Below are 71,915 nucleotides of genomic sequence, written 5' to 3' on the forward strand. Positions count from 1 at the left end.
CGGCTCTTGAAGAACTATTGGCACCTCCAAGTCTCTGCCGTGTCCCCCTTCCATGGATGCTGGTGGAATCTCGTCCAGGCCACCGCGGTGGCCCCTTCGGCAGACTTGCGGGCCCTGGGCTCTGTGTCCCTAGTAACGGAGAGGCTCGAACGTGCAAAGCTAGCGAGCTCTTTCTGGTAAGGCAAGCCTCGTGAAGTATGCTGAACAGCCCTTGCTGTCACTGGACCCCCAGAGTCCCCCCAGAAGGGATCAGAGCCGGGACCCTTCTGCCGTCAATGTGTCCCTACCCTTATCTGGCGCGCATTCCCCTCTCAGTCAAGTCTGGGAAAGAGAGCAGAGCTGCCTCTAAACGTGAACTCTTCCCACCTGGGGCTTCCCATGACCCCCGGCAGGAAACGGGGCGCTGTGCTTACCTGAAAGTCCATGGCCTGGCCCTGCCTGGCTGCGGAAAGGGGTGCTAATCCTTTCTCTCAATCAGAGAGAAAGTCTATTTTGAAGTTCATGGGCTGAAATTACCTTCTTGGTTTTGGATCTCCTCTGTGTTCATGTTAATTCCAACCCTACCTGCCCGTGTCTCTGAAAGCCAGGCAGACAGGTGTCGTGCTTAAACATGACGTGATGTTCAGGCCAATGTAGGGAGGGTCTGCTGCAGGGTCAGGGGGAAGTCCTTCTACCCAGAACATTCCAAAGTGGGAGCAAGTCATTAAGTCAGCGTTAAAAAGAAGGGGAACTGAAAATAGCTGTTTTTCTTCTTTTTCAATATGGAAAGTTTTATTTTCCTGATCCACCCAAGAGACCTTCTCTCTAAGACTCTTAACCTATGAGTTCTGTAGGAACATGGTAACCAAGGACCCATGGGGGCTCATGGCAGTTAGCTGCCCTTGGCCTGCCAGGCGCCTCCCCTCCACACACGTTGCTCAGAAAGCCCAGAAGCTTTGGGGAATCTAAACGTGCTAACATAGAGGCGCCTGGGTGGCTCAGTCAGTTAAGTGTCCGACTCTTGATTCCAGCTCAGGTCATGATCTCACGGTTCGTGGGTTTGATCCCCACATCAGGATCTGCACTGACAGTGTGGATCCTGCTTGGCATTCTCTCTCTCCCTCTCTGCCTGCCCCTCCCCTGCTCATGCTCTCTCTCTCTCTCTCTCTCTCTCTCTCTCAAAACAAATAAATAAACATGAAAAATAATCTAAAGCCCCTAGCATAAACCCTAGACAGCTGGGGATAAATATCCAGCTTTCCTTTCCATGGGAGGACCAGCCCTGAAGGACATTCCACAGGCTGACGCAGGGCTCGTCCACAGCTGCCTACGGAGGGACTCCCTACATCAACGCGCTTTTTATTGTGCTTCCTTTCTTCTCTGTCTCACCTTCCCCCTCCCTCCCTCAGGCGTGAGGCCCTTACCCCCTGGGTAACCTTTCTTTCTTTTTTAAAGTTTATCTATTTATTTGTTTTTAAGTAATCTCTACACCCAACGTGGGGCTCGAACTCACAACCCCAAGATCAAGAGTCGCACGCTCTTCCGACTGAGCCAGCCAGGTGCTCCCCGAGTAACCTGAACTCAAGTCTGGGTGACCCGGTCAGTCCTCGGGGGGATTCCAGACCGAGACATTAGCTGACAACCGGTACCTGCCCGCACGGAACGAGACACTTGCCCGAAAACCCAAGGGGACACAGGGCAATGGTTTCTTTTCTTGGGGTAGGGGACAGGGAGGCTGACTCGGATCCCCGTCTTCCTGCAAAAGTCTACGTGGAAGCCAGACACGTGAATTAGAAAACGTGAGACCTCAGTGCAGAGAGAGACCTGGGAGCAGCCCTGCGTCCTGCTCTCCACGGCGTCTGCTCGCGTGCCGACCCGTCACTTCTGGAGACACACTGCTCTCCCTTCTGTGCGAGACCGGGCAGGTTGGGCGAGCCCGGCTCAGGGCGCTAAGTGCGCACTCAGCCGCCTGTCGTCCTGGTTGCGATTCTCACTCAGGGCACAAGTGAGACTTCAGGTGGCAAATGGGGTGCGGAAAATCCCCCAGATTGTGTCTCGTGCGTAAGGACATGACAACACAAGACGTTTTTAAGAACACGGGAAAGTTCAAACCTGCGTAAAATATTTTTCATCTAAATCCTTGGCCTTCACCTCTTTTGAAATGGCCGTTTCTCCTTTACTTTATCGTGAAATGAAAGGCCTCACTCGGAGATATTCTTGGAATGACATCCACCAACCTAACAATATCTTTCATTTATTCCTTTTCTGCTCTTTCATCTGATGCTGAATTGGGGTCCACTCTGACCTTCAGAACCTCCTCAGCCGATGATGTCTACCTGGCAGGTGAGTCTGGTATCTCTGACAAAAACCTGGGGCCGCGACGTGAAATGAAGTCTGCTATTGGGACTGCTCCCGAGGGAAAGACTTTGGGAAGCTTTCTTGTCTCCACCTCTACGGTCTTGCTTAAACCCCTGGCCTTTGTTCCAAAGGAGCAATCTGTAAAGAGTTGGAGCAAGACGAACACTTGGGGACCCAGGCGGAGGCTTCAGAGGGGTGTCCTAACACCTACCCAAGTGAGGGGGCACACGGAGCTTCAGGACCCGTCTGGGAGAACGATCGTCAGGCACGATCATGAGCTGCCCCCTTTATTTATTATTATTTTGTTGTTAGCTTTTTTAGAGGCAGGAGCTGTTGTGTGTGTTCGCGGTGGACAATGGCCACCATTTCCGACGTGGGGTGGGGAGAACGAGAGACGTTCGTGCGGCTGTCAGGGAAGGTATCGAGTCTGTGAGCGCTGCCAGGTCGGCTACGCCCCATGATGCACAGGTCAAGAAAGCAGAAAATAAAATAAAATCAAATAAAATGTCCTCTGCAGTTGCCATCAGGAGCAGGGCTTGACCCATGTCACAAGAACCCCAGCTCTCGAGCCGCTGACGACAGGCACACAGCCTCAGGAACGGGGTGGCCGTGTAAGCGCTTCAGAAGTAGGATATGTTGGGGGTGCCTGGGCGACTCGGTTGGCTGAGGGTCTAACTCTCGATTTCAGCGCAGGCCGTGATCTCACGGTTCGTGAGATCGAGCCCCGCGTTGGGCTCTGTGCTGACAGCACAGTCTGCTTGGGATTCTCTTTCCTTCTCTCCCTGCCCCTCCCCCACCGTCTCCGGCTCTCCCTCCCTCTCTCTCTCTCTCTGTCTCAAAAGAAATAAATGCACTTGGAAAAAAAGAAGAAGGACGTGTAGGTTGGCTGGTCTAAAGAAGGAAACGCAAAGCACTTTCCTCTCTGACATCAACTATACCCCGAAGGCAAACAGGCAACATTCCTCTGCCCAGCACCGAGGCCCCAAGCACAATGGTTCCTTTTCACAGGACACGATTCCAGGAGCTTTTCCGATGAGAGTCCAATGAAGTGGGGAAGGCAAAACGATGTGCCGGACGCAAAACGATTCCCCGTCTTTCTCTCCAGCCTCCCGGCACGGGGGCTCCTGAAAAATGGAGGTTGGTCCATTTTTCTCTGAAGAAATTCAGAGCGCCCCGCGACAACTTGAAGAGCAAATGTGTGTCCGCTGCACGTGTATCGTGAGTGTGTGTGCAGTGAGTGTGTATGTTGTGTGTGTGGTGTGGTCGGTCTGTAGATTGTGCATGTGGGGGTGTGTACGTGTGCATGTATGCAGTGGGGGGTGTGTGTGATAAGGGCATGTGTTAGGTTTTTGTGGTGTAGCATGTCCGTGTGTTTTGTGCAGTGTGCGTGTTGGGGGTGCCGTGTATGTGCTGTGATGTGTCTGGAGGATGTGTGTGCATGTGTGTGTCCGTGTGACGTCTGTGTGTGGTGTGTGCATATGTGTGTAACCAGCTTCAGTGATCCTAGAAACTCGGGCAGATGGGTCTCTTCTTAACAAGAATCCACTTAAAGGAAGGGGACCTGAACACACTTGGAGACCAGGGACAGGTGGGACACTGTCCTTTATTGTCCCCACCTCTTCACCTTGGGACCTGCCCAGGGTCCCCGTCGTGTAAGAGCCTGGACCCCCCTCTGGCTTGGTGGCCCTTCACCTTCTTTCCTTGTCCTCCACCCCCAGTCCTGAGTCCTGGTTGGAGCCACATCTGCTCCTTCGGGACCAGTCCCGTCTGTGTCTGAGTCCAGCCCGGCAAGTTCGCGTTGCCCGGGACCCTTACGTGTCCAGAGTGTGGCGTCCCAGACCCCTGACCCCGGAGTCCTCTCGATTACTCACCCCTCCTGAACTGTGCCCAGGTGGCCGTCCTCCATCCCTCTCTCATGCGCGTGTGTGTCACTAGCAAAGGCAAGTCCCCCAGCCGCACAGAACTGAGCGTGGGTCTCCAGCCCACACTGGTCTCCCGGGACGGCTCCGCTCCTGGGAAGTGGCAGGTGCCATGTGGGGTCATGGCCCTCAGCTCTCTGGGGTCAGATAGGTCGCCTGGATCTTGCCGGTCTCGGGGAAGCCTCGGCTTCCATCCTGGAAGGAGTAGTCGCCACCAACCATTTCTGAGAGGGTTGTCCTTCCTTCCAGCATGAGGCACAGACTTCCCCTGACCCGGGCATGCCCTGAGCCTCGCATTCAAGCAAGGTTCTGGAAAGCCGCTGTCTTTAGTCTCCAGCCGCAGCCACGCGCTGGTTTCCTACCTGGTGTCCAGCAATCTCCTTTCTCCCCCTCGTCATCGTGGGGTCTCCAAACCTTGACTTGCTGGTGGTGACTGCAGCCCAGGGCAAAGGTCTTCTCTAGAACCTTCGATGCCCGGAGCCCTCCCGGATGGCTACATCACCACTGCTGGCTCTCTTTATGGGGACAGTTTGCAGAAAATGGTCAGTTCGGCTACGAGCCAAGCAAACAGGTGGAAAGTTTCACCCGTCTGAACGCAGAGTGGCCGCCTTGGAAAGGTCTCTGCTCAGGAGATTTTCCTCGGTTTGCTCCTCTGACCGGTCCTCTGACCGCATTCACCCTGAGCAGGTGAATTTATGGACACTTCAAAGGAACTGTCAGTTTGATGGGGTATGTGGGTTCCCTTGTCCTGATACCTACAGCTGGTGTCATAGGAATCAGCTTTTCCTCTCTGAGGACAAGGGTCCCCGCCTTTAGTTTTCAAGATTTTCCAACTTTGTTTTAAGGGCCTCACAGAGAACTCTCTCTGCCCCGAACCCCTTCTAGGAATTTTCCTGGAAATTAAGCAATTAAAGGCAGCAGGAAATACTTTCAAAAGCTGCATCGGCTCTTTTGTCTTTTCTTCCGCCAACCATGCTTGATATGTGTGGAGAACGTGGGATAGTCTACAGGAATCATTGAAACTAAATGTCATCTCCCCCCCGCTGGCATTTCTGAAGTGAGCGGTGACCTCGCAAGGTCCAGAGTCGTTGTTTCAGAGTGGCATGGCCCTGATGAGGTTTGGTAACTATCCCAGAGTGTGGACATGTAATGCCTGACCGTTCGCGGTCTCTGGCCCCAACTCGGGTGTGCAAGAAATACGGTTTACTTTATTCTCTAGCCTCATAGTAGTTTCTCTTTTAATGTATTTATTTTGAGAGAAAGAGAGAGAGCAAGGAGAGAGGGACAGAGAGAGAGGAAGAGAGAGAATCCCAAGTTGGCTCCGCGCTGTCAGTGCAGAGCCCCATGCGGGGCTTGATCTCACGAACCCCAAGATCATGACCTGAGCTGGAACCAAGTGTTGGACACTTACCTGACTGAGTCACCCAGGGGCCCCCTTAGTAATTTCTGACTTGACCCTCGGTTCCACCGGAGTGAAGAAAACAGTGTCTACTTGTCTACTTAGACAGCCCTCCTCCCCCTGTCTGGATTCGGACCTCCAGCCCCTGCAGGTGTGCCCTCGGGCACCGAAATGCACACAGCTGAGAATGGGTGTTGCTAAGAGCCGGCCTGATGTTCACGGCTGTGCCTGAGTCTTCTGTTGAACATGATTTCACTGGGCACCAACATGATACACGAGTCTCTCTGTGACCGGCAGACAAGCCCACTCCATAATCATGTCTGAACACAGACAAAACATGGCCACTGTCTAAACCACAAAAACGACCAAACGTCCCCGGGATGGCCGCTATGCCTGACCAGCTTGAGCCTCTTTGCCAGCTTGAGCCTGGACTCCGTTCCCCTCCTCCTTCCGCACAGACATCCACTTATGGAATTGTGCTGGTTCCTGGGAGCCTCCAAAGGCTGGATGAAAGTTCGAACTGGATCAAAGCTCGACTTCCTTGAGCCCTCAAGTCCAGATTCTAAAATCAGTCCTTTCTAACACCCTTCCTGCAGTTCCCCACGGTTCCCTTTATGGCCCTGTGGGCCGATAAACCCAGTTTTGGTCAATTACAGGTGTGCCTCGGGAGGCACAATGGAGGGCATTGACATGGCGGCCAAGATCCCCCCGTCAACCTACCTGGCCTGTTCAAGCACACTCAGCATCACTGTAGGGAGGAGACGTGTGCTCTGTTTCAGTGCCACTCTGGGGCACAGATACCGCTAAGGCTGCCTAAAGCCCTCTCTGCCCTGCTCCCCTACCCCCTGGAAACACTCAGTAACATCCTGCCTTCAAAGTCCATCCATGTTGTTGCAAATGGCAGTACTTCCTTCTTTCTCGTGGCTGAACAATGTTCGTGTGTGTGTGTGTGTGTGTGCACCCACGTGCACCACAACCTCTTTATTTATTCATCTGTTGATAGACGCTTAGGTTATTTCCACGTCTTAGCTACTGTGAATAATGCACAATGGACATGTGGGGGCATATCTCTTTGAAGTCCCAGGAGAGAGCCTGACTTTCTCAAGAGATGCCGATACCTCCAAGTTGATCACACGTGATATCCAACAATCACAGTTCGTTAGCCGTGCACGTATCCTGGCCACGGCTTCTGAAAGAGAAGGAAATAAATTATTTTTTGCAGAAACTTTTAAAATGTCTTTTAAAAGACAGTAGTGGGACAGAAGATACAATTAGAGGAAGCTGGCTCCGGGCATGTAAATATTTGTAACTTGAAGCATAATGAGTCAAATTGCTGGCATCGCATGCTAGGAAAAGATCGGGAGATCACAAGCCAGGAAATTCTGTGATGTGGCCAAACGAAAGGACGCTCTGCTCGAGTTCTGTGGGTTGTAAATGATGCGTGGGGAGCGTTTACCAACATTCCAGATGTTCAACAAAAAAAGAGCGTCCTGTGATTTTGTGCTCAGAGGGGGCAGGAATGGGAGTACGGTTATGTGGTTATGGGTCAACGGTGTAGACGTTGGCTGGAAGAGGTTTCAAATAGTCATCTCAGTGAGAAAGGGGAGTGGAATGTTTATTTGTGTAACGTTTTTAGATCAGCTGTGAAAGAGATTAATGATTGTTCAACTTCTTCTCCCTTCACATCGACCATTAGCCGAGGATCTCATTAGGAAAGGCCCAGATATTCGAGAATTGGGTCTTCCAACGGCCCTCCCTTCGTCTGGTTCCTGTCTGTGTCTCTGCATTCAGAAGTAACAAAGTGAGTGAAAGCGCGTCTCCCCCCGCAACTGATCTCGGTGCCTCCCCACAGCATGTGCTAGGCTCTAGAAAAGTGTTCATTTTTCTCTGTTTGCCTGCTATTCTTGCTGCCCTACCGAGACTTCTCAGCGTTTAACAAAGACCCAGTGAACATTTATCACGGTTTTTAAAAACCCAACTCTGTTTTTGCAAAATATTTTTAGATAAGTCATAATTCACTTGGTAGTCTTTGTAATTGACCCCTGGCCGGGAGATCAATATCTCCAGCTAGAAAAACAAACATTTTGGCTGCCATCGGCATGGGGCAGGAAGCCATTAGCCTGTCACAGTGTCCTAGTTCATTGGCATCAGCTTGAGGTTAATGGTAAATTACAATGAAATACCAGCAGAACTACTTACGTCGTGTTCAATAGCTCCTTGGCCACCCGGGAGCCTATGGCTGCTGACGTGACATTGAATTCCACAACTCGGCTGATGCATTTCTAAAGGCAAGTCTCTGTTCCCCCAGCGAACAGCATCAGTGAAGACCCAAAAGGGACCATACCCAGAACATCTTGAACACTTGACAGCAAAGAGTCCCTTAAGCCGATCCCCTCTGTGGGCTTCTACCCCACCCGAGTGTGGATTGGTGATTTGAAACTACACCGGCGCTCTCAGCTGGCTTCAAAGCCCACCTGCGAGCTCACCTTGCGGGACGTTCACTTCCACCTGTCTCGTAAAGACGCTTAGAAACCCAGAGTCCCTGCGTGCCTGCTGTCACGGTCCTGAAGACAATACCAAACAGCATAGCAGCACTGGCACGTGTTCTGACATTCAGATCGCTTCTTTCTAGACGCGCCGACTCCCGGGTAAGCTAGAATTTTCTCCTGGTTCTCTGCTGCCACAATTCCCGTGGCGTTCCAAACGCAGGGGTGATCTGCCTGCCAGGTAATCCAAATCTGGCAGGTGACTGGGCCTTTTTGTTTTTTAGTTTACGTTTAGTTTTTTTAAATGTATTGTCAAGTCAGCTGGCGTTCCATATATACAGTGTGCTCTTGGTTTTTAACCTTTGACAAAGCAGGAAAGAGTATCCGATGGAAAAGAGACGGTCTCTTTAGCAAATGGTGCTGGGAGAACTGGACAGCGACACGCAGAAGAATGAAACTGGGCCACTTTCTTACACCACAGACAAGGCCTTTTTTAATACTTCAGCAAACAGGGCCCTCTGGGTGGCTTCTAAGCCAAGTTGTCGTTTTACAGGGAATCCAAGTCCACGTAATTGGCCCTTTTCTTCTTTTTTGAACTGGTTATTATTTTTCCCAGTGTGAATGCCATGGGAGGTCAACATAGAAAATCTATACATGTATAAAAAATCCTAACCCCTCACAGTCCTACCAAGAAGAGGCAATCAATCATGGTTAACAGTTCGGTGAGTTTTGTACAATACTTTGTCAGAGCAGATTTGGGGGATCTTCGTTTTGCCCGTATTCTAGAGACAGGGTAGCATGATGTCCACGGAGTCTGCCGGCAGGATCACACAGCCTGGGGATATGCCCCAGCTTATGCCCCGGGTGGTGCCCCCTTCGCTGTGGTTCTTCATTCACCAAGGGTTGGGTCTTCATTAGTAGAGTGGAGATAAAAATGCTAGCTACCTTAAAAGTTTTCAAAAAGATGGTATCTCAAAAGATCATTATAAGGATTACGATATATATTATATAATAATATGTAATATATACGATAATATGCAGTGTATATAATTATGTATATTTTTCACTTGGCACAGAACACACGTGATCAACGTGAGCTCCTTCATGGTTCTGACTACCGGAATTCTCTGACGCTTTCTCCTTACCATTCTTCATAAGCATTTTTTTTCTAGCGTATGACACACTTAAATATTATTTTAACAGTTACAGGATGTTCTGCATGTATTTTGTTCTTATTCATTTGATAAACATTTGTTGAATATGTAGCCGTGCCCTGAGCTGGTAGCAAGGATGAAAGATAAGTAAGAAGCATCCCTGGCGTGAAGAAGTCGCAGACTTGGGGACACAGGAAGTCACAGCGTGCTGTAGTCGTGAACAGTAGAGACTTGGGAGGCGGGACGACAGTGAGCTTTCTGCAGGAAATACACAATAGATTAGCCATCGCTCTAGTGTTGGATATTTAGATTATTTCCATTTCTCCATTATTAAAAAGACTATTACACCATTATTAAAATTAACATTTGGGGCATAAATACTTTCCGGAATGTCGATTTTTCTTTTTGACGATAGTTTCCCCAAAGCAGAAATGATCGTTAAGTCATTTGCAGAGGCCGTTGTGTAAGGCGTGCTTTACATAGCATCGGACAACAAAAAACAGCTCGGAAAACAATCTTTGCGTTGTTTAATTTTGCATCTCTTTGATTACCAACCACGTTGTGACTTTCTTTCCATATTTGCTCATCATTTCTATTTCTTTTTTTGTAAGTTCTCTACGAACATCGTTAGCAAACTTGCCTCGGAGGTTTCCACTGTCCTTCTTATTGACATTTATGAACCCAGAGTGTGTTGAAATATTAACTCTTTGTTTCTTACAGTTATTGTATATATTTTTCCCTGATTTGTTGTCTGCTTTTTAATTTCAATAGCTCATGCTCTTCTGGAATGCCTCAGCTTGAGGATGACAACAGGATTATAATAACAGCAATAAAAGTGTATCGGGTGCAGCCTTCTGTTCTGCTGTGTGGATTCTGGGCTCTTGGGTCCTACGAATGGAGAAAATGATCAAACGCTGGTGGGCGTTACGTATCGTATTTCATAGTCTATTTAGTCTGAAGAGAGGACCGGATGTCCGTATTTTGAGAAAGCTCTGTAGATGATTCTGGCACCCGTTCTTAACCAAGAACTACTAGGCTGGAGGCTGCAGCCAAACAGAATATGACATTATCGACACGGATAACGTCAGATCCTGCACTCAACAAGAGGTCCAACAGTACGCAAAGACATGGCGTCCGTGACTCAGCTCCTGCTATGTGTAAACACCGTGGGTGTTTTCGCTGAGAGGAAGCTCAGGAGGGCTCCACTGAGAGACGTGGCCATCAACAGCACTGATGTGATGTCAGGCTAAGTGGAGAGAAGGGCAGGGTTCGAATGTGGTGCCAGTGGCTCTACATGGTGGACTTAGGAAATGCTTAATTGAAAGCAATAGATAGAAGCCTCCAGATACGCAGTTTGGGCTTAATAGAAGAGAAAACACAACAACACCATTTCCTTGCAAGCTGAGCAGCTAAAAGAAGGACTGACCCACCGCAGGAGGTAATGAGCTCCCATCATTGAAGGAGCTCCACTGAAGGCCGCCAGGCACTTGGAATGACGACACCATGGACACAGCAGGATGACTCTAGGGTCACTTCACTTATATCTTAAAACCTTGCTGGCTCCACCCCCCACAGAAAGGAATGAGTGTGGCTTTGGAAACTTCCCTTGTTTTCTCATAGGGGATTCATTAACCCTTCCATCATATGTTCTATGTTGTATCTGCGAGCAGCGTCGAGTTCCTGGAGCTATGGTTTGCAAAAACTTGTTTTATTCATCTTTTGGGAGAAACAAAATGACGGTTACTCATTTGCAGTTCCCTTTACCCCTGGTCTCTGCAATGCCTCCCACTCCATGGTACTTCCAAAACCCTCCATCAACCACCTTTGCAAACCTAGTCCTTCCCATCCTCGTGGGGTGCCGTCAAGGCCTTTAGAAGCCAGAGGAAGCCTCCTGACAGTTTTACATAGATTGCCATTAACTGAGGCTAAATGCTTGTGAAACAGGGGCCAGATCCACCAGAAGCTTGAAAGACTCAACACCCTGCAATGGTGTGATGGCAAATGGTTCCTGGATAAATGGTCGAAGAACCCACCGTGCCGACAGCAACTCTGAAAATTCGTCAGAAGTAGTGAGATGGAGAAACGGAAGGACCCCATACAAATCTTATTTTTGCTCCTTTTCCCATTTCCAATCTTGCTAGGACCTGCACCCCTTCTTTACACGTGCCTCATAATGCAGTGTATGTCCTCCTTGTAAATGACAAGGTGTTAACGATTTCTCTAGAATAGGTAACCTCTAAGGAGGGACCAGTTGAGAAGAACCAGAGGAAGCTACCATATAGGTCCAGACCACCAGTGAGACAGCTCAATGCCATGACCCTCGGGCTCCAAGGACTAACACCTGGGCCCTCGCCTTTGTTCTAACCGGTCCCTGGATGCCGGAAAGGATGTATACATTGGACCACAATCCTCACTAAAACCCCCAGACTCTGAGAAACAATGAGACTCCCTCCTTTCTTTTCTGAGTCTCCCGGCCCCTCTGTCTGTTCCCGCTCTCTCTCTCTCTCTCTCTCTCTCTCTCTCTCTCTCTCCCTGCAGTGAACTCTGTTTCCACCTCCTGCTGGCTCACATTTATTTCTATCCTCCGTGCAGCCAGGGACCCTCTTGGCTTGTCCTGCAGGACCCCCTCTGGGTCATCGGACTTGGCTGCCAACATCTATAGTGTTTCTCCAAAATGGAGTGATTCTTCTAGCATGGTCACCAGGTGCTGGGTATATGAACTTGGACCTTCACAGCAATGTATCTGCAGGTGTGTCGCTGGCAAGAGGTGCAGGGAACTCTGAATACCTTGGGAAAGCCAACAAAGATTATCTCCTTGTGGGGCTCGGAGTCTGGTTTCCTAAAGACGCGGATGTTAACTATTCCTAAAGGAACAATGTGGGTACCTCGGGTGGATTTTTTATCAAGAGGATATCAGGTCAGATTTCCCTAGAGTCAGGGAAGTAGGGATAAAGGAGAGACAGAGATGGACGGCTGGCTCTGGAGACATAAAGGAGCCCCTGTGAGACAGGAGGGGAAGGAGGATGAGGAAGGGGAAGTTGAGAATTCGTATTTAATGATCTTGCCTGTAGGGAAGGAAACGCAAATAATCTGTGGGAGTATAGAGGTTAGATAATGACTTCTTTAAAAGAAACCTAAAATTTATTAAGTGCTTTAAATAGTGGACATGTATTTTAATGAATAGAATTGTACCTTTCCCTGCCCCCAACCAGAATATGTTTAAGCCCTAAATCCTGGTTCCTATGAATGGCACCTTATTTGGAAACAGGGTCTTTGCAGATGTGATCAAGTTAAGATAAGGTCACATTGATTTAGGACGGGTCCTAACCCGACAAGTGCGTCCTTGTAGGAAGAGAGATATCCGGGTTCATGCATAGAGAAGATGATGGAAAGAAGTCCATGTGAACACAGAGTCAGAGATCGGAGTGTTGCATCTACAAGCCACGGAACCCACAGGATTGCTGGAAAACCCCAGAAGCTAGAAGAGAGGCATGGGAAGTTCTCCCTCAGAGCATCCGGAAGGAACCCTAATTTTGGACCTCTGGCCGCCAGTGCTGGGAGAGAATGAATTTCCATTGTTTTAAGCCACCTGGTGTGCAGTCATTCGTCCAACAGCCCTGGGAAACAAACACGTCTCTGTGCCCTTGACATGGTGATTCCTTGGACTATCTGGGGTGAAGAAGGAATAGAGAGATCGAGAAGGAGAAGGAAGAAGTCTGCCAAGCAGCACTGAGGACTCAGCTGAGACGGGAGAGTAGACATGGGTGTTGGCATGCGTGGCCTTGGTGGAGGGTTGTTTCATCTGAGACTGGGAAGCCATGTGTGTGGAATGTTCCAGAGCTGGAGACTGGTGAGATGGATCAGAGAGAGGGAGGAGGGAAACGGGTGCTGGCTGTGTAGACATGAGGTTGTGGGGCCCAGGCTGTGAAAGGGGAGGTGTGGGGCCTGGGGGTTTCTCTGGGAGTGAGGCGGTGGCCGACAGAGAGCCCTTCAAGAGTCCCACATCCAGTGGGTGGGGAAACCACACAGGCGAGTTCCTTTGTTTCGTGGCTCAGAGACCATCACCCCCTGACTCCTTCACTCCTCCATTAGTGTCCCAGCCCAAACCGGCAAGACATCCCCCCGCCGTCAGTTCCAGAATTTTCAGAGCTGCAGAGCTGGGGAAAGGGAGGCTTCCTGTAACAGAGCGACCTGAATTTCCAATTAACAGCCGGAAGGTGTTTGTATTGTGTGGGTTTTGTCTTTGTCTAAATGCCTTCTCCCTAGCATGAAGCTTTAGGGGATAAAGGAGTCCCCCAAAGACCTGTAAGTCCGTTGTCCAAAATAAATTTCCTCTCCTGTTTGTGTGTGGCAAGAAAATAGGGGATTACTCTGGTGATGAGAATCAAGAAGGCTGTTTATTCCAGACTTAAATCATTGTTTGCCAGTAAACATTTGTATTCCTGTGTTTTATTCACTAGGTATGTAATTGGGAAGCATGCAAATTAGGCAAGATAATGAGCTATGATTTCCTCGACTCCGAGGAGGGTATTCGGAATGAAAAAGGGCGGTTAAGGAGGATTTTAAGAGTTAGTGGGTAACACAAAGGAATAAATTACATTTTTTAGGAAGAGGGACTGATCACTTGCTTCAACCAGCACCTGAATCCGCGGGTCCTGGCATTTCTGGGTGTTGCCTGTCCTTTGGTGTTTAACTGAGTGTAGAGACAAAGCCAACAGGCTTCCTCCAGGGGGCGAGGAGAAATGCACTGGGGCCCATCATTAACAGCAGCCTTAGCCGTGGATTTCCTGACATTTTTTTCAGAGGAGGGAAGAGAAACTTCTCTTTTTATTAGCTTCCAGTGAGCCTGCTCCGGGCATGGGTGTAGTAAATTATTGAGCGGGGCCCTCCACACTCAGAGCTGCACTCGCCCAACTACAGGACAAAATACAAGGTGGGCCCCCTGTGCCTGCAGCTGTCAGTAGGGGGCCGAGTCCCAGAGATGGGCCCTGGGTCACCTCACCCCCAGGAGGCAAAGTTGTGGCTCCTTCAGAAGGCTGTGGAGGTCATCTGTGAGCATCTTCTGAGTTTCAGGTGCCCCACAGAGTGTGGCCCGCAGGGGCTGAATTCGACCTGAGGGGCCTGGGTTTTGCCCCAGAGGAGGTAAGGCTGGGAGAGGTCTGGGAGCTGGTAGAGGCTTGAGGGAGTGGAAAGGAAGGAAGAAGGAGAGGCCTGGTTGCCTGGAGGCAGGTAGGACAGGGTGGAAGGGGAGAGGGAAACTACCAGGGCAAGGACACTGAATGCCGCTGGCATTCCAAGGCCACTTGCTTGTGCCTGGAGTGGACTAAGGGTGCCGTGAGTTAATAGGACAGGTAGAAACAGAAGGAAGGCATCGGCATTTAAGCCCCTGGATTGTCGACTGTTTTCAATCCCCATTGAATCCAACCTCAGGAGCCCCCCTGTCAGGTGATTCTCCAGAACTCAGGTCCTTGAAGGGCTGTCTGGGGCGTCCGGGCAGGGAAAAGGGCAGAACTGGGATGGGCCTGGATGGCGTCTGGGAAGCAGGGCCAGTTGGCTGGAAGGATTGGGAGAAAAAAGAGGTCTCCCCCCTCCTCGGCCCACCCTTCCCCCCCCCCCCCCCGCTGGGGCCAGACATGGCTCCTTGCCTGGCACATAGCTGGCCCACTGGGTCCCTGTCACCTAGAGGATCACTGTTGCCTGAATCCTAATGCCTGCCCCCACTCCCTCTTCTGCAGACCTGAGTTCCTGACCCTGTGCTCTGCCCTCGTGTCCAGCTCCGGGTCTGTCATCGGTTGGGACGTGCTCAGCAGTGCTGCTCTGATGGGCAGTCGACACATGCAGGAAAAGAGGACGGGAACGTTCGTCATTGGCAGGACACGTAGATGAAAGGATCTGCCTGTTAGAGTGACTCGGGGACTCGGGCTAAGTCACCCCCCCCCCCGGATCCCCCAGCTGCTTGTGCCAGAGAGAAGGTAGCCCTGGAGGGTCTCACATCAGAAATCGAATGTTTGGAGGCATCTGGGTGCCTCAGTCGGTTAAGCGTCCCTCCTCCCTCAGGGTGATTACAGGGCTGTGGGAGGACTCAGGCTGGAGAGTGAGTTAAGGACTGACTCAGATCTGTGTGAGCCTTAGGTGGGGTCTACACTCTTACTCTTTTGTTGTTGTTTAAGGAGAGAAGCTTCCAGAACTTTCTATTCACAAAGAGGTAGAAAGTCACTTTGGGGCAGGTCCCCTTCAGATTAGTGTGCTTCTTGGTTGTGTGTGTGTGTGTGTGTGTGTGTGTGTGTGTGTGTTAGGGAAGAGGAAGAATCCAGGGTTTAAAAAGTGGAGGGGCACCTGGGTGGCTCAGTCGGCTGGGCGTCTGGCTTGGGCTCGGGTCATGATCTCGCGGTCCGCGAGGTCGAGCCCAGCGTCGGGCTCTGTGCTGACAGCTCAGAGCCTGGAACCTGCTTCGGGTTTTGTGTCTCCCTCTCTCTGACCCTCCCCCCCACCCCCGTTCGTGCCCCATCTCTCTCTGTCTGAAAAATAAACGAACATTAAAAAAAAATTGTTTTTAAAGTGGAGGAGGGGCACCTGGGTGGTTCAGTTGGTTAAGTGTCTGACTCTTGATTTCGGCTCAGGTCATGATTACGTGCCCTGAAATCAAATGAGTAGGATCAAGTCCTGAGTCAGGCTCCCTGCTGAGCATGGAGGTTGCTTAAGATTCTCTCTCCCTCTTGATGATGTCCCAAGAGTTCATGTTTGCTTTTATTTCCCTTGTCTTTGGAAACGTGCGAGTAAGAAGTTGCTACCGCTGAGGTCAAAGAGGTCGTTGCCTGTGAGAGCACACTGTATAGACTGTATGTTAGCTCACTTGACAATAAATTATATTAAAGACATAAATAAATAAATAAATAAATCCATAATTACGTGGTAAAAGTAAAAAATAAGTCAGCCTAAAAAAAAATAAATAAAATTTAGTATGAACATGATCATACTCAAAAAAAAAAAAAACCAAAAACCAATTCTCTCTCTCTCTCCCTCTGCCCCTCTCCCCGACTCGCGCTCCGTCTCTCAAATAAAAAAAGAGAAAAAACCCAAAAGAGAAAAGAAAAGGCGGGGGGTGTGAAATTTTCAGACCTTCATTCTGAGGGAGACCGGGGGGGGGGGGGGGGGGGGGGTGGTAGGGAAATCTGTCGGAGATGTGGTGGCCTGGCCCGGTCCACCGGCAGACTCACCGGCAGAAAAAGCCCCCCGCAAGGACCCCAACGGAGAGGAGGAAGTCTGGGCTGCCGACGGGGCTCAAGAATATGAAAGTAGAGCCAGGGCCACGAACGCGGAGGGTGCGCCTGGGGTAGCACAGCGGGGCCCGCCGGGCTCTCGGCCAACGAGCGTCACTACTGAGCACACACCATAGGAGGCGGCCTTGGTCCGACGCGGTGACCCCTCGGTGGCCTGGACACAAGTGAAGGCACTGTTGGTCTCACCGGAAGCTTTCTTTTGTGTGGTCTCACGTCGGAAGTAAGACTTTGGGAACAGAACTGCATTCCCCGGACCGAGGAAAGTTGGATGATTTGTGGGGGCCTTGGTTTGGTCTCGTGAACTCAACTGGAAAATGCTTGACCTCTGGGTAATGAGGGCGCCTGCAGCCCTGCACCGATTTGAAAGAACAGTAGAAGTGGCCGTGTTTATATCTGAAGCAGGTGACGTGGCGCAAGCCGGGGATGTCTCATCATCGCTGTACCTGGTGGGAGGCCTTCCATTGCACAGCGGTGACAAATCTCTGCTGAGCTGGCTTCCAAACACCCCGCAGGTAGAGACCCATCATGTGGCCAGAGATCTATGAAACTGAGCTCTAAATCCCCCCCTGCTTCCCGTGGTGGGGTCAAGGTCCCTAGGCTGGGGTGAATTCCCAGGAAGACTGCAGAAGCAGACCTGTTTTCCTTCCACTGATGCAAGAGTATTGCCCCCAGACAGAGGTGGCTCTTGATCCCGTGCTGTGATTACTGGAACCCAGTAACTCTGGACCTGGGGACCTCCCACTGCTCCTACTTCTATCTTTCTTTTGTGCTTGGTGCCCACTAAAAGGGCAAATTGAATATAATATCCAGCTCTGAGGTATTTTTAGCATCCCTGGGTCAATACCCACTGCTCACCGGCTGGTAACTCTCTTTTTTTCCCAGCTCCTTGCTTAACTATGAGAAAGATGCTAATGAGAAGTTATGTAACTCTTTTGTCAAGTGGATTTTCACACTAGACCAGCGCATTATCTTTGGGGGAACAAAGCTTACCACTGGGGAGAAAGCTTTGGCTCTTTATTTTTCTTCAGTATCAAATCTCTGGACACCAGCAGAAATCACGGGAAATGTCACGAGCTGATTTTAAACAGTGTGATAGAGGTCAGATTAAAAACTGGAAAGCTTCTAGGAACACTGCCCAGAATACCTTTTAAAAAAAAAAAATGATGCCTCTCTCCAGAGGTTTAATAAAAGGATTGGGATGAATCATACTGATAAGGAGGTAGATAGTGAAACTTGGCAAGAATGGAAAAACAAGGTCATGTGTTAATTACATCAGAAATAGGAAGTTATAGAACACTAGAAATGTCTCGAAATTAGGCAGAATTAGTACATGAATTTTGGCTTAATAGGCTTGGTAATGTCTTCGTTTCCTTGCCCCGAGACCTGGCTTCCTTCCCGGAAGACAGGCTTCTCAGGAGCTCAGGGGTCTCAAAAAGCCAAGGGAAAGAGACATCTGCCCAGACAATCAGATTGCCTTCAATATGGAGCCCAGGGGACTGCCTGGCTGCCTGGTCACTGGGTCGTTCTCAAATCCTGGCTGTGTCATAAAAAGCCATTAGGGGAAAATTAAAATAGATTTTTATAACAATGTTTTGGTAATGTATTACCCTCGGTCGACTTTAAGGCCCCTCCCCAGACTGTCTTAGCTATAGCCAACTCATGCCAGCCTCACCTGGATATAGGTGAGCGCTATTCTAACTCTGGGCGCATCGGCAAACTGCTATTGAGAAGACAGAGCTTCCCAGGATTTGACGTGGGACTTTGTTCCAATGCAGATTCTGTTTCAGTAGGTCCAAGGAAAACCTGAGATCTGTAGTTCTAACAAGTTCCCAGGTGACGCTTATGCTGCCAGATGACAGAATAGCCGGGAGGAGCCAGTTACTAGAGTTGGGCTAGTGTTAAGGGGGCCCTCCCTGTCACGTGTGAAAGGGTCCACAGAGTGGCGAGAGCAGACATCTTTGCTTTGATTTTGGTCTTAGCAGGAAAGCATTCAGTATTTCACCATTTAAAAAAAATATAATATTCAATATTATATATTGTATTAAATAACGTTAAATATATTAAATAATATAATTCTGTTTTATTTTATATTGTAATATTTAATCAAAGTATAATATTAGCCGAGGGGTTTTGCAGATGGTCTTTGTCAAGGTGAGGTGGTTGCCCTCTATTCTTAACTTGCCGAGAGTGGTTATCATGAATACTTTGGATTTTGTTAAATGCTTTTTCTGTTTCAATTGATAGGATTATATCATCTTTCTCCTTCAACTTGTTGAGATGGTGATTTCACCGGTTAATTTTCAAGTCTTGAACTGGCCTTGAAAACCTGGAATGAATCCCACTTGGTCAATGGTGTGTAATTCTTTTTATACATTATTGGGTTTGGTTTGCTAATGGTTTGTTGAGGATTTTTCCCTCTGAGTCCAAGAAAAAGACTTGTTATTGCTGTTGTCTCTGTCTGGTCTTGGTGTTAGAGTACTACTGACCGCATAAAATGAGTTGGAAGTATTTTATCCTTTTCCATTTTTTTTTTTTAGAAAGAGATCATACAGAACTGGTGTTAATTACTTTTTAAGTATTTGGTAGAATTCTTCAGCAAAGCCAGAAAGGACTGAGGATGTCCTTTTGGGGAACTTTTAAAATACAATTTCAACTTATTTCATGGTTGTAAGGCTATTCAGATTATATGTTCATCTTAGTTGAGTTTTGGTAAATTGGAATTCTTGACAAAGTGGTCCATTTTTTCTCAATTATTGAATTCACAAGCATAAAGTTGCTACAGTATTCCATTATTGTCTTTTTAATGTCTTCCGATTACATATAATGATATCCTGTTTTATTCCCAGTGGTGGTTTTTAATTTTTTATCTCTTTTTATTTTTTTCAGTCTTGTTAGAGGTTTTCAATTTCATTATTTTTTTTAATAGAATCAACTTTGTGTTATATTGATTTTCTCTATTGTTTTTGTTATTTTCAATTCTATTGCTATATGCTCTTGTCTTTATTATCTCTATTTGCCTGCTTGCTTTGCTTTGTTGTTGTTGTTATTGTTGTTTTTTCTTTTCTAATTTCTCAAAGTAGAGAGTTAGACTATGAATTAGAGACATTTCTCATTTCCAATATGCATTTTTAGTGCTATAAATTCCCCTTTTGGCACTGCTTTAGCTGCATCCCACTAATTTCGATATGTTGTATTTTGTTTTCATTAAAGAAATGTGTTGTTTAATTTCCAATGGATCTCCCTATTGCCCTTCCATTATTGATTTCTAGTTTGAATCCATTATAATCAGAGACCTCATTCTATGATTTCAATTCTTGTTAAGAATTGTTTTACGGTCTAGGGTATGGTCTATCTTGGTGAACATTCCATGGGCACTTGAATAGAAAGTATGTTTTGTACTTGCTGACTTAAGTCAATTAGATTCTGTTGGTTGATTGTATTGCTCAGGTTTTCTATATTCTTGTTGATTTTCTGGCTAGTAGTCCATCCTATCAGTTGCTGAGAGGGGGTGTTGAAGTCCCCAACAATTTCTCCTTATAACACTTAAGTTTTTGCTTTATCTATTTTCAGGTTCTGTTGTTTGGTGTATACATATTTAGGATCACTATATCTTCCCAGTGGATTGATCTTTTATCATTTTGTACTCTCTCTTCATCTCCAGTAATTTTCTGTGTTCTGAGGTCTATTTTCTATTGTATTAATATAACCACCCTCTTCTTTTGATTGATGTTTCCATGATATATCTGTTCCACTCTTGCAGTTTCAACCGGCTTAAATCAATGTATTTGAAGTAAATGTTTTTTTCTAGCCATAATAGAGTTATGTTTTTGAAACCACTCTGCTAATCTTTGTCCTTTGATTGATGTATTTAGGTCATTTGCATTTAAGATAATTGCTGGTATATTAGTGCTTGAGTCTATTATTTTATTATTTGTTTTCTGTTCGTTTTTCTGGTTCTCGCTTTGTTTCTCTCTTCTTGTCTTCCTGTGGATCACTTTGACATATTTTAGAATTTCATCCTGACTTACTTACAGTGTCTTGGAAAGTATCTCCTTGTATAGTTTCATCTCTTCACCTCTATTCTCTTCCTTGAGTCTGTTCCTTATTTGCAAACTAAAACCCAGGTTTACATTTGAGATAACTTTGTCTGTGTAGACAAGGAGGGCCAAGAGAGTACAAATTTAAGCACAACCTAAACTCAAAAGCATTGGTTTAGAAATTCAAGTTTTTTATTTATCTTATTTGATCCTCATTCTGAGAAAGGAAAGGAAGAAGTTAAGTGATTTGTCCCAAGGCACAGACGAGAGGGACCAAGTTGCTTTCTTTGTGGGCTAATACACTTTCCAGGACACCTGTCTGTACATTCACCTCCCCACCCGAAAACTATACAGAGAAGAAGAGAAAGGAGAAGAGGCTTCAATGAGTGATACGTAGCTCACTAGTGTGTCGCAACAAGGCCAGTGCAAAACACAAGCCTGGGTTCCTGACTCACATCACATTATAGGTCATTTATAAACACTCTGTGTCATGCTAATTTTCTGCAGAATTAGAGGTCACAGACATGGCTACCAACCCAGAAACTTATAATGGAAGTGACTCAGCATAAACTGCTGATGTGGGAAAGTTCTAGGAAACTGTAAAGCATAGAGGCCTTTGAATGTCCTTTATTTGTAAGATAAATCTTCCTCCAGGATTTCGCAATGAAAATCCTAAATGGACAGCATATTAAAGAACATGTATATGTGGTTACAGCAATGGGTTTCTGAGTGCTGATGGCAACCTCGCCATCCCGAGGCTCTTAAAGATTGCATCTATCCAACATTTCCCCAGCCTCATGCTTTAATTATCACTACATTTCTGACAAGTAGCCATCCATCTATCCTTAAACATTTTCAGTAATGGCAAACTCATTTCTCCCCAAATATCTCATTCCTTTCCCGGGTAGCCTTTGGCTAGAAAGTGCTTCCTTCTCTACTGACTCAACTTCTGACTCCCCGTGGGTCTTCTCAAGAACTGGCTGATTATAATGCTTCTGGAGACAACACAAAAGTCAGATCCTTTTGCCTGAGGCAGCCCTTCAAATAAATGTTCAAGACTATCATTCCTGCTTCCTACAGCTTTTCCCCACATGGCACAAACTTGATTTCTTCCCCTTCTGAATATCTTTCTCTGAACCCTCCTTGGCATATCGAGATGTCTCTCAGAGAGTGATGCCGCGGGTTGACAGGACAACTGAGAGTAGAGTGTCCTTGCCCTAAATACTAGACTCACCTGCTCACAGAAGTGTCTGGTTTTCCAGTTTGATAACAGTTTTCTTCCTTAGACCCCTTACCTTCTTGCACTGCCCTTATCAAAGCATCCTGCACTTGTCTGGTCTTCTGTCTCCTCCATTAGGCTGTAAGCTCTTTGAGGAAAAGAATTATATCAATCAGATATAGCCTATCAGATTGACTCCTCTTGCTTTGGGGAGAAAAACAGGGTAAAAATTTGCATTCAACAAATCAAAGTGCATTGTGAGGGTTGGCTTAGGAAAATGTTTATCTTAATCATTTGGCAGTTACCCAATATTTTATCTCTAGAAAATTATTAAATTTGCATTTAACAAATCAAAGTGTATTGTGGGAGGTGGCCTAGCAGAATGTTTATTTTAACCATTTGGCAGTTACCCAAGATTTTATCTCTGGGAAATTATGAACCTCATCATGAACTGTATAGACCTTTCTCTGGGAGAATAAGATTTCCACCCAAGCAGTTCTGATCAGTTCCCATAACCCTCTCCTATTTCATAAGCCTGAGAATTGCTCATTACAATACACTGTCTGGGTTTTGGTAGTATTCGACCCATCATTGGTGCCTGTGGATCTCTGTTTTGCTTGCTAAACATCCCTTTCCCTTTCTTCTGGTAAAAGAAAGCTCCTTCCTGTGGGAAGTTCATTTCCTGTGGTTTGAGCAGACTGGACATCATCCCATTCAGTCACAGGCACGGGGCAAGACCTGGGCCTGACAAGCAGATTACCTCCATTGTTCTGGTTGCAATGATGGGCTAAGAAACAGGCATTCCATCCACACTGGACTAATGAGGTTCTTCTTTGAGACCTTTCTGTCTGATCTATAGATATAAATGCTTTCTATCAACCAGGGTGGGACCACTAGACTGATAAGGTGTGAGTCAAGGGCTTCCAGCAGCCGTTGGCCATTCCATGTGAAAAGAGATGTCAGAGAGATGGAACAAGAAACAGAAATGTGATGATTTGTTTCAGGGATAGGGACAGACTTTTTCATTACACAAACCAGCAATTTGTCTTTTTGCATCTAAACTGGTTTAGATTTGGTTTCTGCAACCAGCAACTGAAAGACTCCTGAAGAATGGAGAACCAAATAGAATCATGGAACCACTAAGTCAACACAGTTGCTGGGTTGCAATAGACTCAGATTAACTGAAGCAAGAAAGGGGTGCCACGGAAGGATACTAGAAAGCTTACAGAATGTTGTAAAGACCAAGAGAAAGAGACAAGGAAGCTCAAGAAACTCAGCAACAACAACAACAACAAAACTCACGGGCTTTCTTTCTAAAAGTGGGAATTTTAACTTTTCTTGACCGTGACCAACAAGAAATACATTTTACATGGAGGACTCAGCACATAATAATATGTCTAGGAGCAGTCAGTGACTAAGGTTTACACGTTGAGCTAGTTAGGAGAACATTGCCTCCTGTATTCCCCTTTTCAGAGATTCGCTCCTTACATTTGAGTGTCAAGGTCCCTGAGAAGTCCTGCACTCAGAAGCTTGTTTAATGCAATATTTCTCAGACGTATGTGACAGCAGCTAGCTTGTTATTTCAACAGGCAATTATTGATTTCTTATTAGGTGCCAAACAGCAAGCTTTCACAGGGGAAACAATAGAGAACGAAACACGCAAGGCCTGCCCTCCAAGAGCTTCGAATCTGAAAGAGTAACTATTAATCACCCATAAACTACATCTCAGAAAACACTGACTTGGGTTATTCCAACTCCCAGCCCTGCTTATAGAATCAGGCCAGGTTGAATGTCAGTCTGACCCAGAAGACACTGTCTCACAGGCCACGGTGGATGGTTCTTCAGGGTATAGGAAGGGTAGGAGCACCACTAACATGATTTTCCATGTGAACGACACCTTACAGTAGCACAGTGCCCAGCACACGTTGCGGTCCTTGGCTACTCCGCTCTGGGCTGACTGCTGGGCTGTGTGTTACTATACAAGGCACAGACCCCACACATCCCACCTCACCAGTGAAGCTTTCAGTCTGAGTTACTCTTCCTCCAACTCTTCCTTTTGAAACCTTCCAAACCCGTAAAGAAGTTGAAAATAAAATACAAGGAATACTATATCCCAGATTCTTCCATTGTCAACATTCTGTCACATTTGCGTTATTGTGTGTTGACCTACACACCGGTGCACACACCCAAATATATTTATTGGTGAATCATTCGAAAACAAGTTGCAGCCATCGTGTCCCTCATCCCCAAATACCTCAGCCTGCATCTTTGGAGAATAAAGGCAATCTACATGATCTAATACAATTACCGCTCCTAGGAATTCCGACGATAATTCTAGAAAAACCTCTAATAACCCGTCCATACTCGATCCCCCAACCATCCCCCAAATGTACTTTATAACAGTTTTAAAAAATCAACTATTGCATTTGACTGGGTTTTTTTTTTAATATTTAAAAAAAATTTAATTGCTTTTTATTTATTTTTGAGAGAGACAGCCTGAGCGGGGGAGGGGCAGAGAGAGAAAGGGAGACACAGAATCCGAAGCAGGCTCCAGGTTCTGAGCTGTCAGCACAGATCCCGACGTGGGGCTGGAACTCACAGACTGTGAGATCATGACCTGAGCCAAAGTCAGATGCTTAACTGACTGAGCCACCCAGGTGTCCCTAATGTTTTTTTAATGTTTATTTATTTTTGAGAGAGAGACAGACAGACAGAATGTGAGAAGTGCAGGGGTAGAGAGAGAGGGAAACACGGAACCTGAAGCAGGTTCCAGGCTCCGAGCTGACAGCACAGAGCCTGACGAGGGGCTTGAACCCACGAACCATGAAGTCACATGCTTCACCGACTGAACCAGCCAGGTGCCCTGTATTTGACTGTTATCCTTATCTATTCTTTTAATCTAAAACAACCACCCCAGCTTTTGCTTTTCATACTATTGATTCATCTGAAGAGTCCCAGTTAACCTGTGTACAGACTATTTCCCATCTGGATTTGTCTGTTTCACCATGATCAGAGTCAGGATACCCATCGCTGGCAGCATTCCATGGGTGATGCCAGGCCCTTCACAGTGAGTCACCCAGAGGCACACAAATCAGGTGACCGAGCCTGATCACTTGATAATGTGGCATTTTCCTGGTCTTTCCGTTCTGCAAGCACGTGTTCCTTGGAAACTAGTGAGTAATCTGGAGGGGAGATATCATGAGACCGTAAGTTCCCTGCTTCTCTTTCCCTGTCAAAAGGCAGTCTCTCTTTATCCTACTTTACGGGTCGTGGTGCCCCTATTCCTGTACTTTTCCCCTACAATGATACAGGGCAGAGGGGAGCAGTCTGGGTAGGGCTGGGGTAAGGGAGGAAGACGAGCTCATGGCCAGCCAAGCTGAGGTTCAGGTGCCTCGGTGTGTCAGAAGATGGCCCAGTGTGGACGGGCAGTGACCGCTAACCTCCACTGAGCATTAGCCAAGCGGCATCGCTCTAGGACAACGGCTATCTGGGTTCACCTACCTTCTGTACGTTTTGCTTCTGAGAGCAAAACTCTCAAAGGTAATTATTTCCTTTTCACAATTTTGTCTGGAATTAAGGTAAATGCTTCTAGGTGAGAAACAGCACAGTGGTCCTATTGGCAAATGATTTTATCTGGGTTCCATAAAAAGACAATGAATTCTATGTTTAATGTACTATTTCAGTGAGGGACCAAACTTATTATTAAACTAGGTAAGTATTAAAGCATTAAGAAACCTGATAGGAGGAGGGAAATCTAGGTATGGAGTAGTTCTGTATCTTCCTTATAGTCATAGTGGTACAAGTTACACGTGATAGAGCTGTAGAACTAGACGCACGTGTGCGTGCGCACACACACACAGGTGTGTGTAAAACTGGCTCAGAATAAAGTCTGTCCAATTTCACCCATGTCGGTTTCCTGGTTTCGAAACTGTACTATAATAATATGCGTATATTTTGTGTGCGAGGAGAAAACTGGGGGACGGATGCGCTGTTCCTCTCGGCACCGTTTTTGAAACTTCCTCTGAATCTGTAATTGTCCCTAAGTGAAAAGTTGAGGGGTTAAGAAACTTTGTATTTGAAAAGAAGGCAGAACAGGGTTTTTCACAAGGCATTACTTGAGGTCCCGCCCACTCATCGAGCAGTAGATAGGAATACCGCTGAATCAAACATGTCTGGTTTCAGCCAGGATTGAACACCAAACCCCCCAAGTCATCTCGACCTCGGATGTTCTGAATCTCCACACTTTCACCAGCTGTCAAAATTATTTAGGTCGCCTTTCCCTAGTACGGGTTGCCCTCCAGCACTGTCGTTCTGTTCTCTGGTTGAGCGGGATTGGAGGGACGGGGCTGACCGCGTCCTCTGACTTCTGTGCTCACCATCCTGAGTCTTTTCACTGTGAATGATGGGATAGTTCTCTCCTCCCCGGCCTTCTGGAAGGACCCACCTGCAAGTGTCAGCCCTGGAGGGAGGAGCGCTCTGTTACCTGCGCTGGGCGCGGGTTTGTGACCCACGTGGAGTAGGCTGTTTACAGGCGAAGCCCACAGTTGTTCACTGCAAACGTGGAGAAGAGGCTGCAGACCCCAACTGTTCTACCATTGACTGGGTAGGAAAGTTCCATTTGGGGTAGAGGGATAAAATAGCATAACCGCACACTGAATCCAAATTGCACTCTCCAACCCAGCTGCCCTATAATAAAGAGAATGCTGTATTGAATCCTTACCTTTCTGGTGTTTATTTTTCCATAGCTTCAGAACGCAAGACAGATGAGGCTGTGCTTGATGAGTCCCCTGCAACTCGCTAGTGGTTTTTGTTATTAATAGCCTTGTTAGCAAATGAGTGGGCGAGCAGCAAAGGGAAAAAGAAAAAGAAAAGAAAGGCTCTTTACCAGTTCTAATCTTTCCGGGTGCCATCGCATCAAGTATCAGACTGTTTTAGTAAATGCAGGACTGGACAAGGAGATATTCAGAAACCCAAGTTGTTGGTCCCGGTGTTTGGGTTGAAATTATCCCATTTCCTTTCCCATAAGTTAGAAGAATCTGACTTTTATACGTTACGGAAATGTTGTTGAAACTGTGAAGGTTCAGTCCGTTTTTCCTGAAATTATTTCCCTGTATTTTTAGCCAAGCTTCTCCTTTTGTGTCGGAAACATCAGGAGAGCCCTCCTGTGGATAATTTAGCAACCGTGATCCGCTCTTCTTCCAACCCAGCGTTCAGGGTAGGGAATTCTGTCAGCTTTGCGAGTTCGCTAGTAGATTCCGCTCTTGCGAGCTGGGGTCTTTAGATGAATGTTCATTGCCATGTGTGAAACCAAAGTATTATAGACTAGATCTTGGCATTGCCACTGGAAAAAGAAAAAGCCGGATCCACGCAAAGCATTTCCAGGAGGAGACAACCCAGAGGAAGGCGGTTTTATTTTGCTGCTGAGAGATTCATGTCGTTAAAAGAATCTCACTGCGGGGGGGGGGGGGGGGGATGCCCCAATGCCAATATTGCCCTAAATTCAAACTCTAAATGGAATCAAACTGTCCTGAACAAGACAAGGAACCTAGCTTTTAAAAAAATATGTAACATTTTTTGAATAGAAAATGTGTAATCGAGTTTTACAAATTCTTTGTTTCTTTAAAAAATGTAGCATTTTTTCCCCTTTTTCCTCTCAATTTGATTTTATGTTATTCATTCTCGAGTTAGTTCACACACAGTGTAGTCTTGGCTTCAGGAGTAGAACCCAATGAATCATCACTGACATACCACACCCAGTGCTCATCCCAAGTGCCCTCCTCAGTGCCCATCCCCCATCTAGCCCATCCCCCCACCCACCTCCCCTCCAGCAAGGCTCCGTTTGTTCTCTGTATTTAAGAGTCTCTTATGGCTTACCCCCCTCTTTATTGTGAACTATAACGTACCTACCTAAGCGGGATTAACGTCGAATTCACCACCCAGGTCAATACCAAGAACTTTTTAACTTCCTTTCAATTTCTCCTCTCATTTATCACGTGACTGCTGTTTGCTATCTGCTCATGATGCCATCTTGGCCAGGTAACGGGTAGGTACAAGGATATTTATATACAGCCGTAACGCTTTTTTTTTAACTTTATTTATTTATGTATTTTAAGTTTATTTATTGTTTAATTTAGATCCAAGTTAGTTAGCATATGGTGCCACAATGATTTCAGCAGTAGATTCCTTAATGCCTCTTACCCGTTTAGCCCATTCCTCCTCCCACAACCCCTCTGGAAGCCCTCTGTTTTTTCTCTCTATTTAAGAGTCCTGTATGTTTTGTCCCCCTCCCTGTTTTATATTATTTTTGCTTCCCTTTCCTTATGCTCATCTGTTTTGCCTCTTAAATTCCTCTTATGAGTGAAGTCATCTGATTTTTGTCTTTCTCTGACTAATTTCACTTAGCATAATCCCCTCCGGTTCCATCCACGTAGTTGCCAATGGCAAGATTTCATTCTTTTTGATTGCCAAGTAATACGCCATTGTATCTATATACCACATCTTCTTTACCCATTCATCCGTCGATGGACATTTGGGCTCTTTCCATACTTTGGCTATTGTGGATAACACTGTATATAGCCGTAACTCTTAAAAGGCACTTCAGCTGGGCATGGAACCCTTCATAGTAGTGATTTTCCTTCAACACCTTGCTCCCTTGTCTTCTGGTAAGGACCTTAGGCTGTCTCTCTCACGCCCATTCCTTGTCTTTTCTTGAGGCTCACGGTTGGCTCAGTCAGTAGAGCATGGGACTCTTGGTGTCGGGGTCTTGAGTTCCAGCCACATGGGGGGGCATAGAGCCTACTAAAAGGAAAATAAAAATAAGGTCTCTTTTGCTTTGAGTAGTCTGGAAATTTTTATCATCTCTGATCTGTAGTTTCCCTGTGATGCATCTAAACATGGACTTTTGTTCGTAAGTTTATCCCACTTCACTCTCAGGCTGTTTTTTGTTTTTGTTTTTGTTTTTTGTGTTTTTTTGTTTTTTGTTTTTTTTTTTTTTTTTTTTTGTCTGGGGAACTTGTAATTTCCTTCTAGTCTGGAAACAAGCAGCCCTGTCCTATTTAACTTGCCCCTTCCCCATTCTGTTTGATAGATAGGGAGATTTTCAATACCTTTTCTACATCACTCTCATGTATCTCTCTCCTTCTCTCTCTGCTACATCCGCTCCGGTTTTCTCAATTCTATCTCACAAATGTCTAAATCCTTCATCAAGTATTTTTTCCAGCTCCCTGTTTATCTCATTTAATTGATCTCTTATTTCAATAGCTATAATTTCCTTTCCAATTTGAGGGTTTCTTTAAATGTTGATTTATTTTTGAGACAGACAGAGAGAGAGAGAGAGAGAGAGAGTCCGGGAGGAGCAGAGAGAGGGAAAGAAACAGAATCCAAAGCAGGCTCCAGGCTCCGCACTGTCAGCCCAGAGCCCGACACGGGGCTCGAACTCACAAACCACGAGGTCATGACCTGAGCCAAAGTCAGACAGTTAACCAACCCAGCCACCCAGTTGCCCTGAGGGTTTCTTTTTAATCCATAACGATTTTGATTTCTAACTGCTATTTTTTGTTGTTGTTGCATAAATCCCTGTTCTTGTTTACAGCTGCCATTATTTCTTCTATGTTTCCAAGGAACGTGAACACACACATTTAAAATCCTTTTGGGGCACCTGGGTGGCTCAGTCACTTAAGCGTCTGACTCTTATTTCAGCTCAGCTCAAGATCTCATGGTTCTTGGGATTGAGCCTAGTGTCAGGTTCTGTGCTGACAGCATGGAGCTTGCTTGGGGTTCTCTCTCTCCCCCTCTCTGCCCTTCCCCCATGTTCTCTCTCTCTCTCTCTCTCTCTCTGAAGAATAAATAAATTAATTTAAAAACCTATAGTCCTTTGCAATTTTCTCTATTTCTCTACTTTTCTCAGATGGGGATTTTCTAATGTTAGCTTTCTGGCTTTCTTCTGAGGCACCTGCCTTCTCTGTCAAGTTTATTTGGCATAGAGGTTATATTTTCATTCTTTCAGCATTTACCTTTCTCTGTTCTTCAACTCAATGGTCCTCTCAGGCAAAACTTCTAGAGACTGCAATTCAGAGGAAGTTCAGGGCTCTCACCCCAAAGGAACATCACCCCTCCGGACCTGGAAATGGTAAAGAGCAAACTTACCCAGATCCTGGTACCATCAGTGTCTGCCTGCCTTCTCCCTTCCTTGTGGGCAGGTAGCTGGCTCTCTGGCGGCGTTCCCCGGTAGACAGAGGATTTGAGCCTTCTTTCGTGGCAGAGGAGATGTAATCACAGCTCTTGATCTCAGGATGGAGGCCCAGTGCTGATTTCCAGCCTCACATCAGGTCATCAGATTCCATCCCCCTCCACACTGAAGGGGATGGCCCTTGTATGGCCCTTATGGCCCTTGTATGCTCCCTTCTTGCATTGCTTCCTCTCCCTCTGACTTTCTACTAAATGTGGTGGTTTTGCTGGCTGCTCCTCTAGGCAAGCTTGTCCTTTCGCGTTCGCAGGTGTGCCCATGACTCTCAACAGCCCCCTTGTTCCTCTGAGCTCCTGATCACATGAGATTGTAGTTTATAAACCCCAAACCCAGACTGGCCATCTCTTCTCCATAAATATCCTTCTTCAACTTCTGGAGCTCACATTGCAATGAAAGTCTAGTCATCCAAGGCAAAGAAAAAAAAAAAAAAAGACCCCGGAGGAGCCTCCTCATGTGATCTGTCATCAAAGTTAATCAGTTCTCTTGCCTGAAACTTGAGTGGTTGCCTTTCCACCATAACAGTCTTTGTTCAGGCTTGTAAACCACCTCCCCACCCCGCACAGCCGCAGCTGCCTTGGTGGCCTCCATGTGATCAGAGGTTAGACCGTGAAGCCGGTCGGCCTCCTGAGGACAACTTGTCTCCCCATCTTGTGAACTTCCGCTACTCTGAACCTCCTACAGTGTGGTGGGGAGTCTCAGAAACGTCCCCTTTGACTATTAGATCAAAACAGTTATTGGCACGGCCTAAATGTCTTCACAATCTGCACCCGTCTCCCAGGACCCCTCACGTGCTACCTGGCGTGTCGGCAACTGTCATATGAACTCTGGCCTCCGTGCCTTTGTGCCCACTGTCCCTTGACCGGGAATGTCTACTTCTCTACTCTTTTCTCCAACACAGGAAACTTCTCCCCATTCTTCAAGAATCTCCCAATCTGGGGCACCTGGGTGACTTAGCTGGTTGAGTGTCAGACTCTTGATTTTGGCTCAGGTCGTGATCCCAGGGTCGTGGGATGAAGCTCCACATTGGACTCTGTTGAGCACGGAGCCTGCTTAAGGCTCTCTTTCTCTTTCTCTCTCTCTCTCTCTCCCTTTCCCCTACTGCCACTGCCCCTCTCCTCTGCTCATGTGTGGTCTCTCTCACCCCCCCCCCAAAAAAAAATCTCCCAATCTAGGAAACCTTCCCTGATTCAATCCAAGCACCGCTCCAATTCTAAGAGCCCACCACTCCATGCACCTGCACTGGGTGTTTGTCTCCCTCTGGTCCCTGAGCCCCCTAAGGGTATGGCTCTGCTTTTTCTGTCACTGGAGGGAAGTTCAGCCAGGAGGTAATGGTCCCGTTTTCCTGAACACGTGACTGAGTTGAGTAGCAGAAGTCATCACAAGGAAACAATTACTTGGGCCCCTGGAGTCCTGGCAATTCAGTGTCAGCACTGCAGGTATATTCTGACTTCTTCCGTGGACTCAATCGCTGGTATGCAGCTGCTGACATAAATTGAATTTATAAAGCCTAGGAAAAGCTGATCTTCTCTCTCCAAGATAGCCATTGCTAAAATTCCAATGTACCTGCAAGAGGTAATAATTAGATGGGGCAGAGAATGAATGAATGGATGCTTCACTCAGTCCTCAAAACGCTTGTGAGGCAAAAAATAAAATAAAATTCCCATAAAGATTCTGGAGGCACATGAGACTGGGAGAAGAGAGGCAATCCTGTGGTTAATAACTCAGCTCTTGGGTTCTTTACTGCAAATTGAACCCACAGTCAGATAATACTGCACTCCCACTAGAACAGCTATAATGAAAAGCAATGACTAGGGGCGCCTGGGTGACTCAGTTAAGCGTCCAACTTCAGCTCAGGTCATGATCTCACCGTTCGTGGGTTCGAGCCCCGCGTCGGGCTCTGTGCTGGCAGCTCGGAGCCTGGAGCCCGCTTCGGATTGTGTGCCTCCCTCTCTCTCTGCCCCTCCCCCGCTCACGCTCTGTCTCTCTCTCTCTCTCTGTCAAAAATAAATAAACATTTAAAAAATAAAAAAAAAAAAGCAATGACTATACCAAGTGTTGGCAGGGATATGGAGAAATTGGAACTATCCCACACTGCTGGTAGGTAAAAACGGCACAACCGCTCTGGAAAGAGTCGGGCTGTTTCTTAAAAAGTTAAACGGGCACCTACTATGTAACTCAATGAGTCCACGGCTACGTGTTCCCCTGAGAGAAAAGAAAACAGGTGTCCACACAAAGGCTTGTATGCAACTGTTCACGGCAGCTTTGTTTTGTATAATTTTTTAAAAATGTTCATTTACTTTTGAGACAGGGAGAGAGCGAACAGAGGAGGGGCAGAGAGAGAAGGGGACAGGGGATCCAAAGCGGGCTCTGTGCTGACAGCAGAGAGCCCGGTGTGGGACTCGAACTCATGAACCGTGAGATCACGACCTGGGCCAAAGTCGGATGCTTCACCAACCGAGCCACCCAGGTGCCCCACGGCAGCTTTATTTGTAAAAACCCCAAACTGGAAATCGCCCAAATGTCCGCCAAATAAACGGCCAGGCAGATTACGGTTCTCTGCGCAATGGATTCCTACTCAGTGATAGAAAAGAATGAGCTACTAATACGTGTAACCACACGCATGTGTAGCCACATATTCATGCAGAGTGAAAAAAGCCACCCCGGCAAGTAAATACTGGATGATTCCACTTACAGAAGATTCTAGAGAATGCCAACTATCCTACGGTGACAGAAAGCAGAATAGCGTGGCCTGAGGATGGGGGGGGGGCGGGTGCAGGGAGAAGAAACACCAAAGCGCCCCCCGTGTAGCAGGGATGACGACGTTCACCATCTCGAGCATCATAATGGCTCCACTGGTACATACATGTGTCCAAACTTAACAAACACTACACTTCAAACACGTGAAGTTCTTTACATGACAGTTATATGCAATATGTTGTAAAAAAAAAAAGAAAGAAAGAAAGAAAGAAAGAAAGAAAGAAGAAAGAAAGGAAGGAAGGAAGGAAGGAAGGAAGGAAGAAAGAAAAGAAAAAGAAAAAAAAGAAAGAAACTCAGAAATCAGAAACGTAGGTAAATATTATGGGAGATCATGACCTGAGCCGAAGGCGGACGCTTAACTGACTAAGCTACCCAGGTCCCCCTAAATAAAATGCATAAAATAGAGCTTTGGGTGGCGGAGTCTTGGCCCTAAGACTTCCAGGCTGGTGGGCAGGTCCAGGCTTCAGGGTCCTTGTCTGGGGCGGGGTGGTGGGGGTGAGCAAACCCGGGCTGGAGCCCGTGAGGGATTCCCGAGATAATCCCAGTAAACAGCTGCCCGGTGCAGGGTCTCCAGGAAGAAGATGCTGGAAGACAGGGACAGCCTGAACAAGTGACTTGACTTACCCAGGACCCCCACGGGGTTAGCAGGATCGGCGGGATGTAAGCAAACACATCTGACTGCAGTGCCCCTGGGGCACGTTCCAGGCTGGCCCACAGGAGTGCTGGAGACCACTGTCCACGCGAGGTAAGGTGTTTGACAAAATCCCTGGGGATAGGGTTGTCTATCCAATTTGGGGTGATGTCTTACACATTCTATGGTGGGGTCTACACACGCCGGGGCCGGGAGAAGCGGGAGGAGCTACCGGGGCTCAGGTAACAGCTGGCACTCACAGCCAACACATCTGCCAATCCCCCTGGATGCCAGAGCGCAGGTTACCTGCTGCACGTGGGAAGGACGGGGGTTTGACGGAGTCCCAAGCTGGATGTGGCCGCCCGTGTGACCGTGGCCCCCGGAAGGTCCCATCCAGCCTGAGGCGCCATTCCTTGAATGGCTCAGGGCCTCCACTGGGAGTCAGATCGGCGCACAGCCATCATCTGACTCCAGTGCACGTAAAGAGCACTGCACAAACTGTCCGTGAACTTCCCGGGCAGACACACGCGGGGAGTTTGGCAGGTGCTAGGAGCTGTCCTACCCATTCAACTCTTGTTCCCTGTGGAGCTTCAAAAGAACCCTAGGAAGCAGGAGCTCGTTCTAATTTTAAAGGGGCACATCTCTAAAGCTTGAAGATGCTGGCAACCGGGCCGAGGAGGCACAGCTGGGGGAATTCCGGGTTCACAAGAGGGCCCCGGTGCTGAAGCCCGTTGCCGTGACCCCGGCTGCTGCCTCTGCAAACCAGAACTCTGGGACTGGGGACGCCATGTGCTCTAACCAACGCCTGAAGGTTCTGGGCTGCTCGTAGATTAGGGCGGTTTTCTTTGAAAAGAGCGGTTTGAGCATCCTTGGTAGGTCCTAAGAATAGAATTCGTTCCAGTAAACCGGAGTTTCCTCTGAGTGCCCCACTCAGACACACTCCGTGGAACACCGTGCCCGGCTCAGAAGCCGCCAGAAGCCTTCCTACAAGGGCTGATGGTGCTCCAGGGTGGGGGCCGCTGTGGAGAGAATCCCCCCCTGCTCCTGAAAATCCTGTTGAGAAGTGTGTGTTCAGATGGAGAGTCGGAGCAAAGGCAGGGTGCAGAGACGAGCACCCCCCAAAAGCTCACTGAGTCTGTTCGTAGGAATTCACGGCACCCCAGCTGGCCGACCTCGCCGTGGACTCGACCCTCCCGCGTGCCTGTGTCCAGGCCCCTCACTGCGGCCCCGGCTGGGGCCCCACTCACTCACAGTGGCCTCTGGACCTACCCAACATGGGGAGGGGGGGTGATAACATTTTTACTGGGGCCTCCGACCGATCGGAGACATTGCCAGTGACTTCCTATGCCGACCGAGGCCACCTCAGCACCACCTGATGCAAGGCGTTTACAAATGAGTCACTTTGCTGTTCCTTTTTCCGCCAGATCTCACATCTACTCTATTAATATAGGCGGCAGCACGCTCCCCTGCAACAGCTCCGCGTCCCTCCCCGGGCCACCTTCTGGCGCGTGTGAATTCAGGGTGGGGTCCGGGCTGAAGGCTGCCTGCTCCGCGTGTGGCCGAGCTGGACAGCCGGGTGCGGGAGGCCAGCTCGTCCCCTGTTAGCGTGGCATCCCATCACGGCCAGGGATGACACGAATTGTCTTCAGGCCCGGTCACTGCATGAGTCTGACCTGAGCCACTCTCCCGTTTCTTCTTTGTCTGAAGCTGAGACACAAAGGAAACGTGGCAGGAAGGATTTAGAATTGGTTGGTAAGGATTATTAACGTCAAATAAATGGACCGTTTCCTACTGCTTAGACAAAAGGAGGGGTAGGAGATAATTTCAGGATCCTGTTGGCTTATAACTTATTTGATACAAAATTGCATTTATGTCATCGGTTAGGTATACCCTATGCAGCTTGTTTAAAAATAGGACGCCGGGGGCGCCTGGGTGGCTCGGTCGGTTAAGCGTCCAACTTCAGCTCAGGTCACGATCTCACGTCCGTGAGTTCGAGCCCCGCGTCGGGCTCTGGGCCGATGGCTCAGAGCCTGGAGCCTGCTTCCGATTCTGTGTCCCTCTCTCTCTGCCCTTCCCCCGTTCATGCTCTGTCTCTCTCTGTCTCAAGAATAAATAAACGTTAAAAAAAATTAAAAAAAAATAAAAAAATAAAAATAAAAATAGGACGCCGTCCATCCTGTAACAATTCTCAGACGACACTGCGTTCCTGGTGTGACAGATCCCTTCAGGCATGCGCGGACACACGTTTGAATTCTACTTTATTGTTCCTAACGTCTTGTTACTAGCATTTGCCCGTCAGTAAAAACATTTCACGGGAAATATCTACATGCTTCCGTTTTGTCCCCCATTTCCTGGCTGTGCCGTGACAAGTCCCCTCCTCTTTCGGGGGTGCTTGGGTGGGTGGCCACCTTTGCTCTGACTCCTGGTTTCACTCACTTACTCCACGAGTGCCAAAGGCCAACGGGCCACCCGGCGGCTCGCTCAGCACCGATGACCCTGGGCGCTCGCACCGCCTTCTCCCGGAGCTGAGGGCCTGCGTCTGAGTGTATGCATGTGTGAGTGTGTACCTGTTTGCGCATGTGTGTGACTACATGTGCGACGCACGTGTGCATGTGAAGGTGTTTGTGCTCCTGGATGTGCATGTGTGTGAATATGTGCGAATGCGTGGGGGGGGGGGTGGTGACTGGGTATGCGCACGCGTGTGTGCATGTATGGATGTGTGTGGAGGCGTGTGAGTGTGCCTGCGTGTGCACGTGTACGTGCATGTGTGCGAAGGTATTGCACGTGCCTGAGTGTGCGTGTGTGTTCGTGTATGGGTGTGTGCATTTGTGTGAGTGACTGTGTGTGTGCCTGTGTGAGAGAGTGCGTGCACGTGTGTCCCGGCAGGGAGGGGCGAGGAGCTATGCAAATAAGGAAGAGCTGGTGTGAACGGCTGAGAGGAAGCACCTGCAGGTCGACGCACTTGTGAGGGGACCGGGAGCCGGAGGGTCAGGGGTGGGAGCAGGGGCAGCAGAATGAGTGTGGAAGAAGATTGCACGTTGCAGATTTAGGAGATTATCCTGGGAGCGACGAAGGGCGTTCAGGCAGAGGGGGTCAGAGGACCCCGTGTCCCTGCTGAGGCAACTCGGGCACACTCAGACATGGTTTGGGGGGCTACATAGAGATCTTGGCCGGGGACCAGGGGAGAAGCTGACGCTGCACTGGTCGGAGCGAAATCAGATGGACCGGGGCTCCGTTGTGTTAGCGGATCAGAGGGCAGAGGAGGCGAGAGATGGCGGTCCGATATTTCCTAACGTTTTAGAATAAAACTCGAAATCGTTACCTGGGTACGGTCATTGCTTCGGCTGTTGGCAAGCGGTCTGCTCTCCCCGCCAAGCACACTTACCTTCTCTGACACCAGCTGAGCCACGGGACTTGTCGCTGAAATGTGGCGGAAGTGATGCGTGTCACCGCAAGGTGGGAGATTTCAGTGGCAACACAGTGTTTTGCTTCATTCCGAGGCCGGGGGGCCATCGTGTCACCATGGATTCCACAGTGAAGACAATACAATGGAATCCCCGGTTGACGTCGGTGAAGGTAAGGAGCCAACGAGAAATAACCTTTATCGTAAGTCGCCGAAATGTGGGGGCTGTTTATCACCGCAGCCTAACCTAGACTTTGCTGACCGATACACAGACCTCAAGCCAACAAGACGCCACCTCGTCTGACGCTGCAGTCTCATCTCTAACCACTCTCCCTCCAGCTCTGTGTCTAGGCCCAGCCCATTCCCACATGCTGGCCTTTGCCCCTCTGTTCCCTTTCCTTTGCAGGTTCGTGTCTCCCCTGTGTGAATGAGCAAATGCATGAAAGTGTCTCCGTCAGCAGCCCAAACATAGCCTCCTTAGAGAGTCTCCCTAGGCCGCCGAATCCACACACTCTGTCCTCCCGGTGCCACTTCGGGGAATCCATTCCAGTGGGATCATTAGAATTGTAGAAAAGAGAAGCACAACACAGTTTTGTAGCTTGGCCCTGGGCTTCCCTACGCTCTTTTTTTTTATCACTATCTGAAATTGTCTTGTTAATTTGTTCCTTCTCCTATTATCTGTCTTTCCCACGAAAATGTGAATTGCATGAATGTGTATGAGTGTCACATGGTTGGTTCTCAGTCTCTGTCTGGAAGAGATGAACTGTGTGTGTGTGTGTGTGTGTGTGTGTGTGTGTTGAATGAATAAATGGGAAACGCTCCGGGCGGCAGGGTTTAGCGGACCGGGTCAAGTGTGCAGCTTTGCACACGCCGGGTTTGTGGTCCCCAAGACCTAGTCTGAGCAGACACGTTAGTTCGCCGTATGGGTTGGGGCAGGTGCCAGTGGGTGCCACTGACCTGTGATGGCTCTGGAACCCTGAGAAGAGATGAGGTCAACTGGCATCTGAGGACAGAGAAGCCCATGGGCCTGACATCAGTTTTCCCAACCTGTGGTTTGGGCTTCTTGCCAGTTGTGTCCTTGCCCACCTTCCACCCTTGTGTGTGTCCTTCTTCCACCCACGTTTTCCTCCAAGTGCACTTACTATAAGCAAGCAACTGCTTATTTTTTTTTCAAAATATGATCTAAGTCTTATTTTTTAAATTATGGTATCCAAATAATTCTTTTTCACTCATTCTTGCCATGTGGCTTGACACTTACTCTCTTTGGGGACTCATAGTTCTCTTCATTTTGTATCTTTTTGATAGATTTGTAGGTAGATAGATAGATAGATAGACAGATAATAGATGGGTAGATAGATGATAGATAGATAGATGATGGATAGGTAGATAGATAGGTAGGTAGATGGAGAGCTAGATAGATAATAGATAGATGATTGATAGTTAGATGATAGATAATAGATAGATAGATAGATAGATAGATAGATAGATGATAGATAATAGATGATAGATAGATAGATAGATGATGGATAGGTAGGTAGATAGGTAGGTAGATGGATAGATAGATAGATAATAGATAGATGATTGATAGTTAGATGATAGATAATAGATAGATAGATAGATAGATAGATGATAGATAATAGATGACAGATAGATAGATAGATAGATAGATGATAGCATGAGAGGGAGAGAGATGTGTATGCATATTTTTATATATGTGTTTTTGTTCTTTCTCTTGTATTTCAAAGAGGAGACATTCTGTTCTTCATTCAGTTAGCCTTTACTTTTAGGTTGACAGAGCTGTGTTTCACCCGTCTTGCTTTAATTTCCAGAGTTAAAAATAAACTGACGATAACTCCCGACTACAACCAACCCATGGAAACAATGGCCATTCCTTACTTTCATACCTTGATCTTTGTTAATATAATCTGAGGCTATAAACTCACAGTATTACTGTAATAATGGTTTTGCTTATTTTCCATAGAAATCTTTTGCAAAAATTGATTAGATCCTTTACATGAGAATTGGCAACAGTATTCCTAACAATCACTTGGGCCTCGATCCAACTCCATTAAGAGCGCAGCGGACTTTCCTTCCGGTCTGTGGCGGTTTTCTGTTACCTCATGTTCTGGGGCTCTTGCAAATGTCCCCCTCCCGCCCTGTGTCTCTGTGTCTCTATCTCTGCCTCTCTATCTCTGTCTCTCTGTGTCTCGAGGTCTCTATCCTTCTGTGTGGCTCTCTGTCTCTATCTCTCTCTTCTCTTTGTGTGTGTCTGTCTCTCTGTCTCTGCCTCTGTGCTTCTGTCTGTCCACCTCTGTCTCTCTGTATGTCTCTGTCTCTGGGTCTGTCTGTCTCTCCGTCTCTGCCTCCGTTTCTCCCCTTCCCTTCCGGCCCTCACTGCGCTCATGTTGTGTAGCTTGTGCTCCCTCTTGTGGTGTAACTGATAACTGAGCACCTTGACCGTGATGGCAGAGTCCCTCCCGTTCAGGGCTGACCCTTGTGAGGACAGGGGTTCCTGCTCTTTGCTCTCCCGCCCTGCCCAGGGACGCTGTCTGCACCCTCCACTCTTTGCAGACCCTCAAGAACGGAAAACACGCTGGAGACTGTCGAGATCAAGAAATGTGTTAGGACAGAGTTTTACAAGGAATGAGTTGTGGGTTATATATTTACGCATGGATCCGCGACCTGAAAACTCTATTTAAATTTTTCATTATCCTCCACACTAATTATAACGTACTTTTGCAAGTATATTATACGTGCCTTTGAACTTGGATATCTTACACTGTCAAGTGATTTAGTTAATCTTCATGAGCTCGTTAAAAATAACCATAATTTGTGTCATTTGTTCAGACATACCAAAGCCGAGTACTACATTCGAATGTGTGTGTTTCACTTACTGCATTTTAAACCCAAGATGGGAACAATTTCTTTGTATTCCCTATGAAATTTCAAGACACTGCCTGGAACCGGCCGTCTAAAGCTGCCGGAGGAAGGCACGGCCAAGCGCGTTGATCTCACACCCTTGACGACAATCCTACTGGCGATCAGAAGGCGCAGAAGTTTAGGCGAAAATGCTCTATGGCCGTTGATCTCGCAGGTGTTTGTGAGGACGAAATCATTAAGACTATGTCTTTGAAGATGTTCGACACCTGCATGATGAAAAACAAACCGCGCTACATGGAATCATACTAAGGAAATACTCGTCTTAGAATTTAAATCGAGCTCCCAAGACCCACCTTCTAATGAGGCGGTTCCTTCGATGGCATCCCTGGCAGGGGGCAGACAGACTTCAACCAAATCAGACAGGTTTGGGTTTGCAAGGAACACAAGGGGACCGGCTGGCTTACCTGTGCGGGGACCCGCGAGCTCCCTGTCCCATGTCCACCCCGGGGTGCATGAGGGGGTGGGTGAGAAGGTGGATGGCGGCCAGCTGTTTGGGCTGTTAGGGATCTGGGCCAGCCCTTCGTGGGCCCCAGGAGGATGCTACCCATCCGTCCAGGCCCGTCTTCCCAGGGCATACACCAACAGCTACAACAGGTGATGCCACACGGACGTGAAGCTGTTCACTGTCCTCTGTGACTGACCAGCCTTTGCTAGAGGCGGCCGGAGACACCACCGGCCTGAGGAACCGTGGGGCCCGCAGGCTCACAGAACTTTCCTACGATGCCATGTTCCTCTTCACAGCACAATTCTTGCTGCAGCACAAAGGCCTCCCGGACCCCGGCCCAGGTTTCCCTTCGACCCGGCTAATCTGGCAGCCGCCCCCTTCACGATGGGCACCCACGTGCATGTGACTCTTCTCAGTTCTGATGCTATTATTGTAAAGTGGGGGGGGGGTCTGTGCCCAGATGGGAGGGGGGGAGCAAGCAGCCGTGGCCTCCAGTCGGCTGTCCCTGCAGCTCACTTCTGCTTCCCCTAGTGACTGAAAGAGTTCAGCTCTGCCTGTTTTCTCGAACTCTTTTCTCTCTCCTACCCCGAAAGGTTGGTGGCCCTCTCCTCAAGTTCTGTCTGACCAGCGGGTGTCCTGCCAACCTTAACCACTGAGTTCCCTGACACCTTCCATTCTTCCTTCTCACCAGTACCCCCCAGTCAGAGCCAACAGCGAAAAGCTTCGAGGTAAGGGGCTTCGAGCAAGCTCTGGTCAAGCAACCCGGGGACCCTAGTGGCCACTTTGTGTGCCAACTGGCCAGGTTCTTCCCAATGGTAAGGGACACTCGTCTCTCTCAGCACCATTCAGGTGCCCAAGTGGAAACCGGAGTCTGTTGGAGGTGGGAGGGGGTCTACATGCTGGGGAGGCATCCACAAGTGACCCCTCTATCTCCTCCTTCTAGAAAGTTTCCAGTGATGAAAACCCCACTGCCTGAGGGCCTCCCCATGGGTGGTTGGCTCTCATTGGCACAAGCCTGGGAACCAGACTTAGCAGGTCATGATGTTGGGTACATTTCTTGCCTGCTCTGGCCTCAGTTGTCCTCTTTGGAAAATGGGGATAATAATAGTTCCCACCTCACAGCATTGCCGTGAGGTTTAAATGGGATGTCATAATCAAGTACCTGCATTGGAGGGGGTCATCTAGAGGACATGACATCAGTTGACCGGTAAGCTGGACCCGGGCAGCCGGAGTCTCCCAGCCCCCCAGGCTGTGCATTCCACTTGCTTTCTTCACCCCCAGAAGCTTCTCCAAGGATCCAGCCTTAAGACTGTGATGTGTTGTCGAGACCATCCGGACCGTACACGTGATCGAACCCAGTGAAGGTCTTTATGTGAGCTTTCAAGATACTGGTGGGCAGGTGCAGAGATCTACGCCCCCTACAGTCATGCAAGACAAGCCCCGTGTGCATATTTCCTTATTACCCCCGTCACCCACCGATTCCGAGCGGCCTGCTTCTCTCCTCTCTCCCTGCCCTCCATGTTGGGGGGCCACTTCCAGAATTTGCCCCCGGGAGCTCCTGAGGATGCCAGCCAACAATGGATGAGCCGGCCAGGAGACTGAAGAAATGGGTCTTGGGAAAGAGGCGTCTCCTGGGGAAATCTCGAGTTGGCCGTCGACCTCCGTGTAGGGCCCGTAGGCCCATGCTTGTGGACCGCCATGAGCACGGAGATGCCCGGTATCCACTGGCTGGTTCCATGCGCTTCTTGGAGCCACTGCTCCGAGCGCTCAGTGGCAGAGAAGAGCGTCGATGGCAGCGTGGCGGGCCTCCGAAGCTTAACTAGAGGCTGAAGGTCTAGTTAGAAGGTTGGGAGAAGAGCTGAGGCTGGAGAAGGGCGTGCGGTGCCCACTGCTCTGCTGGCTCTGGGGCTGGCAGACAAGGTGAGAGCAGGAGAATACAATGGAGACCTTCCCGTGCCATGTGTGAAGCTAGGAGCATGCGAGCCGCCATGGATCAAGGTCAGAGCGCTGGTGAGAAGGCCTGCTTGGGACACTGGCAGGTGGGATCCCAGGGGAAATGAGCAGAGCGAAGAGGAGGGTGTTGTAGTGACGGACAGTGAGACGGATGAAGCGTCCCCATGCTGTCCGACCCCTAATATAAAGGGAAATTATAAATAGCCATTACCCCTCAAAACTCTTAGGGGAAAGCTCACATTCTTTCTCTGTCCCTTGAGGTTTTCATTTTTATGTATTTATTTTAAACCGTATCACATTATGTTATATGATATTATTTACTCTTTAAATGTTCACTTTATTTGTGAGAGAGAGAGAGAGAGAGAGAGAGTGTGTGTGCAAGCAGGGGAGGGGCAGAGAGAGAGAGAGAGAGAAACAGAGGATCTGAAGCAGGCTCTGTGTTAACAGCACAGAGCCCGATATGGGGCTCAAACTCACAAACAGTGAGATCATGACCTGAGCCAAAGTCAGATGCTTAACCAACTGAGCCACCCGAGTGCCCCAAGGTTTTTATTTTTTAAGTTTGTAAAGTGTATTTATTTATTTTGAGAGGCAGCAAGCAGAGAAGGGGCAGAGAGAGAGAGAGAGAGGGAGAGAGGATCCCAAGCGGGCTGCATGCTGTCAGCACAGAACCCGATGTGGGGCTCGATCCCACAAATCATGACATCATGACCCGAGCCGAACTCAAGAGTCAGACGCTTAACCGACTGAACCACCCAGGAGCCTCCGTCCCTTGAGGTTTTGAATCTCTCCAGTACCAGAGAGCATGATGGCCACACATACCCTACAAGGTCCAAGTGCGAGTCTCTATTGGTGAATTCTGCCTCTGGGTGAGAGAAACCACCAAGTGCAAGTTCCCGGGAAGTGCTTCCTGGGAACCAATAAGCCTGACGCCCCCGTGGAGGGTGGTGACCGTCAAACAAGGTGAACTGCGCACATAAGGAGACGGGGGGTGGGGGGACCATCCAAGAACTGTACCGAGTGGGCACTTGACGCCCTGCCCGAAGTGCTTTCAACAGCCTGGTACGGCTGGTGAAAGAGCCAGACGGCTCATGGTGGATGACGGCAGACCACCGGGAACTGAACAAGGTGGTGCCCCCACCCATGTGGCCGTACCCAACGTGGCCGCCATCTTGGATGCCTCGGCCACGGTCCCCGGAGTGCGTCACGCCGGGCTGGACTCAGCAAGTGCATTTTTTAGTGTATGAGTTACTGGGCAGCGAATACTCATCACTGAGCCAGAAGATCGATTTGCCCGCGTGTAGGAAGGGCAGGGATGGACCTCTCCAGGGCTTCCCCAAGGTCACCTGCACTGCCCTACTATTACGTCACGGGGTGGTAGCCCAAGGCCTGTTTCTGTGCATCCCCCACCTCAGTGAAATGGGCCCATTATGCCGATGACATCACGTCGACACGTGAAGACCTGCTTCTGCTACCGCACACCCTGCAGGCTTTGCCGGAACATCTGGGAGCTAGAGGATGGGTGTGAGCCCACAGAAAATTCAAGGCCCGGGGACGGCTGTGAAGTTTTCGGAAGTCATCTGTTGGGGCCAGGCTCGTGATGTCTCAGAAGCTGTGATGGATAAGGTACGAGTGGAACCAACCCCAAGCAGGTGAAGGAGGTGCAAGCCTTTGGAGGGACTTGGGGGTTGGAGGACTTGCATTCCCCACCTGGCACCTGCCTCTGTCCCTCCTACCGCCCGATAAAGGCTTTGCGTGGGACTGAGGATCAGAGCAGCAAGTTTCGCTTGGGGACGCAAACACCGCTAACGAAGCAGGTTAAGTCTCTGGGCGTCTCCCAAGTGGAGCTCCCACACGGCGGATGTGTTGGAGACGCTGTGACAGAGACAAAGAAGGAGACGGCGCCCTAGGATTTGGGCCCCAGCTCTGGAAGGGGTAGAAGCCCGATAAGCCCCACAGAGCCACATGCTCCTGGTGAAGCATCTCAGGCAAGAAGCAGCCGGTGGGCTGAACTCTGAGCTCTTCGGCGTGATTCCTCCGCCAGAACCCTCAACATCTGCACAAAGGCCTTAACCGGGTCCAGTCATGTATAACGTCCAGATGGTCTTGACAATGCACCACTATCTGAAGGCCGTATCCTTTGAGAAGCTTCTGGAAGTGGGGAAAGCCAGTGAAATGCACATTGCAGGGCCGGGGGATGGAGGGTGGGGCTGGGAGCCTCCGACCGTCCGGGTCCAGCTTGTGGGCCAAGTGGTTCTATAAAGATGCCTTGGGCATCCGGCTTCTCCCAAGCTTTCCAACCTGTCACCTCGCAAGCCAGACTGCCACCCTTGGGGATTCGAGAAACCAAGTACCCCGTATGGAAGTCCTCATCGACTAGACTTGTGATCAGGATCACATGTCAAAGGTCATGGTGGACAGACTGGGCAATACAATGTGACACTGAAGGGAGATTCCAGCTCCCCTCTAACCCTCGAGCAGCAGGGTGGGTGGAAGGAAAGAAAGGAGGATTAAAGCAGCGGGTTCAATTAGTAACAGATACAGCTACCTTGGCCGGCTGGACTGAAGCACCGTCTCAGGCTTTAATACATTTCGATGATCAGAGCCTACTGCCCCAGATGGCGGACTGGGGACTCTTGGAGATGCATCCGCCACCTCGAAGGTGTGGAAGTCAGCCAGCCACGGCCCCGACTCTCACCGCGGATCCGTGCCCCGTCCTGCTGAGAACACCCCGCCCGGGAGAGGTATTAGCTAAGAGGAACTTCCAAGCCAACAATACTGCGCTTACTCAGGAAGCCATTATCTTCCTTGATATTTCTCCCCAAACGTCCCTCTTTCTAGCCTGCAGTCATCAATTCTGTTTCTGAGGCATGAGAGGCACAGAACCTGGGGCCCTTGCGTCTACATGTCAGGCATCAGAAGGCAGATCTTAACCTCTCCCCGGATTCCTCTTGTCCACCAAGACAAACGGGCAATAAAGCAATCAAAAGCATTTATCTGGGCTGCCGGTGATCGCGATCCGGGAGAAACAGGGCAGACGGAAATCCAAGGCGCGCGACGAATGGCAAGCCAGGAGTGCAGGCTTGCAAAGGCAAATACCGCAAGGTTACATAACTCGTTTTGAAATCGTTAGGATCGGTGCCCGCAGAGTTTAAAAACTGACTGTCGGCCGCACCGTCGGCTATTCAGCTAACAGGTGCTACCTTATCTCTATTTCAGTCCAGAACAGAAGACTGTGTTCCGGGCGGTGGCCGAGGTGCAATGGACAAGCTGCAACTGACAAACGTCAACGTCCGCGGTGTGACAAAAAGCGAGACAGGACAGGGGACGGGCCCGGCTCCACCCTACCCTGCGGGACTCCCTGCGCAATGCCTCCTCTGCTTTGGAATCTGCTTACACGTCTGCCAGGTCCGACTCACCCCCTCCTGAACCTTTCTAGAGATCTTTTCAGCCTCCTTACGCTTCTGGTCCCCTCAGCCCTGCCCTCGATGTCCCCCTCCCCAAACCCTACCCCCCAGAGCCTACCGTCCTCCCACCCCCCATGACACCACCGTCCTCAGAGCCTGATTCAGATGGCACCTCCTCCAGCCGAGCCTGGGTCCCTCCTTGTGGCCACTTCGAGACCAAGAATCAACCAACACCCGTGTGCTGGTTTCTCCCCGCACAGGGGGAACATCTCGAGGGCAGAAACTTCCTTCTCCAGCAGTTTCTCCCGCTGTCTAGCAGAGCCTCTGGCACGCGGGACACGTCATCAGTGTTTACAGAATGAAGGAACCAGCGCTGATGCACTAGATGTGGCCCGAGAAACGCAGAGAAAGCGCCAGGTCCCCTGATCTGGGCAGCTGGGTCCTCCGGCCAGGAAGCCAGCACAGAGCTCAGGTTCACCGAGCACACACACGCACCTCCTGTTGTGCGCACGTAGAGAGAGGCTGAGAATCGTTGTGAAATGCTTATTGCTTCCTATGTTTCATTTGTTATCGCAACAAAGGAGGGGAAAAAATGTGCAACCACGCAGGTAACTGCGGGGCTGCCCATTCTTTCTGATCCGCAAACTTTAGCTGTAAACACACCGGGTGGGTTGTAGGTTTCTCCGAGTGTTCCAGAAAGGTCTCATGGAAGGGCTTTGAAAATATCACATTTGATGTCAAGAAATCTATGTAGGCAAGAAGGATGACTAAGAACAGGGGCAGCGTCAGAGGTGACCCTCATGGCACAGACTCATTAGAGTTCTCCTTCTTCCCTACTTCTGGCTTCTCACCCTTGCGAAGAAACTCTCCACTCATCCTGGGGATGAAAGCTAATAATTGGAAGGGAAAAAAAAAAAGGGGAAATCCAAAAAAGGTTTTTTTTTGGAGGCCTGTCCAAAAAAGGCCTGTGCAGGTGGATTTTACTAAGTAAGAGTCAGCTACTTGTGTTTTTGCCCTCAGGATTCCCAAAATTCTAAAGATCTGTGTGTCAAGAGGCAGGGATGGGAATGAGAAAGAGTCTTGGGAAACCAAATGAAAATAAGAAAGGTTGTCCCCTCTTCTGCCAAAATAAAGGGGGAGGAGGAGGGGGAGGAGGAGGAAGGAGAAGAAGAAAAAGAAATATTTTTAAGACTCATCATGTTTGGAAAATCACCAGAGTCCACACCCGTGCTTCCCTAGAGAAAAGGGGGTGAGAAACGCAGAAATACCACAGAAAAATCAGAAAATACAGATCGACAAAAAAATAGCCCCCAAGTGACTCCCATATTACGACTACAAATATAATTCATCATCACCCTTCAGAATGTCTTCCTGCCCGTGCAGATACTCAAGATGCTTTGGTTTATTAGACGCGTAGGTAGAGCCCAAGCCACGCCCACTTTTCTGGCCCAACGGTAAAGTGCGACAGTCTCACGTGTCGATAAATCCAGACCCAGTCACTTGGGTTTCCCCAGTGCAGTTTCCGAGTCTTGTCGTCATTACCCCGTGGCTCTGTCCTGTACAAGTTCATTTATGTTCTCAGATAGATTTCAGCCGGCCCGTAAGCGGAGAGGCGTCTGCAATCGGTGCGCCCACGCTCACGGGGCAGGAAAGTGGCCGGTCGCAGAGACCCCTGCACGGCGGGGACAGAGCAGCCAGGGTGAACGCTGGCTCCCCTCTGCCACCAGAGTGACGGTCCTGCACGTCTGAGGCTGCGTGGACTTGCTGGGGACAGCTGCCTCCACGTGAGGACTCTCTGAGGAGGAGGGGACCGTGATCACGATGGTCTCCCAGGGGGCGGGTCAGAGCCAAACGCTGCATCCGGAGACCCCTGTTCTGCTGAATGGTTGGAGGTGGTGGAGACTGCCCTCCGCTCATATGCCACACCTTCATTCACTTGGTCCCTCCATCCACAAAAGTGAATGACACTGATGGCCACGTGCTGTGGGACACCGTGCATGTGAGAGTGAACGGGGCAGAAGGCGTGCCCCAGGTTAGCGATCGCAGGAGAAGGGCCAGGTCTCCAGGGAGTCTTGAAGAGTGACTCAGCCCCTCCCAGGAGGGTGACGACCAGAACGCAGAGGAAAGGGATTTCCCTTACATTTCCAGCCGGTCCACACTCCTCCTCCCAGCCTACAAGACCCTCCCACCCAGCTTCCTTCATCCTGTCCGCTTTCCCTCAGCCACGCGCCTTTCGGGACACCGTCTGATCTGCTGCCTTCCTGCCCAGTGGGACAGCCCAGTCTGCCCTTCCCATGACAGCCCCTACCACCCCCTGGTGGGGAGGGAGGTACAGGGGGAGCAGAGAACCAGGGTAGCACTGAGTCTCGCGGGACACCCTGAGGGGGTCAGAACTCCCAGCCAACCACACGAGCAGAATCCTCCTCATGCAGGGGGTGGACCCCAGTTCCCAGAGCTCTCTGGCCCTGCTTGTCAAGCTCTGCCAACTGACTCTGATGGCTTCTTGCCGACCTAGCCGGATTGCATCTGTCACTGATGGTCATGTGTGACTGGTTCAGTCCATTTGAGGAAAAGAGAACCCCATTAGGTGAATGTCACTGGTCTGCTTTGTGATAAAACCACTTTTTAAATCTCTATGATTACGTCTCTCTCTCTGGCCACTGAAAGGTGAGTATATTCAATGCTAATGGTTGTGACAGAAAGGATCTGTCTTTAGGATGGTTGCCATTATTTAGAGCAGTCGTGTGACTTGGGCAAAATCCAACAGTGCCTGAGATGTTATTAAAAAGGAAACAAAAACCTAGTTCCTGTTACTCAGGAGCTGTAGGACACTTACAATCTATTTCACCTTGTGGAATACTGGAATAAATCGTCCAAAAGGCAGTAGGTGTAGGTTCAGATTTTAGACTTTAAATAATGATGAGAAGGAAATCACAGCTCTTCATAGTAGCTTAGTACTTGTCGTGTGCCATGTGATGTCTACAACAGGCCTGATTGTCACGGAAACTGAGGGCAGAGCGCTCTCTTTATTGACTTGGGAGAGAACATTGAAGCCGATGATGAATTTAAGTCTACACGGGCCTGGCCTGTGCCCTCTCCAGAGGCCTGCACAGCCCCTCCCGGGGATGACGCACAAAGAATCGATGGCAGGGTTGGTCGAGGAGCTCATGGCCGAGTCTCACGGGACTGAGTATGATTTTGAAGAGGAGTACTTCACTTTTATTAATCACCAACCATGTTCGACTTCTAGTCTTATTAACCGTATCTACTTAATCAGGAAATCCAGACTGCCTAGGTTCAGACCCGAGCCGCAGCGCTCACTGGCTGTGGGCAATATGAGGGCCACTTTACCTCCCTAAGGACTCAGGTTTTCCACCTGGAGAATGGGAATGCTCATAGATGTCCTGCGAACACCCTAATTCAAGTACGGTATGTTATGTAATGTCTGTACCTAGCCATCAGTTAACTAATATTAGCTACTGTCATTTAATTCTGTTTAATAATTATTGTGAGGGAGGCAGGAAGATACTAGGTATGAGTTGAATGATGTCACTTCTCTGACCAGAGCCCTCCAGTGGCTTTCCATCTCACTCAGGCTAAAAGCCAAGGTCCTGAAAATCACTTGTAAGGCCGCTACCTGATCTGGTGCCTGGTCAATCTCATCTCTTACTAATCGTACCTGCACTCACCACCCCTAGCCATTTGACCCTCCCTAGTGTCCTTGAACATGCCAGGTTCACGTTCACTCACCACCCCTAGCCATTTGACCCTCCCTAGTGTCCTTGAACATGCCAGGTGTGTACTCACCTCAGGGCCTTTGCACTTGCCGCTCCTTCTTTCTGGAATGTTCTTTCCCATATCACCGGTGGGCTCACTTCCTCACCACCTCCAAGTCTTTCCTCAAAGGTCGTCTTCTCTGTGAATCTTTTCTTGATGATTCTTTTTAAAATTATAATATCTTAACATCTTGTCTCTCTCCTCCTAGCTTTTTTTTTCACAGAAAGTTTCACTATCTGCCATATTCCCTAGTAGCGGGAGACCATGGCATGCTGCCCAGTGGTCTTCAGAGCTGGCTTTAGTGTGAGGGTTGCAGAGTGTGTTAGTTTTCTAGCGCTGTGTAAAAAAGCTGCCCCTAAAACTTCGTAGCTAAAAACAATATACATTTATCATCTCATAGCTCCCATGGCTCAAGACTTTGGAGGTTGCTTAGCTAGATGGCTCTGGGCTCAGAGTCTCTCCTGAGGCTTCAGTCAAGGGTTTGGCCAGGTCTGTGGTCATCTCAAGGATTTGATTGTAAGATGGTTCACTGACACAGCTTGGCCAACCTCAGTTCCTTGTTGGCCAGGGGCAGACGACCTCAGTTCCTCATCATGTGGGCCTCTGTGTAGAGTTGCTTGGGTTTCCTCCTAACATGGTGGTTGCCCATCTCCAGAGAGAGTGATCCCAGATACACATGAAGGCACAAGCTACAATGTCTTTTATGATCCAGCCTTGGAAGTCACATGCCATCACTTCTGCCATCGGCAGAAGTTTGCACAAACCAATCCTGACAGAGTTTGGGAGAGGACTATACAACGTTAAGATATTAAAGGGGGTGCCTGGGTGGCTCAGTCGGTTGAGCATCCAACTTCGGCTCTGGTCATGATCTCATGGTTTGTGGGTTCGAGCCCCATGTCAGGCTCGGAGCTGACAGCTCGGAGCCTGGAGCCTGCTTCAGATTCTGTGTCTCCCTCTCTCTCTGCCCCTCCCCTGCTCACACTGTGCCTCTCTGCCCCTCAAAAATAAATAAATGCAAAAAAAAATTTTTTAAAGATATTAAAAATCAAGGATAGGATGATTGGAAGCCATCTTGGAAGTCGGCTTCCACAGGGTCATTCTTCTTAGATTCAAAACTTTACTTCAACAGGGGAAAGTTATTTGATATTTCTAGATCTCTGGATCTCATCCACTAAATACTAGTTCTAAAACAGTATTTAATAGTGTTTCTGGGAGGATTAAATAAAATAGCCTATTATTTCAGAAACATGTCTGGAACATAGCAAGTGAGCAAAAAATAGCTATGCTCTTCAGTACAAGTTGCAGGCACAAAAATATTTTACACAGCGAAAGCAAAATTAGATTGTTCTCTAGAAAGCTCACTCTGGCTGCAAAATTGAGAATGGATTGGAGTGCCCAACTTAAAGGAAGGGGACCTGGGAGAGGTTCTCATGCTATGGACCAAGATGGGGACATTCAAATAAATGGAAGTGGATAGATTAAAGGGCATTTTAGAATTCATCTTAATTTGCAATATACATAGCATAAGTCATCAATTCCTGACAGATCTGGAATTGGTCACTGATCCATTGACCTGGTTAAGTGAAGTTATACAACCCAATTTGCCATTCTTTAAAGGAACTGCTCTCTTATTCTACTTTGCTGTGGGTTTGTCCCTATGAGGGAGTGGGGTAGGTTGGACTATTCCCAAGTGTTTACCTTCCTGTAGAAAACTACAAGTCCTGTTGGGCTTGGCCATGTGACTTGATCAAGGCATGCGGCACATGCATGCTTCTTGTCAGATCTCTTGATTTTTTTTTCCTTCTGCCAAGAAATCAACATGAAGCTGTTTCCTCAGGCATTTTAGGATGAGGAAGATAGGTGGAGTGGAGCCATAGCTCTGCAGCCAACCAACGTGTAACTAAATGAGAAACAAATCTTTGTAGTTACAAGCCCTACAATGTGAAGGAGTGTTTGTTACACAGCATAACTAGCACTAGCTAAGTAATACAAGGGAAACTCTTATTCCCCTAGCTTTCTATGAGAAAACTTTTTCTCTACTATTCAGAGGAAACACACACAGTCTCTCTCTCTCTCTCTCTCTCACACACACACACACACACACACACACACTTTATATCTGCAATGTCTAGTCTGAATGATGAGCCTGGGGAAATTTGGAGACCCCTTGGGAATGTTGACCGTGGGAAAGAGCCACCCCAAACAACCAAGAGCATCATAAGCTTTAGTTTCTACGCAGAAAACAAATCCAACAGGGCCTGCTTCTGTTAGGCTCAATCAGATCTCTGCTCATTTTTGTTCCAGCTCTTCTGCCTGTGCTTGAAGAATTGGTTTACGTAATGAGGTCTCGAGTTCTAGACTAAAAAAACAACGTGAGGGCTCTCCCATGCAGCTTTATCAATAATATCAATGCAATGTTCTGATTCCTTGTGTCTGCTCTCAGTCAATTGAGAACCTGGAAAGAAGGTGGTATGCTCATTCGTTAGCATCTCCAATAATTTCCCGAAGAACAAATTCCCAGATTTGATTCTTCCAAAAATTATCTTTTTGGTCTTCCCAAATTAGGGGTCAAGATGTAAATGAACCTCTTCTGAGTGGCCTTCACCTCTCCTTACATCTGAAGTCAGGCTGCAACTTGACTTGCCCAGAACATGCTGAGTAAGCCCTGCTGTCTGCTCAGTTTTACAACAAAGGACCTCATTTACTAACTCAAAACAGTGCGATGTAGTGCGAGAGCCTTTGGCAACTGAAGATAGGAGTTTGGATCCTCTTCTTATAGGTGACCAGCTGTGTGACCTGAACACATTGCTGATTATCTCAGAGCCTCAGTTTACCTATCTGCAAACCAGGGTAAGGGTAGTCTCTACATCCCTGGGGTGTTGCAAGTTTCGGACGAGATGCTGCTGTGAATCCAGTACACAATACTACATTGTATCGAGGATGGGCGTGGTAGAATCACCTAGAACTGGAGTAAACTGAGTCTTCCCCACCAGCCATTTCGCTGGAGACATGGTACCCTGAGTCCAGGCTGCACGTCCATGAAGTAAGAATAATTATTGAATGTCATCAAGCATTGTATGTAAAACCCAGAACATAAGTCAGTGCTTCCTGTTAAATTTGTGACCCTTCCTCGTGACCAGTGAGGCAGTAAAGTGAAGGATGTTTGCTGAAGGGCTGGATGAGAGATTCACAGAATAAGACCAGATCGCTCTTAAAAAACAGACAACCATATAGACCAGGGTTGGCGCACTACAGCCCAAGGACCAAATCCAGCCCACCGTCTGCTCTTCTAAATAAAGTTTTATTGGAACTTAGCCGTGTTCATCTATTTACATATTGTTACTGGCTGCTTTCCTGCTACGAAGGCAGAGTTGACTATGTGCAAATAGCACCAGACGGTCCTCCAAGCCTAAAGTATTTACTGTCTGGCCTTTTTGGGAAAAGTCCGCTGACCCCTGCTCTGGACAAGTAGAGGAGGACCACGCCGTAGGAGCAGGGAAGGACGCAGTATCGAGGGAGGCAACGAGAAGAACAATCAAACCGAGGCACGGACAGGGGCTGAGGTGGTATGGGAGAAAAGACAGGACAGGCACAACGGGCTGAGGGTGCAGGAGTCTTTGAGGTCCAGCGGGACGAGGTAATTGGGGATTACCGAATGGGGAGCCATTGTGGATTGCGGAACAGGGGAGAGAGCACACTTTCTGTCAACTCGGTGCAATTATTAGAGGGGTTTAGCAGAGATCGTCTGTTTCTCAGTCTGATGGGGGGGGTTCATTTAGACATAAACACACAGAACAGATGGGGAGCTGGCAAGACTGTTGCTTATTTGGAATGGGGTGTTGGCTTAAAGGGGGCAGCTGTGAGTTGTTTCCGTACTTAACTGGTGTGGGAGTTGTCTCCCCACAAAAGTGTAAGCGATTAAGTTGTTAGCCGCAAAACTCACAGTTGGCTAGAGCAGCTTCTGAATGTGTAACATATCAAGATATGAATAGGTGTTCCACCCAAAATGAGCCTCCTCTGATCTGCCTCCTGAAATGCTGCATGAAATCACCCAAAGTAAGGATGTTTTTGTCCCCAGGACTTCTCAGAGTCTGGAATGTACCAGAATATATTTTGATTTTTCTGGAGGGGCTCGAGGATGCTGTTTTTCTCAAATTTATTTCATTCTGTGTGTGTGTGTGCATGCGTGTGTGTGTCTGCAGTTTTCCAAATAATTTATGTACATGTTGATTTCTACATTTGTGAGCGGATTCAGCTTGATTAGCAATTTAAATGGAAATGTTCTAAATGCTACCAACTGGCACCTAATTTGCATTCCTTGTCGATGATCCATGGCCCTAACTCATAGCCCCGAAAATATTCCGGCTGTCACGTGGGAGGTCACATGCTAAGAGGCCTGACACTCTTTGGGGGATACAAATGATCGATGGACATCTTAGCGAGTCTAATCGGAAGGTCACGAGGCTTCTTGCGCGTGAAACAAAATTGGTAAGAGGGCTTGCCAGAGCTGGCTTCCATCCAACTGGAGATGGTCCTTCTAGGCCGCTCTTTCTGCATTAAGCGGTGTCCTGGTCATCTGCCATGCCGCGTCATGGGGCCGACTGGCTCTGTCACCCTCTATTTTCTTACCTGTCCTGTTGAATCGCTCAGAGCTCGTCTGAAATCCTTCCTGTCTTCGGATGCTGAACTTTCATTCCACCCCAGCTGTTAGCAGAACCCAGGTAATTTGAGCATTGGTTTCTTCTGCTGATATTGGCCTCGGGAGGGCCCCAGAGAGCCGGTCAGAGCCAAGACATCTGGTCAACCGGGGCCCCGCGGCGCTGCTGTGCTCGGGGGCTCAAAATGTTGAGCGAGGGCAAGACCCACGTGCCCGACTTCAGAGGGAGGCCGAGGCCACTCACTCTGCCCCGATGGCGGCTCTGTTGTCCGGGTGAGGGGAGGCGGGCTGGAAGCAGAGGAGGCTGTGGGTATTTCCGAGGGGCGGTGGGGGAGACCTTCCATAGACACCCTCGGAACGTCCGCCTTCGGAGCGAGATCACAGCCGCTGTCGACCTGCCAGGCACCATCGGTCAGTAAACCTGACTGTAAGCCACCGTGGAATCCTTCCGATGAATTCTCCCAGGCCCACCAGGGGCCAGCCCTTCGTGTCATAGCCACAGTTTCTCTGCTCGGATGGGCAGAGCCAAGGAGAAACGCTTGTTCTTGGATGAAGGTTTGTGACGGGGAAACAGAAGTTAGGCACAAGGGTCTGTAAGAATTGCCCGATTGGAGGAAGACGGCTCCAGGGAGGGGGAGGGGGGACGGGGAAGGGGCAGGACGGAACCTTCCGGGGGGGGTGTCGGCTGTGGGCACTGCTGGGGGAAAGCGGGGAGCTCTCCTCCCAGGCCCCGCACCTGGCCCTGGCCGAAGCCGGGTGCCAGACAGAGACCCGGAACCCTGAGACTGAACGGTCCTCACTCTGGAGTCTCTGCTTGGAACTGGGCACCGAGTCCTGCTGACACGAGAGACTCTCCTTGAACCCCCACTACTCCTCCCAGCTCCTCAGCCGAGGGTCCACCTCTGTTCTCGCCCGGGTTTCTGCCTCCTGCTCCCTGAGCCGAGACCCTAACGCCTCGTCAAGCCTTTTTGTCTTTCTGCTGAGGCCACTCGGCCCTGTCCTGTCGGCCGACCTAGTGCCCCCGGCCCGTAAAAACCAGAGACCCCGTGGGCACAAACGTCTGCCTCTCCAGCACGTACGCCTCTGGCTCTGTTTCTACTCCGTTCCAACCCAGAATAGGCCTCCTTGCCTCGCTTCCTGCCCTTCCTCCTCGGAGAGAGGCTTTGCTTGGCTCACCTCTTGGCCTCTGCCTCCAGCTGGTCTCCCGTGGAATTTCCACCTTCACCGTCCTAGCACGTCCCATAAGGATGAGGTACGAACTGTGGTTTTCCAGTCCCCCGTTGGGGGCCTGTGACAAGGCGGTGTGACGCGGCTGGAGCTCCGTGGCTTGGGAAGCCGCATGAACAGATCTCACCCCTGCTTCTCCTGCTTACCGAGCATGGCATCAGGTGACCTCTTTTGCCCGCTGTGCTCCCGTTTCTGGAAAACTGAAAAATAAAGCCCTGTTTGCATACTTCACAGACTTGTTATGGGGATAAAATGAAATTCTATAAGCGAACTGGAAAGCATGCTGTAAATATTCATCAGTTATATGGATAAAGAAATTGATGGGGCGCCTGGGTAGCTCAGTCGGTTGAGCATCCGGCTCTTGGTTTTGGCTCAGGTCACCATCTCACGGCTTCATGGGTTCGAGCCCCGCACCAGGCTCTGTGCTGGCGGCGCGGACCCTCGCTTCGGATTCTCTCTCTCTCCTCTCTTTCCGCCCCTCCCGCACTCGCACTGTCTCTGTCTCTGTCTCCAAAAAATAAATAAACTTAAAAAAAAAAACGAAAGAAAGAAATTGATGGCAGTCAGCTGCCCCAGTGGCAGAATGAAGTCATGCCAAACCTTGGGTCTTCGGGTTTGCAGAAGTTAGGGAAATTTAGAGACCTTTGGGGATGCACAGCCCAGGGGGGATACAGGTGTCAGCATGAGACGTGGCCATGGGCAGAGGGCCCAGGAGAGCCCCTGGGGTCAGAGGGCCCAGGAGAGCCCCCAGGAAGCACCCGCAATATCAGGCCTGAGCTGCCTGTCCGAACCAACCTTGTCGGTCTCTTCTGTTCCCATAATGAATGGAAAACGCGTAAGTGGCCTCAGTGGGGACCTCACCGGCTTTGGCCAACCAAAGTCAGTCTGGTTCTGACCGTGCCAGAGGATGACAACGGGAGACCAGGGGCTGCTGAGTGAAGGCTGGTAGGGGGGGAACAGGTACAGACAGGTGACCGTGCCCCGGGCTAGAGAAGACTGCTACAGGTTTGCTCAGCTTGTACTGAGAAGCCAGCTCAGTCCTCCCGGGAGGGGGGGGGGGCATGCACAAGGCTGTGTGAGAGTCAGACTGGCGCTCTAGGCGGGTGTCTTGGGGCAGCGTGAAGACTGCGTCAAGCGTCCTAGAGTGGGGGGCAGTGCCTGGGTGGCTCAGTCGGTTAAGCGTCCGACTTCAGCTCAGGTCACGATCTCAGAGTTGGTGGGTTCGAGCCCCGCGTTGGGCTCTGTGCTGACAGCTCGGAGCCTGGAGCCTGCTTCGGATTCTGTGTCTCCCTCTCTCTCTGCCCCTCCCTTGTTCGTACTTGGTCTCTCTATAAAAAGAAAGAAAGAAAGAAAGAAAGAAAGAAAGAAAGAAAGAAACGTTTAAAAAAACAATAAAAAAAAAAGAAGGTCCTAGAGGGCAGGACAGAGACCTGTCCTGTTAGGACGCTGTAGCCCCAGGAAGAAGCCATGGCATGAACCAGAGAGTGCCAATGGAAGTGGAAGACAAATAGAGCAATTATAGGAATATTTAGAGGCAGGACGGAGCAGAGTTTAGGAGTTGAGGGACGTGGAAGATGAGGCAAAGGAGCGACCAGAGAATGCTTTTCTGACTTCTGCCTTAGGCTTCAAACAGGTGAGGGGCGGGGTGGGATCGGAGGTCGAGGAAGGACAGGAGCTTTAGGTGAAGGTGACAAATTCCATCTTGCGTGGGTTGAGTTAGATACTCGTGGACATCCCGGCTGAAGTGTGGAATAAGAAGTTACACAAACAGGGAAGAAGTCTGAACGCACGACCTGCATGGTGGTCATCAGCATACATGCGTGTCACCGTTAAAGCCAAGGACGCGGATGGGATCTCCCAAGAAAAGTACATAGAATGAATAAAGCACAAGTCAAAAGGGGAATCCTTTACCTACTTTTTTTTTTTACTGAAACAGGTTTTCAACAATTTCAAAGTATTCTGTCTTTTTAAAAACATTAAAAACTTTTTTTTTTACATTTATTTATTTTTGAGAGACAGAGCGTGAGAGGGGGAGGGGCAGAGAGAGAGGGAGACACAGAATCCGAAGCAGGCTCCAGGCTCCGAGCTGTCAGCACAGAGCCCGACGCGGGGCTCGAACCCACGAACCGTGAGATCATGTCCTGAGCTGAAGTCGGATGCTTCACTGAGCCACCCAGATGCCCCAAAATATCTTTTAAGTTTATTTACTTATTTTGAGAGACAGAAAGAGAGATGGGGGAGGGGCAGAGAGAGAGAGAGAGAGAGAGGGAGAGAGAGAATCCCAAGCAGGCTCCACACTGTCAGAACAGAGCCCGATGCGGGACTTGAACTCACAAACTGTGAGATGGTGACCTGGACCGAAACCAAGAGTCAGATGATTAACCGACTGAGCCACCCAGACGCCCCCCAGATATTCTGTATTTATAAATGTCACCTGTATTTTCAAGGGCCCAGAATATAAACCAAGAGGTGTTTGGTTCCAGCCATCAGTCAAGTTTTTATTTTCCTGGCACCCTAATCCTATCCCTTCTTGCGGATGTCTATTCTCCTTGGAAGGACTGTTAACTATCAATAGTCTAATGTCTTTTCCATCCTCATGGCATCTCCAAGCAGTTTGCTGGCTCACCAGGCTTTGTCAGCTTAGCCTCTAAGGGACTCCCATCCTTTTGTCCCTGTATTACTTTCCAAAGACAGCTGTAGCAAAGGATCACAAAGTAGGTGGCTTAAAACAATAGAAATCCAATCTGTCACAATTCTGGAGGCTAGGAGTGAAGACAAGGTGTTTTCTGGGCCGGGCTCTCTCTGGGAAGGATCCTCTCTTGCCTCTTCCAAGGTTCCAGTGGTTCGGGCAATCTCAGCGCTCCTTGAATTGTAGACACAGCCCTCCAATCTCTGCCTTCATTTCCACGTGGCCATCTTCTGGGTGTCTCTGTGTTCACATTTCCTTCTCCTTAGAAGGATTCCAGTCACTGGATGGAAGCCCACCCGCTCTAATCCAGTATGACTTCATCCCGAATAGATTACCTCCGCAAAAACCCGATTTCCAAGTAATGTAGCATCTACAGGTTTTGGGGACACACCGTCCAACCCAGTACAGACCCCAGGGTATCTTGACACGACCAGATCTTTGACTCCAGACTCTTCCTTGGAATGCCTCAGAGAGGAACAGGGAGATGACAAATGAGAAAGAGAGGAGTCCCAAACAGAGAGAAGCTGAAGGGGAGAGAGGCAGAGCGGCCTTAATTCTCGCTCCGTGATTACCTTCTGGAAGTCAAAGAAGAACCAAAGAACCTCGGGTTGACCGGTCCACAGGTTCGTCCGCCATATTCTGTCTGTGCCGCAGAGTCCTCCAGAATCTTTGGCCCTGGCTCCCATCAGCCCCTCTGGCCCCCATTCCAGGCATCCGCTGACACCAGCTGTGGTCAAGCATTGGTCTGGCCTCTGAACACACAGAGGTGATAAAAGAGCCACAACCCCTGTCCCCACTGGACGCACGCCCTAGAGGGGGAGCCATTCGTTAGGCACATAATGTTACATAATTCAGTGAACAATGGCGAGTACATCACGAGTGCCACGGACGGGGGTCAACATCTACGCTAAGAGCTGAGGGGTTCGAGGGGTGAGGGAGAAGGAAGTGTGGTTGGGACACCACAGAATCAGCACACCCTGAAGCTCCAGGTTCGGCAAAGTGCGTTGTCACAGGGCTAACACAGTCCAGGGTGCCGGGGCAGACAGAGTCAGGGGGACACATGTCCCTCCGGGCTCAGACACTTAGAACAGTGACGTTCTGGCAGGTCATTGTGTGCAGGGCGGGACGGGACGGATGAAGCCGTCTCCTCCTTGCAGGCAGGCAGCTGACTCCCAGTGTGGCCTGTGATGGGTTCACAGACTTGGGGACTAGGGACCGCTGGTCCCACTCTCCACACTGCCACTCAGGGGCTGTGTGCTTTGGGCAAGTGACCTTACTATAAAGAAGACTTTCTTCATCTGGAAAGTGGCCAGAAATTGCGATCGGGACCAGAGAGTAAATACATCTACAGCTCTTGGCTTAATCCCTGGCGTAGAGTGAGTTCTCAATAAACAGGAGGTTTACTGGACCTACATTGTATTCCAAGTTATTCTGGAGTTTAAACATTCGGAATTCAACCTAGAATGGCCAAAAAAATTTTATAGATTCTATAAATATTCAAGGCACAAAATGTAGACAGAGAATGGCCTTTTTGTCTTGTACTGCACATACTGACCTATTTACTGCCTATCTGTGTTTTAAAGTCCTGAGGCAGGGGCACCTGGGTGGCTCAGTTGGTTAAGCGTCTGAGTCTTGATTTCGGCTCAGGTCGTGATGTCATGGTTCATGAGTTCGAGCCCCAAGTCGGGCTCTGCGCTGGCAGGGAAGAGCCTGCTTGGGATTCTTTCTGTGTCTCTCCTTCTCTCTCTGCCCCTCCCCAGCTTGCACTCTCTCCCTCTCTTTCTCCCTCTCTCAAGATAAATGAATAAACATTAAAAATTTTTAGAAAATAGTCCTGAGGTAAAGACAATGCAAGATTTTCTCGCATATGTTTATTTAATTGATAAGATCAATAGAAATTAATCAGAATTTTCCTCTTGGGTTAAAAAAATAAACTCACAGCCCTTCTTTACCTGAGGCAAATATGAACGACACTGGCTCAGGAATTGAGAATGTGAGTTTATTCCCAAGTAGAAAACAGAAGACAAGCTGAAACTTTTTTTTAAATTTTTTTTTTAATGTTTATTTTTGAGACAGAGAGAGACAGAGCATGAATGGGGGAGGGTCAGAGAGAGGGAGACACAGAATCCGAAACAGACTCCAGGCTCCGAGCTGTCAGCACAGAGCCCGACGCAGGGCTCGAACTCACGGACCGCGAGATCATGACCTGAGCCCAAGTCGGCCACTTAACCGACTGAGCCACCCAGGCGCCCCTGAAACTTTAATAATTTACATACAGTGTGGCATTCATAGTACTAACATAGACTGCATGGATTTAATAAATTTGTAATTTTCATCCCCATAAGCAAGAACAGAGGCAAGAACATGTTAAAATAGCAAAAGGTTGTAGGACATCAAGTTCATTACCCTTTGTTGGTAATAAAAAATTTTGCATGCAGGACGATAGTTTTAAATAGTAGCCGGTTGGGGCGCCTGAGTGGCTCAGTCGGTTAGGCGTCCGACTTCGGCTCAGGTCATGATCTCACAGTCCGTGAGTTCGAGCGCCGCATCGGGCCCTGTGCTGACAGCTCAGAGCCTGGAGCCTGTTTCAGATTCTGTGTCTCCCTCTCTCTCTGACCCTCCCCCATTCATGCTCTGTCTCTCTCTGTCTGAAAAATAAATAAACGTTAAAAAATTAAAAAAAAAAAAAATAAATAAATAAATAAATAAATAGTAGCCGGTTTAGATTCATTCGAGCGGCCCCGGAGACAGAAGACATGAACGTCACAGGTGACTCTGAGATCCCACACTGCTGAAGTGGGCAGAAGGCGGAACCTCTGAGTGAGGGGAAGAGAATCCGAGAAAAGACCAGGAATGTCTAGAACCGCCTCCCGCAGAAAGTCATGTGAATGGAAATGACCGTCTCGTCCAAGGCTGCTTACGGCGGTGCTGTTTGTCGTGACAACCCGAGGCATCCCTAATGCCCGTCGGTGGAGGAAGGTTACGCCTCTGCCTCCTTATCTGGAAGAGCAGACAGACACCAAAATGCTCGAGGAAGAATTATAGGCATTAAGATAAATGGTCAGGGGGCACGCGCATCATGGAATAATATGTACCATCGGGAAAACACGAGCTGCATAGTCACCGGCAGAAAGAATTTAATACAGGGGATTAGTGAAAGACGTATGGAGGGCTGAGAAGGAAAAAGGGGACACTGAGCCCGCAGGGAAGACAGCTACCGCCCCTCAGGCTGGGGCGGGGGGGCAAAGGGAACAAGTTGGGGCTGTCAGAATTCAGAAGTGCAGAGGAGGCGCTCCCACCCCCACCCCCACCCCCGGTGCTGGGAGCCATCTCAGGTGCCCGGAGGAGGCTTCCAGGGCTGGGACACGGCCCTAGTGCCCCTGGACCTGCTTGTGCTGGGGCTGCTCGGGTTGAGGGCCCATCTCAGGGGGAGGCGACGCTGTCAGCCACAGAAAGGAGACGGGGCGGTGAGACCCCTGTCCTTCCTCCCGCCTGCCAGTCTCCCCCCAGTGCCCGGATGCGCAGAGTCTGTGAGGGAGCAGCTGGCAGGGCAGAGACGGGAACGGAGTAGGGAACAGAAAGCGGGTGCGGAGGGACCGGCCTGGGGCACCAGCGCCGGTGTGATTTATAGGCGCGTGTGGGCACCGCGTCAGAGTCCCCAGCTGCAGAGCAGGGGGGCAGCTGGCAAAGGGCGGGGAAGCTCGTAAGGTCGCACTCTACATATTTATGTTGTTTTAAATTCCCCTCCATGGCAAGCGGGCCATCCTGCGTTATTTTGTATTTACCAAAATCCCCTTGAAAAACGTGCGTTGCCTCGTTGGACGTGAGAGGAGACTGTTGAGAAAGCAGACTCCCAGGACCCGGGTCCAGTGAGAATGTTTCCCTTCTGGAGACTTCCTCTGGAAGACGACCCTGAGATCACACACTCCAAGGACCGTGCTGGCCGGCCTCGTTCGCCGTGCAGAGGTGGGGTGTGCCCTGACACGCCCCGTGGCCCACTCACTCCTGCCCCCCGCAGGCCTGTGCCCTCCCTGCTGTAAACCCACAAGCACCCTGTGGAATCAGTGGCCATCTTTCCCCTTTCCCTCCGAACGTGCCTGCTTGTTGCCTTGGCAACGGGAATCAGGGTAAGCATCTCCATGAAAACGCCGGGGAGGTTAGGTGGACGGGCCTCTGGGATGCTTACACCCTCCTTTCTGGAATGCCCAAATGTCCCCCCGGGGGTGGATCCAATTTTATAATCTGGAAGGTCGCGCTTTGCTGCTCCATTGACGTGTTTCTGCACCTGCCTTTGTCTCCTGCTGTAGTGATTTTCTCTCTTCGACCCTCCCTCCCTCCCTTCCTCCTTCCCTCCTTTCCCTTCCTTCCTTCCTCCTCTCTCCTTCTCCTTTCCTCTCTCTCTTCTTTTTTTCTTTCGGAAGAAAAGGGCTGGTTTACCATCCCCCCAGCCCCACAAAACACAACAGCACCAGTGTTTAACATTCATAGGTTTGTCTATAGATCCCCGGCCCCCATAATAACACAGGCATCTTCGGCATGGATGATTTTCTGGAATAACTCCGAAACCATAGCCACTAGCACATCAGAGCTGCTGCGAGACGTGGGCTTCTCAGCAGCTCCCCCGACACCTTGACCCCCGCGTGTCTCGGGTCCCGAACAACACAGCCTGGGGAGTGGGAATCAAGACCAGTAGGGCGGAAAATGCGGCCAGCTTGACAGGTGCTGGGCTGGGATGCGTGAGGGGTCAGGCCCAGCCCCAGAATACGAAGGATGCGTTAGGAGGACAGAGGGACCTGTGTTCTAAGTGGGGAGGCGCTGGGGGCTCCCCAACAAGGCTGCGAGTTTTTGGAACGTCTTTCCTTCCTCCACGCCAGCTCATCTAGTCTGCGAACCTCGAAAATTGCAGTCAGTTAGAGAAATGCCTTGTTCACCTTACTCCTTAAAGACCCTGTCAAATGTACACAAAATCTAACAGGCTCCCACCCAGGATGACAGGAGACTTCTGGAACCCACCCACCTCGCACCCCAAATTCCAGGGAGGCTCTGGAAGCCTGTCGTGCTGTCGAGCATCAGGGACGTGGTGACCTGGCACGCTGTGGGCAGGCTAAGGGTCACCCAGCGGCCCTCCCCCGGAACCGAGGTCCCTCAGAGACCAGATGGGCTCCCATGCCCAGCTTTGTAAGCGCCCGAATACCGAAGACTGCTGACAAATGGTTACCAACTTGTGGCCTATTTTTCAAGTTCACACAGAACAGGGGCACCTGGGTGGCTCAGTTGGTTGAGCGTCCGATTTCGGCTCAGGTTATGATCTCACGGTCTCTGTGAGTTCGAGCCCCACATCGGGCTCTGTGCTGACAGCTCGGAGCCTGGAGCCTGCTTCGGATTCTGTGTCTCCCTCTCTCTCTGCCTCTCCCCTGCTCGTGCTTTGTCTCTCTCTGTCTCAAAAATAAATAAAACATTAAAAAAAGTGTTTTAAAGTTCACACCGAATAAATGAATGCTTTTACACACACACACACACACACACACACATGCAGTTAAATTGTTCACATAGTAAATACAGAATTGATTTTAAAATGAGGCATGCCGCTCGGTTGGCAGGGTGACCAGGTGACAGTGTGCAAGTTTGGGACCGCACGATGCCTGATGTCACCCTCACGCCCCGTTCTGCAGGTCCCCAAGGCTGGATGTGTGGTCTCTGACAGAGAGGACGAGCATCGAGGGTGAAGTTCTCTGTGCCCGTACGGTGGGGCCAGAGGCCCAGCCTGCAGGGCTCCCGATGGAAGGGGCCAGCCCTTCAGAGAAGTCCCTTGTTCTATCGCATTCTGGCTGTGGTTGGCTTAACCCGAGGGTGCCCAGTTGGAAATCACCACCCCCTGTGTTGCTCCAGGGGCCCTCACATCGCTCATTAAGCGGAGGCCGTGATCTGGAGTCTGATCCAGCTGTCTCCGCCCGCAGCCCCACCCCTGTCGCACTGCCCCCGGACATTTGTCACTTTTCGGGTGCCCACGGCAGAACTCTTTCCCTGCGTTTGGGGAGGCCTAAAGCTCGAGGTCAGGTGGGAGCTAGCAACCACCTCTCACCACAGCACCCCACAAGTCTGGACCCTTCCTTGCTCCCCCCACTCCCCGGCAGTCTGGGTACAGATGTTTGACCTGGGCCTGGTCAACCAGATGTCCCGCCCCAGGGCCCCTCCCGTCCACACAGGGAGTAAATTTGCACCGTGCCCCTTCCTCCAGACAGAGCAGTCCTGGGCCCGGTGCGAGGCTCGGCAAATGGGATGCAGGCCCAGAATTCGATTCTGGAACAAGCGGCGTGAGAACCCAGGAGGCAGGAATGGGGTCCTGCGCAGCTGGTAGCCTCCAGGGCCCGGTGGTGGCGTTCCCAGCCACGACAGCCACCATCTAAGCACACTGACAGTATTTCCCCGCCAAAGCTTCCCCTGCGGCGTGAATTTGGTGCGGGTTGGAGCCCCAGGCCCCTTGCCCTTCACCCAGACTTCACTCAGCCTGAGTGCCCAGCCATCTTCAATCCTCTGAGACCTCCTAGTGCCTTCCCGGTAAGCTCCTTTTTTGGGCTAAGGCAGCCAGAATCACTGTTGTTTGCACCCAGAAACTCTGGCAGGGGACCCACCGGGCAAAACCCCAGACTCTTAGTTACCTGTAGCCTGAGGACTCTGTGCACACTGTTCCCTCTACCGGCCACACTGTTCCTCCCTTGTCCCTGAGCATGGTTACTGCCTCCTCAGGTCTCAGCTTCATCTCACTTACGCCGGAGGCCTCGCCGGACCCCACGGTTGGGGAGGGGGCTCTCCCAGGCAATCCCCAGATACAGCACACATGCTTGTCCGGACACCTGGCCGGCTCCGGTGGGGCCATGAGCTCTCATGGTGGGGCAGGGGGGGACTTTCATTCTTTCTCGTGGGTCCAGGGAGCCCAGCACTCCCAGTGCAGGACACATATTGGCCCCTGGTTACTGTAACGCCCGAGTCACATCCGTCTCTGGAAGCTTGTCTTGTATGTTTGTCCGAAGGGATTTTACCATCTTCCTTCACATTTCGTATGGCGGGCAGGTTCTCACTGCTTGGGTGAGGACCTCACCTGATCGGGTGGTTTGCGGCCAGAGCCGTGTGGGCGCCTTCCCGAGGAGGGCTTTCTGGGCAGGGCAGAGAAGGCAGAGGTGGGCCGCACTCTGTCCCCAGCTGGGAGAAAGCAGAAGCATGGTTTGCCTGCAGCATTTCCAACACTGGGACTTTGCTCTGTCGTCAGACTTGGCCTGGGTTCCTGCCAGGCTCCTTGAAGTGGGAACCTGACTCGGGGATCACCCCCCCCAACCCCAGCCTCAGGAAGCAAACCCTGAAAAGTGAAGGAGGAAAAGGAAGGAGAGAAGATATGTAGAAAAGAGAAAAGACCAGACCAAGAAGTTAAGTACTGACGTTAGTGATGAGTTGGGTTAGCGTTTGAAACTGTTGTGGTAAATTGTCCAACCTATGGGCCGCCTGGGTGGCCTAGTCGGTTCACCGTCTGACTCTTGATTCCGGCTCGGGTCACCATCTCACGGTTCGTGGGTTTGAGCCCCGCATCGGGCTCTGCGCTGACAGTGTGGAGCCTGCTTGGAATTCTCTCTCTCCTTATCTCTCTCTGCGCTTTCCCTGTTCATGCTCTCTCTCTCTCTCTCTCTCTCTCTCTCTCTGTCAAAATAAAGAAATAAACTTTAGGGGCGCCTGGGTGGTTCAGTCGGTTAACCATCTGACTTCGACTCAGGTCAGGATCTTAACCGTTTGTGAGTTCGAGCTCCACGTCAGGCTCTGTGCCGACAGCTCAGAGCCTGGAACCTGCTTCGGATTCTGTGTCTCCCTCTCTCTCTGCCCCTCCCCTACTCACGCTCTGTCTCTCTCTCTCTCTGTCAAAAATAAATAAACATTAAAAACATTAGAAATAAACTTAAAAAAAATAATAAGTTGTCCAACCTATTATTGGTGGAATCCCAGAGAGGACGCTGACCTTTAAACTAGTAGGGAATATTAAAGTCAGCAGACATTGTTTATAGTGCAAAAGAAAATAAAAACTAATACCAAACCAAAGTTCTTAAAAAGGGGGAAAAAATAAAGATGACATATGTGGGTCGGATTTATTTCCTATTACGTAAAGGCACACGGATTGAATTCTCCTCAAAAGGGCAAACTCGGATTATTTTTTTAATCCAAAGATTTTCTGCCTGTAGGACGCACCTAAAAATAAAATGACCCAAGAGCGTTAAAAATAAAAATAAGGCAAAGATATCTCTGGCCAACGAGAAGGAAGAGAAAGCAGGAATAAAAGTGTTCAAAAAAGGGAAAAAGAGGATTCAAGGAAAAAGCATGAAATAGGTCAAAAGATAGAATCTTACATTACTGAGAGATTCGGCATAAATGGGGCTTATAGTCGTGGATCCTTTCCCCGCTCTCTTGTGATCTTGCAGACAATGTGTTATTTGTCTCTCAGATGTATGTTGCAATTCTACCCTCAGTCATTTAATTTTTGACCTTGAAATGTTTTGTCAGATTTTTGAAAAACAAAGTTAAATGCACTCATCGATTCCATTCTGTCTTCGGAGTTGTGTCGTGCCTAGAAAGGCCTTCCTCATGTCAAGTGTCCCAAGAAGGAATCCGTGCTTCCTTCTAGTACCTGTAGGGTTTAATAGTTTACACATAGGTCTTCAATGCATCTGGAATTTATTTTGGCGTAAAGGGTAAGGTGAAGACAGGGTTTTCTGCCCACAGCACAGATGAGCCACTGTCCTTGTCGGTCCTTCTCTGCCTTGTAGGGGCCAATTTTCCCACATGCCGGATTCCTACGCGAATGACATCTTCCTTCTGGAATCTTTGCTCTGTTCGCGATTCGTGGATCTCTGCATCTCGATAAATCATAGCTCCCAGAGCGGAGATTTTTAAAAACGGAAGGAAAACGTGACATAAGCCAGGTCGCAGTGGACGCTTCCCACACACAACTGTCCCTTTATGGCGGAGTAAGTGGAAAGAACGTGCATAAGAATATGGTGCATTTACAGTTTTACGGTGATAAGGAAAACTGTCTGTGCAACTACCTCTCAAGCTCTTTACCTACAAAGAATAAACAGAAGGGCAAGTGAAAGAAGTGACCGCATGTTGGGGCGCCCGCATGGCTCAGTCGGTTGAGCATCTGACTCTTGGCTTCGGCTCAGGTCATGATCTCACGGTTCGAGGGTTCGAACCCCACATCGGCCTCTGTGCTGACAGCATGGAGACTGCTTGGGATTCTCTTTCTCTGCCCCTCCCCCCTCCACATTTTCTCTTTTTTTTTCTCTCTCTGTCTCAAAATAAATAAATAAACTTAAAAAAAAAAAAGCCAGGCTCAAAAGACTACATACTGTATGATTCTTTAAAAAAACAGAAGTGACCAATGCTAGCTGTATAGAGGGTCATAGAATTCCCAGAAGCAGAAATCCCAGAGTCACATTCCCTGACCACAGCGGGAATGTCCTCGGACAAGGTGAGATCAGTAACAATGGTTAAACAAAAAAGACCACCTGCTAAGAAAAATGAAATCCATACATTATACTATTTAGAAAATACAGACAACGCTAACAGCAAAATTACTCTTTTCTGGTTTTGTTTGTTTTTTACTTCCAAAGGACATGTACATTTATTTTATCAAATTCTAAAAAAAAGAAAAAAGTTACAGAGAGGGAGGGAGGCAAACCATAAGAGACTCTTAAGGACTGAGAACAAAGAGAGGGTAGATGGGGGGTGGGGGAGAGGGGAAAGCGGGTGATGGGCAGAGAGGAGGGGCACCTGTCGGGACGAGCACTGGGTGTTGTATGGAAACCAATTTGACAATAAATTGTATTAAAATAAATAAATAAATAAATAAATAAATAAAAGGTGCTGATCAAGGTCATATTAAAACTAAAAATTTATGGGAAGAAGCAAAAATTTTTAAGGTTCACTTCGCATCCGGTATGAGATATCTCTGCCTGGGGTTTTTTCCCCCCTCACCCATCTTGTGTATCTCTCAGTAAAGCCTTATAGTTTTCTTCATGTAAGTCAACACATTTTTATAAAGCGAGCAGAACTCCAGCACCAAATGCTTACTCAGACCATGCAAAAAAAGAAAACGCTACATTCATCACATTCACAAATATAGAAGCAAAATCCTAAATGAGATCCTAGCAAGAAGGATGAAGTGCATTAAAACAGTACCATATCCAAACCGAATTGAGGTTATCATGGGAATTTTATCAGAGGGGAGTTTTCTGAATAAAGTTCATAGTATCCCTGTCTTCTTACATCTTGTGAAAATAGTTGGGTTTTTTTTTTTTTCCCCCCACTAAATTTAGAGAATGTATTGGAATCTCTGGTCTCGAGGCATATGTATATTTTACTCTAGTTTACCTGCGGGCGACTCAGGGAAATAGTTGTTCTCTCTGGAGAAAAGGAAACGGAGGTAAAAATAAGGCATCCAAGTGACTGTGGGTCAGAGGAAATCTGACATATTATCGAGACACCATGACAGTGAATAAAGTTTCAAATATAAGCCCCAAGTCAGAAGGCCCAAGAGAGGCTGTTCTGAATTCTAGGTACCCAGTCGCTATCAGGCTGCTTCTTCCTGGACAACTGAATGCTTCCGTCCTTCTAGGGCACCCTGACGGCCAGCTCTGGACGGTTCCAGATCAGGCTCTGCCGATCGACGAATCGATGAATCTCCCGCCTATCTCTGCCAACCACCCCAGTGAGCAGAACTGAATAGACAGCCTACACCTTGTCAGACCAGATTTTGTCCTGGGAGAGCAGCCTCTGCTGCTCCCTGGTGGTCACGCCTCCCATCCGGCCACAATGAGGTGTGGGGTCACAGTGAGGCTGAGGCCGGTGTCGACATGGCGTAAGTCAAAGAAGCCACCTCCCTCACGTGATATACTCCCCTGCCTGCGTCCACCTTAGCGTCTCTTCGTCCATCACAGGGTGTCTGGGCCCTTTCTGCTCCAAATGCCTCCTTCGCTGCCGACGCCTGCCTATTTTAGGGGAATCTTCACGCAAAGTCAAAGAAGACACTCCCTTCGCAGGCCCCACATCATCCACAGGTTTCCTTTTGAAGAGGAGGACAAAGGTTCAGAACTCCAAGAGAATCAGGCAGTGCGTTTGTCAACCGAGGCCCTTCGTTTCCTACTCTTCGCCGTGAGGCAACTACCTAGAGTTTCGGGTTCTCCAGCAGCGCGTTTCCATCCATGTTGGCCTTCTCGGGCTGCGGTAACAGAACGGCACAGGACAGGTGACTTACACTAGGGGACCCTGATCTGGGTCTCACAGCCCCGGAGGCCGGAAACTTGAGATCACGGCTCCAGCGGGGCCGGTGTATGGCAAGGCTTCCCTTCCCGGCTTACAAATGGCCACCTCCTCACCGTGTCCTCGCGTGGCCTTTCTTCTGTGCGCACGCGTGGACAGAGAGAGAGCTCTCAGGTGTCTCTTCCTCGTCTTCTAAGGACACCTGCCCCATCCAATTAGAGTCCCGCCCTTCTGACCTCATTTAACCTACCCCGTAAGGCCCTAGCTCCAAACGCTGTCCCACGGAGGGTTAGGGTTTCAGCACAGAAATTGGGGTGGGGTGGCGGGGACACAATTCAGTCCCTAACACCATCTTTCGACTTGTTTCACAAAACTTAGTAAGAGCGGGGAGCCTCCCCCTCACCAAGTCTTGCGTTAGAAGCTCCCGACAGAAAGAGGTTCATTCAGGGGCAAGTTCTGTGGCCACAAATCAGGTCACACAGCCTCTCATCTGCCACCCTGTTGATGCATCTGTGCTGGTTGTCGTCCATTGTCATACACGGCAACCTCTCCAATACACGGCTCGTCGCCACCCTCTCTCGCCCACCTCTGGGCCCAGAAAGCCTACCTCTGAGGGCTCCTGACCTGGGGCTCCCTTGTCCTCTGCCTTCTGACTGGATCCGGCCAAAGCCTTTACCTTCCTCGTAGGGCCCCTGGTACACTCACTGCAGCTGGTCACAGTGTGGCAGCCTGACCCCAGAGGAGGCGAGCGTCTCGATCCTTGTGCCCCTGCTTTGTGTCCCCACCCCTGGAATCCGTGCACTGTCTCTACCAAGCACAAGCAGAGGCCCCCTCTAGGCTCAGGGGGCAGAGGAAGCCACACCAAGGGCAAGTTTAAAGCCCTCTTATCAGGTCGTCTCAAGTCAGTGAGGGTACAGGGCCAGGGGAGGAAGGGAGCACAGTGGTCGCTGAGGGTGAGGAACCAAGGGAACAGAGATCCACCCGCCAAGCGAGGCAGCCTCGCTCTAGAATGTCAAGCCCGCAGGAGAGAGTGCAGAGTAAACAAAGCGTCCGAGGGGGCCCTGGATGGCTCAGTCATTTGAGCATCTGACCCTTGAATTCGGCTCAGGTCAAGATCTCACGGTTCGTGAGATCAAGCCCCATGTTGGGCTCTGTGCTGATGGCGCGGAGCCCTGCTTGGGACTCTCTCTCTCTCTCTCTCTCTCTCTCTCTCAAAATAAATAAACTGTGATGATCGTGGAGCCTGCTTGAAATATTCCTTCTCTCTCTTCCCCTCCCCCTCCCCCTTACTCAGGCGCAAGCACACTCTCAATAAAATAAATAACTAAATAAACCAACCAACCAACCAATATTTTTTAAAAGATAAAAAGTAAAAACCAAAGGGTCCCAAATGAAGGGCTTGGAGCGGGGGCTTGGGTACGGAGGATGGGCTTCTACTGCAAACTCTTACAGGGGTGTGTGCTCGTACTCACGGCAAGGGTGGGAGCCTGTCTCTCTACTCCTCACCCATCCTTCTCCGTAAAGCCCTGGGTCCCGTAGAGCTCACAGCGGCCTCATAGCCACAGCAACAGGAGGCTCCATTCAGTGTCTGAGCACGGAGATGAAACCATCTCTTTTTACGAGAAATCCAGTTTTCAGGAGTGGAAGGAAGCACGTTCCCCTTCGCTCCCTCCACTTTCATTTCTTGATTCTTCTCTTTCCCGTCCTGATTCAACGTTGTCACCTTCAACCCCTCCGCCTTTCTCTGACACCGACGCGGATAGCGCTTGAGAGAGCCAACGGATGCGAGAAAGACCCGAAACCCAGAAACCCAGAACTCTTTCCCATCGTTGTGATCGGTCCCACACTCCTGGACTCTTGATCAGTCTTCCAGGGAGGTTAAAAGGAATTTGTAAGTCTGAGAACACATTTTACTTGCCCGTAATGGTTCCGGGTGCTCTGGACACGCTTCCCCCACCCCTCCCCCAATTGCCATAACAACAGGGCACCCTTTGAGGAGAGAGATGGCGGGTCTTAAGATGGGTTGTCCACACTCTGAGACATCTCTAAAGTACCTCCTCTCCTTTCTTTTTGATCGACTATTTTAATTTATTTTACGGTCCAAACTTATTTCTTTGTATCCGTGAGCTAAAGGGCCATGCCAGTTTACATAGCTTTTCCTATCTCCTCTCTTTATCTTGCTAACTGCAGAGTTCAGCTGCAGGGCCCCCTTCCAAACCCAGAAACACCCCTGCGCCAGGACCCCTTTGAACACCTAAAGAAAGATGTGGGTCCTCCCTCCAGGAATATGAACACACAAAGCTGAATCGCCATTCTATTTCAGGGGTACACGGTTCTACGATGAAGTCTGTCTGTGGGGCACCTAAGGCCAGATTTTTCTCAAGCTGTAGGCGGATGATAACTTGTATCAGGACCCCCTGAGGTGCTGGTAAAAACAAGCATGTTCCCCAAACCGACTGAGGACCTCGTGAATCAGACCTTTTGGGGGTGGATGCCAGGAGTCTGCATGTTTAATAGGCAGCTGGACCATCCCTATTCACAAAGAACTTTGAGGAGCATTGCTAGGGACCCCACCTAACCCCAATCCCTGAATCGATCTGATTATTTCCGAAACTATTCAAATTCTTTTACTTTCAACCGACCTCTACAGGCCAA

Source organism: Panthera uncia, assembly GCF_023721935.1.
Source record: "Panthera uncia isolate 11264 chromosome C1 unlocalized genomic scaffold, Puncia_PCG_1.0 HiC_scaffold_3, whole genome shotgun sequence".
Taxonomy (NCBI): Eukaryota; Metazoa; Chordata; class Mammalia; order Carnivora; family Felidae; genus Panthera; species Panthera uncia.